Source organism: Carettochelys insculpta, chromosome 33 (genome assembly GCF_033958435.1).
Source record: "Carettochelys insculpta isolate YL-2023 chromosome 33, ASM3395843v1, whole genome shotgun sequence".
Classification (NCBI taxonomy): domain Eukaryota; kingdom Metazoa; phylum Chordata; order Testudines; family Carettochelyidae; genus Carettochelys; species Carettochelys insculpta.
Genome location: NC_134169.1, coordinates 1382517 through 1451398, shown reverse-complemented (window position 1 = coordinate 1451398; position 68882 = coordinate 1382517). Strand labels below are relative to the sequence as shown.

General features: G+C 52.8%; 1 protein-coding gene and 12 non-coding genes across 13 annotated transcripts; 9 read left to right on the top strand and 4 right to left on the bottom strand.

Moving 5' to 3' along the window:
- The first annotated feature begins 4313 nt into the window (after positions 1–4313).
- LOC142005146 (C-signal-like) lies at positions 4314–10101 on the top strand. The gene is made up of 6 exons (XM_074982834.1): positions 4314–4460; positions 5305–5356; positions 6058–6245; positions 7908–8066; positions 9014–9133; positions 9988–10101. The coding sequence occupies exons 1-6, from the start codon at positions 4314–4316 to the stop codon at positions 10099–10101; spliced, it is 780 nt and encodes a 259-aa protein (XP_074838935.1).
- Positions 10102–13825: 3724 nt separating this feature from the next.
- Positions 13826–13897, top strand: TRNAP-CGG (transfer RNA proline (anticodon CGG)). The gene has a single exon. It is a non-coding gene; the product is annotated as a tRNA-Pro (tRNA).
- A 2898-nt stretch (positions 13898–16795) lies between these two features.
- Positions 16796–16896, top strand: TRNAL-UAA (transfer RNA leucine (anticodon UAA)). Its single transcript is given in 2 exon segments — positions 16796–16833; positions 16851–16896. It is a non-coding gene; the product is annotated as a tRNA-Leu (tRNA).
- A 1569-nt stretch (positions 16897–18465) lies between these two features.
- TRNAC-GCA (transfer RNA cysteine (anticodon GCA)) lies at positions 18466–18537 on the bottom strand. The gene has a single exon. It is a non-coding gene; the product is annotated as a tRNA-Cys (tRNA).
- A 5516-nt stretch (positions 18538–24053) lies between these two features.
- On the top strand, positions 24054–24135 carry TRNAL-UAG (transfer RNA leucine (anticodon UAG)). The gene has a single exon. It is a non-coding gene; the product is annotated as a tRNA-Leu (tRNA).
- Positions 24136–30960: 6825 nt separating this feature from the next.
- TRNAR-UCU (transfer RNA arginine (anticodon UCU)) lies at positions 30961–31033 on the top strand. The gene has a single exon. It is a non-coding gene; the product is annotated as a tRNA-Arg (tRNA).
- A 3634-nt stretch (positions 31034–34667) lies between these two features.
- On the top strand, positions 34668–34741 carry TRNAT-UGU (transfer RNA threonine (anticodon UGU)). The gene has a single exon. It is a non-coding gene; the product is annotated as a tRNA-Thr (tRNA).
- Positions 34742–38701: 3960 nt separating this feature from the next.
- TRNAK-CUU (transfer RNA lysine (anticodon CUU)) lies at positions 38702–38774 on the bottom strand. Its single transcript has one exon. It is a non-coding gene; the product is annotated as a tRNA-Lys (tRNA).
- A 10586-nt stretch (positions 38775–49360) lies between these two features.
- TRNAI-AAU (transfer RNA isoleucine (anticodon AAU)) lies at positions 49361–49434 on the top strand. Its single transcript has one exon. It is a non-coding gene; the product is annotated as a tRNA-Ile (tRNA).
- Positions 49435–54635: 5201 nt separating this feature from the next.
- On the top strand, positions 54636–54709 carry TRNAI-AAU (transfer RNA isoleucine (anticodon AAU)). The gene has a single exon. It is a non-coding gene; the product is annotated as a tRNA-Ile (tRNA).
- Positions 54710–61064: 6355 nt separating this feature from the next.
- Positions 61065–61137, bottom strand: TRNAF-GAA (transfer RNA phenylalanine (anticodon GAA)). Its single transcript has one exon. It is a non-coding gene; the product is annotated as a tRNA-Phe (tRNA).
- Positions 61138–63122: 1985 nt separating this feature from the next.
- Positions 63123–63196, bottom strand: TRNAI-UAU (transfer RNA isoleucine (anticodon UAU)). Its single transcript has one exon. It is a non-coding gene; the product is annotated as a tRNA-Ile (tRNA).
- A 4051-nt stretch (positions 63197–67247) lies between these two features.
- Positions 67248–67329, top strand: TRNAL-UAG (transfer RNA leucine (anticodon UAG)). Its single transcript has one exon. It is a non-coding gene; the product is annotated as a tRNA-Leu (tRNA).
- Positions 67330–68882: the final 1553 nt, after the last annotated feature.

Here is a 68882-nt window from a genome sequence, read left to right as displayed (position 1 = left end):
AGAGGGACATCTGGTGTGAGAAGCAGCCAGCAGGTGTGAGTGGCAGGTGGGCAGCTGGCAGGGGATGCGGAACGCCGGTCCAGCACAAAGGTTGCATTACCTCCAGTTCAGAGAGGGAATGCAGCAAGGGCCATGTCTACACTAGCCTGTTCCTTTCGGAAGGGGCATGGTAATGAGTGAGGTCGGAAGATGATAATGAGGTGCTGCCATCAACATGCAGTGCCTCATAAGCATAATGGAGCACAAGGCGATTGAAAAGTGCCACTTTTGAATCTTGTACCATTTGTTTGGGGGGGCGGGGCCTGTCGAAAGAACCACCTATTCTTCAAATATCCCTTCTTCCTGTTTAGTTTTATGAAGGGGCGAGTGTAGACAAGTCGAAAGTGATGTGACAGGGAGTGCACGGACTGGGAAGACTTGGAAGTGGGGCATTTGAAGTGGATAGGGAGAAAGTTTGGGTGTGTGGATTGGCTCTTTCCAGTATAGGACGGCTGAGCCTGAGAGGCAAAGGGCACTGCTCCATCTGCTTGAGCTGGGATACTTACTTGAGGCTTGGTTGTGAACTCTGGGTGTGGTATTTTCCCAAGCTTATGCCATATGACTTTTCTGCCTCTTTCATTAAAAGCTCATTTTCTACACTCAGACTCTGTGCTTGTGAGTGGGGAAGCATTGCCCCTGCGAGGCACCCAGGGCTGTGCAAATTTCCCAGGCTTCTGGGTGGGGGCTTCAGCCAGTTCTAAATGAAATGGATGAAAAGGGACCCCTCGATGTTGAAACAGACCCTGGTTGCTGCCGACTCATTCTGACAAAAGGCTTACATTACACAGCTGTAGACCCTCTTATCAGACTGAGCTCCTTCATGAGTCCCTCAGTAAATCAAAGGGGTGACTATCCTCCAGTCTCTTTCATAGAGTACTAGAAGTGGAAGGGACCTCACGAGGTCAACAAGCCCAGTTCCCTGCACGTTTCCTTGCACAGAGTCCCCAAATGTCAATCAAAACTCCAGTAGCTGAGATTTATTCCCCACAAAAAGATCAGTTGCATGTGTTTCGAGGTGATATTGGTGCAGGAGTCCAGAACTGTTACAAGAGAAAGAAAAGAGAAATTCCGGTCTAATTCCTAAAAGTGCTCATGCTGAGCCAGATTGGAAGGTTTCCCTTCCTCATAACTTCTAGCAGTTTGTGCTTCCTGGGATGCTTTTCTGATTAGGCCACGTCAAAGGCTTCTTTGTCTTTCCAATATTGTTGCTGCCTTCATTGTAGGTACAGGAGGAGAGGAGAAATGATCATGACAATGTCCCTTTCTTTACACGCTCCTCTGGGTGCCAGAAAGATCCTCGGTGTGTCTCAGAGCCAAGCAGCTCATGGTGTTCAGCCCATTGAGCAGCTGCCTTTCATGGCCATTGTGAACCTGTCACCTACATGTCCCTTCCTAGTGAATGACCAGGGATGGTAACTTAACATCTAGCTGGGTGTGGGTCACTCCTTTGTTGCTACTGCAGAGTTAGTCTCAGGGCGTTTCTCAGATTCTGAACAAAGAAAGAACAAACACAAGGAAAGAGCAAATGTTTTGTCTTCCAAGGTAAGAAACGTACGTTTTTGAGAGAGAAATTTATCCCTTATTGCTTCTACCTACCTGAGTGGCCTAATGGATAAGGCGTGGGCCTCTGAAGCCAAGGATTCTGGGTGCAAATTCTAGCTGGGCTAAAGCCCTTTTTCCTGACTGTCAATCTTAAGATAAATGAAAATGTGGGCTTTTAAAATGAGACAGGGTCACTTCAGCAATTGTGCATCACTGGTGCTCTTGAAGTGCCTGAGGTTGGCTTCATGTGAATGAATTGCTGCATATTCATATCACTGCCTCATTTGTATCTGTCATGGGGTTCAGGCTTCCCCAAGCTCTGCATCCCATCTGCAGGCAGGAGTGACTCTTACTCAGCAGGAGAACAGCAGGTTTATTAGCTGACAGGACACAGCATCTTACAGAAGAGTCAGTACAGCAGGCAGAGGCAGCCAGTCCAATCCATGCTGGTGAGAGGAGGCCCTGAGGGCCCCCAGAGCTGGGGCCTTGCCCCCTCCTTTGTCTCTCTCCCTCCCAGCCCAGACGAACTGCTTCCCACCTCCCAGTTTCAATTTAAGCTCCTTGGGCTCGACCTCCCCCTTTGTCTGCAGTACAAAGGTGTTACCTGGTTGCCAACTTACCCCCAGCAGGAGCCCCACACCCTCTGTGAGACATTCACATAAACACACACACATACCCCCCACATCACAGCATCTTCTGAAGTGGCACACTCCCATAGCCCCTACAAAAGAGAGGCTAAAGTGGCCCCACATCCTGCCTGTATAAGACAGAAGCTGGGCTGTGGAGAAGGAGAAAGGGGTTGCTTGAGAAGAAGCAGATCCTGAAAATAGGCCACTGTGGGAAAGGAAGAGACTCAAAGCTGTGGGTACCCAAAAGGCTCCTGTTACCACCTGCCTTCAGCCTGAGGAGACGGATGGAGTGAGCTCTCTCCTGCTGGCAGCACAAGCACTCTCCTGTTCCTGCCCTGGGCTTTGCCGTTCCTCTGCATGCAAGTGACAGACACGCTCTTTTGAGTCATTGATCTTCATACCCGTGCAGGACAAACCCGGCTTCCCCGGCTCCTATTCTTCCCCATGTCCAGAGTGCTTTTACAAATGGAGTTTAATTAAACTTTCTCTCTTTGGAACAAAAAAAGCAGTAAAGTAGCACTTTAAAGACTAACAAAATAATTTATTAGGTGAGCTTTCGTGGGACAGACCCACTTCTTCAGACCAGAGCCATAGCAGAACACACTTAATATTTAAGGCACAGAGAACCAAAAATAGTCATCAAGGTTGACAAATCAGAAAAAAATCATTATCAATGTAGGCAAATCAGAGAGAAGGGGGCGGAACGCGGGGGGGGGAGTCAAGAATTAGATGAAGCCAAGTATGCAAAAGAGCCCCTACAGTATCTCAGAAAATTTGCATCCTGAGTGAAACCACATGTTAATGTGTCGAATTTGAATATGAAAGAGTTCATCACTCACATGGAAATTCTTTCCCAGAACAACCATTCCCATTGCCTGCAGCACCAGTGCTCCACAGAGCAGCCTGGGAATGACTGGCTGAGAATCAGCACACGGGATCATTTCCAGGGCAGAAGGCAATATGCCGCCTCTGTGATAGACCCAACCTGGAAAGCAGCGTATGGAAACTGGAAACACAGAAATGATCCAGGCGCACGGACAGTACAGACAGAATGCCTGTCCACACTGGAGCTGGGGACAGGAGCTGGCTGGCTTATGTCGGTGCACAGCAGCAGCCTGGAGCTCTTTGCTGCCTTTTGACTCTGTGCAGACGAGAAAGGACAACTTGTTTCCAGCCTCAGCGGAGGGTGGGGAGAAAAGAAGAGCTCTGCAAAGACAAGGGCCAAGTCATCCCTCCCACCCACCCCATATGCTGTGGCTGGAAGCAGCTCCTGTCCCTTTCCTCCCACACACATTACAAAAATTGCTGCTGGGCACATTCTGATGGGAACCCTGACAAAAATCTGGGCTGGGCGTGTGACCCTGCAGGCTGCGTTCTGCTGGAATCCAACTGAACTTGCTCAAACTTGAGGAATTTTACAGGTGTCCCATATTCAGCAAACGGAAACATGGTCACTCTCGGGAAAGTGCTGCCTTGGATTGTGGAAGAGACTCCTTGAGAAGAACCCGACCTTGTCTCTTGCAACAGTGTAAGATCTTCTCCAGCTCTAGCGGGGCTGGGTACAGGCACCTGACCCATTGTCATTGCCTCTACAAATACACGTCTACATCCTTAGCCGTGCACAGCCTTGCCCTCCGCTTTGGAGCCAAAATCAACAAGCCACAGAACTCTACTGCAAAATCCTGGCCTCCATCTACATAATCTTACAGTCCTTCACCCAGTCCCACTTTCTCCCTCTTCTGCGTACAGCACCTCTGAGAGCTGTGGAAAATGGATCTTCATTGCAGTGACTCCTCGGTCACAGCACGGTCACCGCAGTGGTGTTGCCCTTCTGCACAGGAAGGCAGCCAGAAGTTGATTGGCCCTGCACCAAAACATGAGTAAGTAGCAAACCAAACCAAACCGACCAACCCGCTCACCTGAGAGGAGGAGTAACAAATAGACAAATAAGGTCTGGCGTATTGGAGCACTTTCTGTTTTGTCACCTGATAGCAGCAGAGTTATTTCCCTGGATGTATCATTCCATAACCCCAGCTGTGAGCAGGCAGGGAACTCAGGGCTCTGACTAGTGCAGCTCTCACTGAGTAGAGGCAGGGAGGTGCCATGGCTGGTTTAAATCTCCGCAGTGTTCTGGTGACAGGGGCCAATCAAGGAATCGGCCTGGAACTGATCAAGCAGCTTCTGGGGAACTCCAACCCACCAGAGTGGGTCTTTGCCACCTGCCAGGACCCAGCAGGGGAGCAAATGCAGGTGAGAACGGGGCAAGGGGGGTGGAGTTAGCAGTAGCTGGAGGGGGAAGCAGAAGCTGCGCAAGGGGCTTCCAGTGTTGCAGCACTTGGGGCTGAGACCCACACACTGGAGCAGGCAATGACTGCAGACCCTTCTCCAGCTCGAAGGTGCACAGTTGCACCCCAAACCCTCTACACCTGGCAGCTCAGGTCCCAGAGCAGTGAGGATGTGGCAGCATTTGGTGAGCCTGGGGCACCGACCCAGGGGCTGTGGATCGTCTTGCCCAGCATAGGTGAATAATGACTATAGCACAGCAATACCCAGTCCCACCAGCCTCCAGTGAGCCTAATTCATGAGTCTGACACCTCCCTTGTCTGCCACTACCTCAGGTCCTCTGTCTTCTCAGCTCTGCTCCCACACCCAGCCTGGAGAACTGCAGATTCTGAGTAACTTCTGGGTCATGGCACCAGCTCCTTCCACAGCTGACAAAATCCCCACTCACAACCAACTCCTGAGAACTTGAGACACTGCCAGATCCCAGCGGCTGGGGGGAACCCCCCTTACCTCCCCTGGGGGAACTGACCTCCAAAAGCCTCCTCCCAGTCCCCATGAATGATGGGGAAGTGATTTGTGTCCCAGACTCCATCACACTGAGTTAGACAATGGCACTGGAAATGCTCAGGGGCAATTAGAAGCCTCCTACTGGTACAGAAACCAGGGCAGGTTGTTGTACAAGGAGGCTTGGTGGAGAAAAGCAGTTAAGACATTGACTTGGTTCCCAGGGTCAGTGGGGATCTGGATCCTGCCCAGCATGGCCCTGGGCATGGGCCCAATGTCAATAACCATTTACTTCATTCTTTTTCAGGAATTGCGGAAGCTGGAGGCCAAACATCCGAACCTGGTGATCATTGCGCTGGGTGGGTGCCCGGCCCCAGGCCCAGAGCTGAGGTTCCATCTCCCTGCAGCATGTTCTTCCTGTTCCTATCCCCCTCTGCATCCCCCCTCCCAGGTTCACCCAGTCCCAGTGAGGAGAACAGGACCAGAGTCAATAATCGCTGAGAGCTCATTGATACCTTCACCAGCCCCAGAGGAGGCAGGTGTGAGTGGAAATTCTGGCAGGGTTGGTTGGCTCTGGAGAGGCTGGAAAGCCCCAGGACCACCATGTGGCAGGTTCCTCCTGTGAGAGTCACACATGGGCAGCTCTGTCTGGCATTCCCACCTCTGGGATGGAGCCCTGCACGTCCAGCTGGGGACTTCTCTCACCTACAATGCATCACAAGCAATTCTAAATCATCCACTTCCTTTGTCTAAGTGAGATCAACTCCGCGCGTATGAACTAATCACCGACTCCAGCACATTTCCATTTTCTGGGCTACTCAGATTGTCCAAGGAACTGATCATAATTGTCTCTCTGAACTAGCTTTTCCTCTTGTTGCTCCAGCACAGCTCCCCATGCCTGGACCCAGCAGCAGTCCCCAACCCCCACCTCCTTTCCCCAACCCCTCTCCCACCTCTGAGCCCAATGGAAGAAGCCCTCTGGCCCAGGGGGCTGTGCTCTGGTGGGGGTGACATCGGAGAGGAGGAATCATGCTCTTGACCCCCTGCTCTGTCGCTGTAGATGTCACAGAACCAGCCAGCATCAAGGCGGCGGCAGCCAGAGTTGAGACACACCTGAAAGGCTCGGGGCTCAATCTGCTGATAAACAACGCTGGGATAGTGAAGTTGAACACACTGGAGTCAGAGACACCAGAGGACATGGCCCTGGTGTACGCGACCAATGTGACGGGGCCCTTGCTGGTGAGCCAGGTAAGGGCCCTGACAGAGAGCACGTGGCCAGATGCACCAGGGTTTGACAGTGCTTGGGCCAGGAGTCCTCCCTTCCCTGGGTTTGGGTCACTGGGTCAATATGGGGCCTTGGCTGGGAACACAAAGGCTGCAAGTGTATTGAGGGACTTGAACCTCTCAGAAATGAAACCTCACCCCAGATCCCTGCATGGCCCTGGCTCTGCACACACACTGCTTCAATCCCTCACTTTTCACACCCAGAGCATCAGTGCAAGGACAGCATCATTCATGAAGCCCCAGTTCCCTTACTTGAGAGACCTCTGTCTCCCCAGTCCCACCACTATGTGTGGCCTTAAGAGGACTCTCTCCCCATCCCCTCAGATGTGGCCCAGCCGGCAGAGGGGCATCTGTCTGCTCCGGGGCTGAGGGTGACTGCAGCACGGAGCTGCGAGATGGTCTCTGGCTGGCCGGGCTGGGGCTCATGGACGTAGGTCCACAGCCAGGAACTACGGCCCTTCGAACTGTGAGGACAGAAACGTGTCCTTTCTCCTTGACAAATAGTCCCCAGTGGGATAAGCAGCAGGAAGGGGCTATCAGGGCTGGTTCCCTCTTTTACCAAAGGCACCGAGTGCTTGTGAGCATCTCTGTAAAGCCCCTGGACACCCTGGGCAGCCCATGAGGCTCACAAATGGGCACCTGGGTCTGAGTGGCGGCAGGAACTGGCACAAACTCGACAGCCCAAAAAATGAGCTTCCCCGTGTGTTCACTACACACCCATCTCTGCTGGTGCTCAGCAGACTGATGGCCCCAAGTGGGCTCACTCCAGGTGCCATACGAGCTGCAAGTGGCAGCGCACAAGGGGCTGGGGGGGGCAGGACAGGCTCGGAGGGCTCCACGCTGGGTGGGTCTGTCACTGGCCTGTGTACAGAGACCGAGTGTGGAACAGGCCGGGGAGTCAGGGCTTGTGTGGCCAGAGGCCGGGGGGTTCAGGCACCTGCTGCGGAGCCGGCACAGACCAGTTAGCTTCACGCCAAGGGCAGCTGGTGGGGAGATGCCTCAGAGCAGAGGAAAGAGATTCTTCCAACCCCGGCAGGGCTGTGGGGAGGCTCTGTGCCCTCCCTGGTCCTCATCCTTCCCCTCCTCTCCCCACACACCCTGGCTCCTGGCCAAGCCACAAGCTGTAGCCTGGCTGGGCAACTCAAACCATTGACCTGCCCAGGGTAGGCAGGTGGGGGAGCAACATCCAGCCTGAGTCCCTGATCCCGGGGCCTCCTGCTCAGGATATAGGGGGGGTTCCCAGAGATGTCCACATGACTCTTCCCCTGCCCTGGCTCTGGCTTGCAGCCTTGCCCAGCAAAGACTCACAGCTGAGGAGCTGCAGCTGGGCCATGCTCAGAGCCATGTGGGCAGCTGTGGGGAGCCGCAGACCCCCCATCTATCTGCCCTGGATGGGGACTCTGAAGGCGGGAACATGAGTTGGGTCATTCTGGGCTCCTACCTGGGCATGAGCAGGGTCCACAGCTCCCCACACCTGCCTGTGTGGGGCTCCTACTTCTGGCCTGGCCGGGGGCTGGGTTTCAGGGGAAAGAGCAGAGACCCACCGCATTCTAGTGGCTTGTCTCACGAGCACGAGGCTGGTTCCTTTTCTGACCTCACGGCTGCTCTGCTCTCCCCACTGCCCAGGCCTTCCTGCCCTTGCTGAAGCAGGCTGCCCAGGGAAGCCCCCAGACAGGACTGAGCTGCAGCAAGGCGGCCATCGTCAACATGTCCAGCGAGGCTGGCTCCATCCGGAATCTCTACCTCTGGCATCTGGGACAAGTCATCTCCTATCGCTGCAGCAAGGTACAGGGCACACCCAGCAGGGCCGGACTGCTGCCTGGGTCTGCTACTTGCACAAACCCCTGTCAGTCGGTGTCTTCCCCTTGTTCCCCATCCTACTGCCACCACTCCAGCCTCCAGCGCTGTGCTGGGCAGGGCTGGCAGATTTTTGTCTGCCTGCAATTCACTTGGGCTTCAGATCAGAGTTCCCATCCGGTGAGGAACTTTCTGTTGTGCCTGTATCCCGCTGGAGAAATCCTCACACTCTGAGGGGCCAGGGCAGCTCAGCCCCCGTCCAGCCAGTCTTAGCTCAGGGAAGGTCACTGCGGAGCTATGAATTCTATCCCCCCTGGGGTGGACATACCCCATTTTGAGACCATCCCCAGTTCAACTCAAGGGGGTCAGATCCTTGCTGCGTCTGGCTCAAATGTCGGGTACCCCAAAGGAGCATCGATGTCACATTTCCACTTTCCTCTAACTGCCCAGATCCTGCATAACAGAGAGCGGCCTCAGCACAGCTCTCATGTGTGCTCACCTGTCACGGCTCACTGCAGGCCTGTCAGCATCAGTGGCTCATCAGAGTGCAGCCACACCTGCATCTCGGTGGCTTGCTGTCCTCATTGAGCCCATCAGAGACTGCAGCTCCCACGAGTGTTTTCTTCTCACTAGTGTTTCTGACAGGCTGAGTACTTGGGCAGCCATCCTGGAAAAACTCACATGCCACCCAGGTGATCAGCAGAGCGCACGCAGCCGGCAGCGTGTGTTTTCATTGGTGGGTGCCATCCACACATGCTTCAGTGCACATAAAGTTTATTCTGCACATAGAAGGACAAAAACAAAAGGAGCTCTGCTCTCACACCTTTGTCTCTCTGTCTCTCCCATCCCTCCCTTCGGGAGGGTGGGTCGTTTCCTACAAGGCTCATTCCCTCCCACACACTCTGCTGTCTCTGCTCATGGTGTCTCACCTGCAGGCTGCTCTGAACATGCTCACCAAGTGCCAGGCCTTGGGGTATGGTGGAGACGGGATCCTGAGTGTCGCTGTCCATCCTGGCTGGGTGCAGACAGACATGGGGAATTCTGACTCCATCCAGGTAGGTGCCTCGCTCGGAGAGGACAGTGATTGCCAAGTGTTAGGAGCAGATGTTTATTGTAGGGGTAATGGCTGTGCTGGAACCCATCCTGCCCTCCGCCTCTGCCCTGCGTGGAGGGATCGTGTCCCACTCAGAGGCCCTCAGGGATTCCATGCTGTGCTCTGGGCTTCCAACCTCCTGCTGCCGCTTGCTTGGTTCCTCAAGCTGCTGGCATCCCCGAGTGAAGGTGAGCAGAGCTGCTGCTCCTGCTGCTCTGGGGTTTTTATGGGCACCAGCTCACAGGTACTTGCATGCAGTCATGTCTGTGCTCTCCACCCAGTATCTTCATTTACCCCCAAAGCCCAAAGCCCATCCTGGACTCTGGACAACTTCAACTTACCACTCTCTAGCCAAGAGCTGAAACCCACTCCAGCTCCCCAGCCCAGATCGGGGACCCCCATCCTCACACCCACCCCCCAGTCCTGAGCACCTTCCACATCTTCTGGTAGCCCAAATCACTAATTTCCAGCATTTCCCTAAAGCCCAAACTCCCAGGCAGAGCCCTCACACTCCTGCATCCCAACCCTCTGTCCCAGCCCAGAGCCCCTCCCCCACTCACACCCCTTGGCCCCATTCCCACAGCATGAATTGTGTTACATGCACCAGGGTGAAGGTCATGCATCACAACACAGCTGTGTTTTGCACACCCCCTGCCTTTGGACACACAAGAAAATTCATGCCACTCAGGGGAGGGACAGTTCAAGGGAACTCCAACTGGGCCAAGGGCTCAACTTGGTCCTGTCTCTGGGCCCCTGGGGTCCTGGGATGCTCCCAAAGTCAGCTCCCTCACCTCACTCTGCTTCCCCCACCCACAGGCCCCAGTGACGGTGGAGGCGAGTGTCAGAGGGATGCTGCACATGCTCTCCACGCTCTGCGAGAAGGACAATGGAGGCTTTGTGAACTGGGAAGGGAAAGTTCTTCCTTGGTGAGATGCTCCCAGCCCTGCGCCAAGAGCCCTGGGCCAGGCTTTTCCAGTGACCGTGCTGTCAGCTGTGCCTCTGGCCTCAATAAACCCACTGAGCTAACGCAGGGGCCCTGACTGAGCCTGGCCTGGTCTCTCCTGTCCTGGAAGCCACCAGCTGCACCTGGGTGGAGATGCCATGTGATGACTGGTTCCTCCCTCCACAGCCAAAGCCCAGAGCTGGTCTGTGAGGCAGGAGCTTTGGGTGTCCAGCTGGGAGAGAGTGGCTGAGAGTGAGGAAAACACCCAGGACCTCACTGCTGCAGGGAAGAGGCCCAGGGAGAGCTCACAGGCAATGACACCCCTTCTCCCACACTTGTGCAGTATATTGAATTAGCCACCCTGAGTTATCTTGGCCAATGCTACCTAACCTGGGCCAAGAAGCCCCTGCCCCCGAGGCAGCCCAGGGGGCACTGGGAGGGGGAGGCCAGGAGCCTCTGGATACACTGGGTGTCTCTCTTCATCAGTCTGTCATACAGGAGGATTGTCTGGGCACAGCTGAGAAAGCCAAACCAGGGCAAAATGCTAACACAGTGTGTCCCGGTGTGGGCCAGGGTGTGCCCCAACTGGGGTGGAGCAGGCCACAAGACCTCCCCAACTCTCAGCCCTGCCTTGTTCTGGGCAGGCAGCAGTCCCCATAGGGCCCAGTCCTCCTTATCTGGGCTGCAGGTGGGCAGAATATGGGCCCTGGCCCTGAGGCAGGATTGGCCACATCCCACTTAGGCAGTCAAGATGTAAGCCCCAGCCCTAGGTCAGGGCAGGGTCACAGTTGATTAGTCAGGCTCAACCCCTTCAGCAGGGCAGGGCACACACAGTCTGTGTAGCAGCCCTGGATCTGGGGCAGGGCTGGGCCACCTTTAATCAGGCTCAGCACCTTGTTAGCAGCTTGTGAGCAGCCACGGCTAACCTGCCTTTGCTTTGAAGTAGCCCAGGCACTTTGAAGTACCGGCGGGTTACTCACTGTGACAGACAAGCTGGCACTTCCAAGTTTGTAGCTTCAAAGTTGCGCGGGGGGGTGCGGGGAGGAGAGAGAATTAGCTTAATGAAGTGCTGCATTTGCATTACAGCACTTCATTAGTAATCTCCCAACACCCTATTTCCCATGCTCCCTTCCAAGATGGGAGCCAGTGCAGACACAGCCTGAGATACCCGGGCAGGTTACTGAACGAATTTAGAAATAGTGGATGGCTTTTTTTGAGGTCTTTAAACCTCATTCTACTAGGAATAGTGCCTATTCCAAAAGAGAGAATGGGGCTGTATGGACAGGTAACTGGGGCTCTTTCAAAGAATAGTTTATTCCGAAATAATGCTGCTGTATCGCCATAGCGCCAGTGTGCTTCAAGGGCTCTAATCTGAACTAGGCTGTCTTGTGTGGGGACGTGCTGTTTTCCAATAGGTTTTGTTTATTCTGGGCCTTCCTTGGTGCGTGAAGGCGTTATTATCAAATGGCTTATTTGGGAGGAATAATTCTGAAATAAGCTGTTCTGAAATAACTCTGTAGTGCAGACAAACCTGGAAAACCTCTGCCCTGGGGAATAACAGCGGTGGTGAACTGGCAATGTGTAAAGACAAATTCCTGATTACAACCAGTCACAGTGTGGGATTATTTTGGGTGTGTGGACACTACAGAGTTTATATATATATATATATATATATATATATATATATATATATATATATATATACGTATGAGGATACACATGTCACGGAAGTGTAAGGGACCTCAGGAGGTCATTAAATCCAGTCCTCTGCCCTCCTGGCAGGACCTAACACCTTCCCTGACAGGCATTATTTTTTTTTATCTCTATATAGGGCTTGTCTACACTACCTCTCCCTCCCTACTTGGAAGGGAGCATGTTACGTAGGGTGTAGGGAGATTGTTAATGAAGTGCTGTGCTGCACAGGCAGCGCTTCGTTAAGCTAATTCCCCCCCACCAGCAACTCTTTAGTGTCGGCTGGTGTGTAGCTGGGGCTCACCTGCCCGTACTTTGCACTGCCTGGGGTACCCCAAAGTCCCCTGAGTCCTCAAAGTTTGGAGGAGTTTAACACTTTGGAGTTGCCGGGGGCGGGGGAGAATTAGCTGAATGAGGTGCTGCGTATGCAGCACAGCACTTCATTGATGACGTCCTCACGCCCTGCTCACCAGCCTCCCTTTGAAGGAGGGCAGGGTTGTAGACAGACCCATTTGCCCCAGACTCCTAAATGGCTCCCCTCAAGGGCTGAGCTCACCCCCCTGGGTTGAACAGGCCAATGCTCAAAGCACTGAGCTCGCCGGCCTGCAGAGCAGGACCTTGGAAATGAGCAACAGGCAGCTGCAGGGCCCCTGGCCACTGAATGAGATTTCCTCCCCTCCCCCACCAGCCTGGCCTCCCCTTTCAGACTCTCTCACCCATCCCCCACTGCTCTGAGCCCAGCTGGGGGTTCCCGCAGCCCCGGCTGCCCCTTGCCAGCTGTCCTGGGCCCTGCAGTGTGTCCCTCAGATCCTGTCTCTCCCACCCCTCCCCAGTGCTCTGATCCCCTTGTCCCCTCAGACCCTGCCGACCCCCCCCACTGCCCTTTTCCCCTCCTCCCTCAGCCACAAGCCCTGGTCGGGTTCCCCCTCACACCTGCCACCCGTCCCCCCTGGCACCCGGCCTCCCCCTCCCTCTGCACTGTTTGTCACCCACTGAGGTCTTGGGCCCTGCCACAGGCTGTGTCAGAACAGAGACAGCCCGTGGGTGCAGCCCCTGCCTGGGGGGATCCTGCGTCTCTGTCTTCACGTGCCGCTGCTTCCAGAAGTGGCGTAATAATGAGCTGTCCAGGAGATGCGAATGGGGCATGGATGGAAATGTTCTGTACCTCATTAGCACATGGGCGCATGATTGGGAGCCCAGAAGAAGCTCTTCCAAACTCCAAAACACACGTTCAGACGCGCGGCCCACGGGGATCTTACAGAAGGAAACGCTCCCTCCAGAAGCCCCTGCTGTATTTGATCATCTCTCCCACGAGCTTATCATTTCCAGGGCTTTTGTTTTTCTTTAGTCGTCTCACTGCTCTTTCTGCTTCCTCCTTTTAAACACCAGATGAAGCTCAGCTCTGTGCACACACCTGACTCCCTGCCAGCCCCAACTCCTGGGCCTGCCCAGCTTTGATGGAGTTTGGATCTTGTAATGCATGGGAGCAAGCTGAGCTTGTTCTGGGTGGAGTCACATGGACCAGGCAGGTAAAGAGTGGTGAAGGACTGAGCCCAGCCGCACCAGCCCCCTGAGCTGGTGAATCTCACTCTAACCAGGAGGGAGTGTGGGGAAGTCCTGGGCAAGGTGAAGCCAGGTGCAGCTGGTGTGTGGGGCTGTTTGGTTTTAATTTTGTCTAAAATTGTGAGAAGTGACGTTCGCTTTTTGTCAGAAGCCGGATTTGTTTTGCAAGGCCAAGTGTTGCTCAGGGAGCAAGAAGTCTTGAGTTGAACTCCCTGATGCTCCCCCCCAAAGAGTGTGTTTGTTGCTGTCCCTGACCTTGCGTTGCCTATATTTTTCTTACACACAGTGTGGTTTGTGATCTGTCCTGAGTGTGTAGTTGGTTTCTTGCTCCAAAGCTGTGAGGAGAGCTTGGAAATGACCTTGGAAAGGTGAAGTTAAGTGTAGGATTTATCAGAGCACTTGGGGTTTATTGAAACCTGATTCTGTGGAAAGCCCAGTGCTTAATTTTTCAAGCAGGGCTTGTTGGTCTAGGGGTATGATTCTCCCTTCGGGTGGGAGAGGTCCTGGGTTCAACTCCCAGACAAGCCCTTGTTCTATTGTTGTGTAATAGCTGATCCAGACAGTTTCAGGGTTCTTTTCCTCTGTTCATTTGCTCAGTGTAATGCAACAGCCACTTGTTTCTGGATGGCTCAGCTCGAGCATCAGCTCTGTCAAGAGATGTTCCTGCCAGTGACTACACCCCTCCTGTTCACTGTGGCAGCCCCTCTGGGTGGTAGAAACTGCCACTGTCTGGCTTCTGACTCCCCTTTTGTCTGGATGAGACCCCTCGGGGTCTTCTCCCCAGGATGGGCTGGAAGGACTGTCTCTGGCTGCTGTACTGTCGCTTCTGTGAGAAGCTGGGCATCTGTTGCCTAATAAACCTCCTGTTGTACCTGCTGAGTGAGTGTCACTCCTGCCAGTGGACGGGGTGCAGTGCAGGGGGACCCCTGAACCCCATCACACGCTCTCATGAAGTGTATTGAATCAGCCACCCCGAGCTATCCCGGCCAATGCAACCTAACCTGGGCTGAGAATCCCCTGCCCCCAGGGCAGCCCACAGGGCACGAGGATGGGGAGGCCAGGAGCCTCTGGATACACTGGGTCTCTCTCTTCATGAGTCTGTCATACAGGAGGATTCTCTGGGCACAGCTGAGAGAGCCAAAGCAGGGCAAATTGCTTAAAACTGATTGCAGAGGTGTGGGCCAGGGGTGTGCCCCATCTGGGGTGGAGCAGGCCTGCCTGGTTCTGGGCAGGCAGCTGTCTCCAAAGGGCCCAGTCCTCCTTAACGGGGCTGCAGGTGGGCAGAATATGGACCCTGGCCCTGGGACAGGATTGGCCACATCCCACATAGGCAGTCAAGGTGTAAGGGCAGGGCCACAGTTCATTAGTCAGGCTCAACCCCTACATCAGGGGAGGGCACACACAGTCTGTGTAGCAGCCCTGGCTCTGGGGCAGGGCTGGGCCATCTTTAATCAGGCTCAGCACCTTGTTAGCAGCTTGTGTGCAGCCACGGCTAAGCTGCCATTGCTTTGAAGTAGCCCAGGCACTTTGAAGTACCGGCAGGTTAGCCACTGCGAGAGACAAGCTGGCACTTCCAAGTTTGCAGCTTAAAAGTTGTCCGTGGGGCTGGGGGGAGAGAATTATCTTAATGAAGTGCTGCATATGCATCACAGCGCTTCGTTAGTAATCTCCCAACACCCTATTTCCCATGCTCCCTTCCAAGATGGGAGCCAGTGCAGACACAGCCTGAGACAGCCGGGCAGGTTACTGAACTAATTTAGAAATAGTGGATGGCTTTTTTTGAGGTCTTTAAACCTCATTCTACGAGAAATAGTGCCTATTCCAAGAGAGAGAATAGGGGCTGTATGGACAGGTAAGTGGGGCTCTTTCAAAGAATAGTTTATTCCAAAATAATGCTGCTGTATCGCCATAGCGCCAGTGTGCTTCAAGGGCTCTAATCTGAACTAGGCTGTCTTGTGTGTGGACTTGTTGTTTTCCAATAGGTTTTGTTTATGCCGGGGCTTCCTTGGCGTGTGAAGGGGTTCTTATCAAATGGCTTATTTGGGAGGAATAATTCTGAAATAAGCTATTCTGAAATAACTCTGTAGTGCAGGCAAAGCTGGAAAACCTCTGCCCTGGGGAATAACAGCGGTGGTGAACTGGCAATGTGTAAAGACAAATTCCTGATTACAACCAGTCACAGTGTGGGATTATTTAGGGTGTGTCGAAACTACAGAGTTTATATATATATATATATAAATATATATGGATGAGGATACACGTGTGCCCTGGTATGGTCTGTATGGCTGTCTGCAGTCCAGGCATGGGCATGGTCCTCCCCTCCTCTTGCCTGACTCTCAGCTGCTCCATGGCTTTTAAGTCTCTCCTTGGAGCTGTGAGCACCAGCTGCTCCCTGCACCAGGTGCCTAGAGGAGGGAAGGCGACTGGGCTCCAGCCTGGGGACCTTCCTTCCTCCCACTTTCCCTGACTTTGGATTCTGGCCCTGCTCCTCCTTCCCTTTAGTGCCATGGGGGGCAAGGGGCAAAGGAACCCCCCACCCTCACCCCCCTTTTGGACATAAATTCATGTTTTGCTTTATTTGTAAGGAAGTTTGGTAAAAAGTTAAACCTCTTAATCTGTTTAATTATTTTTGTTTTTATTACTAATAACTCCTTTCATATGAATTATTACAACCCCCCCTTCTCTTAGAGACCTAATACTGTAATGTGAATAATTTAGTGTTTGAGGTATTTGGAAGCAAAAAACAAAATGCATTTGTCATCGGGGTGGTTGGCTGGTGGCCCAGGAAAAGGTTTGTGTTGAGCGGGCTGGGCCAGGAGTCAGAAAGTTCAACTTTCACTGAGTCAGCAAGTTTCAGGGCTCTGAAGAGACAAAGAGGCCATGTCGACATGAGCCCAAAACTTTGAAATAGCCATGCAAATAGCCATTTCAAAGTTTACTAAGGAGTGCTGAAATACATATTCAGCGCCTCATTAGAATGCCAACAGCTGCGACACTTCAAAATTGACACGGCTCCCCGCCATGGGGCTCGTCCAAATGGGGCTCCTTTTCAAAAGGACCCCGGTCAGTTCAATATCCCCTTATTCTCATCTGCTGTTTGGAATCAGGGGATTTCGAAGTAGCCGGGGTCCTCTTGAAAAGAAGCCCTGTCTGGATGAGCCGTGTGGCGGTGAGCTGTGCCAATTTCGAAGTTCCACGGCTGCCAGCATTCTAATGAGGTGCTGAATACATATTTCATGACTTCATTGGGGAACTTCGAAATGGCCATTTGCATAGACATTTCAAAGTTTTGGGCAAGTGTAGACACAGCCAGACAGGGGAGGTGACCAGCCCCTGGGTGGGTGCTGTGGAACAGCCAGCACCAGACAGTCACCAGGTTCAAAGAGAAACTTGTATGTGAATCACAGGGCTTTCTCTTCTGTCTTTGTCAGGATGGTCGAGTGGTCTAAGGCGCCAGACTTAAGATGATATCTTTTCAGTAATCTGGTCTCTGTAGAGAGACGTGGGTTCAAATCCCACTCCTGACACATACTCTCTCTTTAGCCTTGTTTTGGCTGAGGGGTTCAGCAACAGTGGAGGTAGGTGAGTCAACGTTGTGCCCTTGGAGCCAGCGAAGCTAAAAGCATCTTGGGGGGCCTTGGCAGGAGAGTTTCTTGCAGAACCAGAGACTTTGTTATCCCCCTCTTGATTCAGAACTGGTGAGGCCACAGCTGAGGCTCACCTACACTAGCCACCTGCTGGAAAAGGGGCATGGAAATGAGTCAGATCTGTGAATTGCAATGAGGTGCTGTATTGCACACGCAGCACTCAGGCTCACCAACCTCTGGTTCCAGGCCAGCCTATACACCTACGCACCCCATGCCTGGCCCTGCTGGGTTCCAGCTCCTCTGCTGGGCAGACTCCAAGCACAACCTAACGGTGTAAAGGTGGGGTGGGATGGTTTAATTATCCCCCATAGAGCCCAGCCTGTCCCCTGTGTCAGCCCCACAGTACCACACTCACCCCAGCTGAGCAGGGACTCAAACACACCTGGGGGATATGGTGCTTCAACCAGGCACAGGCAAAAGGGCGGTTGTGACTCAGCTGGAGACAGGGACATGGCCAGTTGCTTGTAAGGGAAGGGTCTGTCCCCACAGCTGACTCAGGGGCTGTGGTCTCTCCCAGCTGCTGGGCTGGGCTGGGCTGTGCAGAGCTGGGGAAGGGGCAGATCATTGCCCTGAGAGAGTGAATGAGTGAATGTCACACTCCCCACTCTGCCTCTGACAGCAACAGGTCAGCCTGCAGCACCAGCCACAGGTCCTCCTGTATCTCCAACCAGACAGGACATTTCTGGGGCCCCAATGCATTACAGAAACGTTGGTGAACCAGCCCAAGCAGAGACCCAGCTGCAGGGGAACCAATTCAGCAGGCAGGAGGGAGAAGCCCTCACACAGGGGCAGCTGGGGAGAAAGAAGCCCAGCCCTGACAGAGATGTATCACAAACCACACACAGGTCCCCCTGAGAGCTGAGCTCAGAGTCCTGAGTGCCAATCATTGCACCATGGAACCTGCAGTTTAAGCCCTTTCTGAGCACCTCTGACTCTTGGCAGGCTGCTCCCCTGCACTCCTTGCCCCCCTCCTGCTCTTTCACCTCTCAGGACACTGCTTCCCGCTCCACTTCCCCTGCTCTCCTCGTCAGACGTCCATCTCCGCCCCTCTCGCTGCAACTCCAGAGTGAGGAGGCAGCTTCATTTTTCTCTGAAAGTGACCAGCCTGGAGAGAACTGGTGGAGAAGGAGAGACTGGAAAGGCTGGTGGTGATTGTAGAGGAGGATGTGGGTGGGGGAGGACTCAACAGCCCTGGCTGTGAATTCACAGAGTAATCAACATCCTCTCTACATGCACTTAAAGCTTCACAGATACACAGGCCTGAATGCCTTGCGTTTCATTGACCTCTTTATAGGTATGAGGCCCAACATTGCTCATGTCACTATCTACTGCCAGGTTTATGTGTGTTAGCAGCAGCAATTGTTGAGGCTTCAGCTCTGTTTAAAGAATTCCCATAGAAAGGGAAACCAGAGTGTGTTGGAAACAGGGAGGTCAGTAACCATCTTTCAAAGGGAGTGCTTGGATTTGAACCAAGGGCCTCTTGATCTGCAGTCAAATGCTCTACCACTGAGCTACACCCCCTTAACCAGCCCTTTGCAGTCATTGATCTTGAGTCTCCTTCAGATCAAACGCTGTTTTCCCAGCTCCTTTCCCTCCCTGAACCCAGAGTGGTTTCACAAACGCACAGACAGGGTTTGATAAAACTTTATTTCTCCCTGTGCATGTTACAGCTTGTCCCCCGCTGACCTGGCTTCTCCCACTCAGAGTTACAGCCCCTCAGTGGGGCAGATTACCGGCATACGTGGGACAGTTCTCTCCCAGCCACTTGGAGCAACATCAGTGGTTACAAAGAACGAGGAAAAAACCTACTGCAGGACACCCACCAATCAATCAGATATAGTTGGGTTTGCGGTCAGTGTCAGTAACTTCTCTACCTGGCACAGGTGGTGACCCAGCAGCCTGGTTCCCTGAGGTGCTGGACAGCAGAGCTTTTGCAGTGCTAACACGTCAGCCCTCGTGACAATATGAGCGCACTGTTTTCAGTAAGAAGGTGCTGGGATGCATTGAACATGCCCGTACCAGTGACATTTAATCCATGTAGAGTTTGGGGTTCAACACTTTCACAGTGTCACACACCTTTTAAACTGCTCTGGCAGCACAATTTCCAACAATCCCTTTCCCAGTCATATAGTCAGAGGCACGTTGCTGCTAGGAAAGCTGGAGCGCCCTCTGCATAATAACAAACCTCTCACCATTTTCCAGTGATAGAGAGCCTGGCTCAGTGGTGGAACACTTGACTGCAGATGAAGCTCTCCCAGGTGCCCCTGTTTGGATGGTTTTCTTCATGGAAATCCATTGTCACCTCTGGCTCCAGTATGTTTTGGGGTTGCACTGGATGCTTGACATGGATTTAAACACTTCACACTTTCCTCTACAAACGTACGAAAACCGAGCAAACCCATCCCTCAGCTGCCTCAGTTCCCAGCCTCTGAGGCTCAGGTTTCTGTTCCCATCCGTCACACAAAGGTGCAGTACGATGCACATGTGCAAGGCTCTGCTTGCCATGGGCTGCACTGGGCAGGAGAACCGGACCCACAGCCAGGGAGCTCAGGAGTGTGACACAGAAATGCCCTGGGTGCAGGCTGACACACCTAGGCCGTGTCACACTCAACCAGCAGCAGCAGGGACTGAACCAGGCCCAGGAACAAGCCTGTGGCTCTGAGCAGTAAATAGTCACCAGGCAGGGGGCAGAGCTGGGCACAGGGCCAGGCACAGCCCTCCCACAGAGGGAGCTGCAGAAAGGACCAATGCAGCAGAGAAAAGCACCCAAAGAGACATAACTGCCGAGTCTCACACATTGGCTCAGAGCTACCGAAGCAAGACACGAGTGAGCCAGGCTCATGCCAGTCCCACAGCCATGGGTCAGCAATTCACCCTGAGACTGAAGGGGAGAGAGGTCCCGGGAGTGACTCCTTCCCCCAAAAGGCTCATTTGTGAGTTTACCTCTGGGGACCCAGAGGGAACAGACCCCTTGGGGCACAGCCCATGCAGAGCACAGTTTAGTAAGCATGAAAGAAAGCACAAAAATCTACCCCACGAGCCCCAGTTTGAACTCTTATTGCCGGAGACAACGACATCTCCACTGCGGCTGCTCTCAGAAAATGGAGCATCCACCAAAATGCTCGCAAGTGGCAGACTTGTGCGGTTGACACAACCAGCCCTGTTGCATGTATCTCACCTGCCCGAGTAGCTCAGCAAATCTGTGTGACCAGGCAGGTGACAGGCACAGAAACACAGAGGATGCCAAGAACAGTAACAGCAGGTTACAGCCAGTCACCAGCACCCCTGAACAGAGGCATTTGGAATTCTTATGGTGATGCCAACAGTGACACCCAGCAACCGCCCACCCTCCAGGCTGACCCCTGCACAGCCCCCTGGGCATCGTAGAGCCTATTTGTCCATTGCAGCCAGGACAACAAGCAAAGGTGAGCTAAAAGGTACTGCAGGACTTGAACCCCTCATTGGAGCATTAGGAGACTCCCAATAACCAGTTCATCTCACCAGCCTCGGTGGAAAGGAGCCATGGGCAGCTGCAGAGAGTTTGTGGTCTCTGGAATGAGCTGTGCGGGTCAGGACATTTGCTTATTCTGAGGGTCATGCGCTCCAGGGGTAGAACATTTACTAGTGCTAGTGGGTGAGTGCCCAGGGCTGGGGCTGGGAAGTGGCCATGTCAGTGTCTCACTCAGGTCAACGCTGGAAGGGAGTTTAGCCGGTGAAAACAGCCCGGGGCAGGGAAGTGTTTCCCTGGACTCTCCGGCATTTCAGTGGGTCTGGCTGCTTTGGGGCCGGGACACTGAGCTCTCCTGCTGCAGTCGTTACCCCAAAGGGGCTTGGGGTTTCCAGTCTCAGACACAGCACACAAAGCCGCCCTCAGCAGCACTGCAAGAGCCACCCCACAGTGTGGCAGCCGCCATGTGCAGTTTGACCTGAAAGCCCAGAGCTGCTCCTTTCCCAGAAGGACAGGAGTGTCCAGGGGGCCTGAAGCACTGGCCTGTCACCAGCATGTGAACCTTCAGAACATCCATTGTGGGTCAGAACAAAGGTCCCTCCAGCCCCATGTCCTGTCAGGGCCAACAACAGGTGCTGCAGAAGGTCGCAGCCTGGCACCCCTGGGAGCTGAACCCAGCAGCTCCTGTGTGCTCCATTCAGCTGTGGAGCAGGAGATATGTCCCAAAGAGGCTTTTCCCCAGCTGCTGAGAAGCACAGAAGAACTCAGGACTTGCCCAGGGTGGCACAGTGGAATGGAGACCTGCCCCAGGCCCTGTGGCTGGCTCTATTTCTGTCACGGGCAGAGAAACATTCCTTCCCCCTGGGCAAGTATCTGCTCTTTTCCCAGATGTGCACTGCCCAGCCAAGGAGCTGGCAGAGACCAGAGCACTGCATCAAGCCTTGGGGAACCAGCCCTTCACTCAGAGGTAGCTGCACCTGTGCCTGACTGCAGCTGAGCCAGGGCTGCCACTTCCTTGCAAGGGAAATACACCCCTGGCTGTGTTTGGGGCCCTGCTTAGCCCCAGGCAGCAGCACTACAGGGGGCAGAGGTGAGTGGAGCTGACAGTGGAGTCAGTCTTCACACTTTGAGGGCAAACGAAATCATTCTACCCCCACCTCTGGCAGCCAGAGCTCAGCTCAGACTCACAGAGGTGTCCTGTGCTTGGAGTCTGCCCAACACAGGAGCTGGGAGGCAGCAAACTCAGGTGTGCTGGAAGTTGCAAACAATGGGGCTGGAAATCAACAAAGAAAGATGCAATGAGGATGGGATTTGAACCCCTGCAGGCAGAGCACAATGGATTAGCAGTCAATTACTTTCACCACCTCATCTTCATGTGCTGCAAGTTTTTCATCCTTCGCAAAGTCAATCCTGCCAGGAACCTTTCTGCACCTCGCTGGTTGGCCAGGGAAACAGGATGGGCAGATTTGGCCCAACAGTTCTACTCTCACTCCTGTCCCCTGCAGTGCGGCTTCCTGGGGTGAGCATGGCCCCAAAAACAGCTGGGGTGCAGCGCCCCGGCCAGACATGGGGACGAGGTGGGGGAAGCCCTGGTTCAGCTGCAGCCACTGACATGGGCAGCTGCCTGTGAGAGAAGGGCCTGTCCCCAAGGCTGGCTCAGGGGCTCTGGTCTCTCCCAGCAGCTGGGATGAGCTGGGCTGTGCACAGCTGGGAAAGGGGCAGACACTTGCTTCTGGGGTTGAATGTCAAACTCCCCTCTCTCTGACACTGAGAGCAATAGATCAGCCTGCAGCACCAGCCACAGGGCCTCAGGCAGGTGTCCGTGTGACTGTCCCGCCCGGGAGCCCCTGGGGTCCTGTAACCAGACACAATCCCCCTGCTCTACTCCATCTTGCCCCTTTTCGGTGCCTCTGAGCACACAGCACAAAGGAACAGCACAGTCTTAGAGCGTTTGAAAGCACAGACGCGCCTATCTCAAGCCCAGCGTTTAGATGCTTCAGAACACAGATGTGCAGTGTCAGCGTGACCCTGGACTGAAGCGTACAGACAAGGGGGCTAACAGGCTAGATGTTGACCACAGGGCCTCAAATTGCCCTCGGCTGCTACCGATAATTGAGACGCCCACACTTCATGCAAAGCCGAGCTGCTGAGCCTTCAGCTGTACCCCTCGCTTTCCCAATGAGCCAACAAGACAGCAGGTGCTACAGGATGGGCCATGAAGCAGGCGAGGCAGCGTATTGCCCAATCGTCTGTGAGTGTGACCCAGAAACCTGCCACACGCTCTGTAGCACAGACAGACAGACAGACAGACACATCCTGCACCCAGCTACAAAGGCTGTTCACACACAGAAAAGAGGTTCTGATATTTGACAGCTAAACCATTTCCCTCAAATGTCACATTAAGCACATCTGCCCATCACAGAGGCAGGTGGAGGGTTTGTGGTCCCAGTTGCTCACAACCGGACAGATCCAAAGCCATGAACCACCAGCCTGGCTCAGTCACAAAGGGACAGTGGTCCCTGCTGCCCCAAGGCTGACAGAGAGTCCCTCAAGACCACCACTGCCCAGTCCACCCAGGACCTGCTCCTTACTCACTCAGACAGAGCTTTGCTTGTTTTCCTTCCACCCAGAATCCCACTTCTCTTCCTGGGGTACCAGGGGCCACTCCTGGAGCACCATTGGACAGGCACAGGATTCTGCCTCCCTGCAGCCAGCCTCACCTGCACAGGCTTTGGCAGGAGAAAGAGTGGTGCTCCATTAACTGCACTGAGGTGCTAAGCTGCTCTCCTGCCTGCCTCAGCTTTACTTCCTTCTTCTGCCCCGTTCCAGCCTCACTTCTTCCTTTAGCAAGTCACGCAAAGGAGGCCAGCAGGAGAGCCGGCCTCAGTAGGTCAATCCTCAAGGGCAGAGGAGGCCAAGACACAAGCCTCCTGAAAAAGACCGGCTGAACTTGTGTAACTTCCCCAGTCTGAGAGCGACGTATAAGCTCTGCTGATACCTCTACCCTTTTTCACACAGCAGTTGGGTTTACTCCGGAGACAGAATGAGACCAGCTCTTCTCAGCCCCAAAGGGGAGCAAAGCAACCAAAGCGCTGGTGTTTTCATGGGGCTTTAAACAAGTACATTGCACGCGTAAAGCAAATGTAACAACCACAAAGCTACAGAAGTTCTATCTGGGTTGGATTCCCCCCCCATCACGTCCATCCACAAGTCACTGCTTACCCTGGCCCATGTGGGGAGCCCTTCAAAGGCTCAGCTGCCAGAGCAGAGGATGGCAGCTGCACTCAGGAACTGTGACTCCAGCTTTAAGAGTATCATGACCAATAATCCCTATCACCTTCCTCTGTGTGTCAGTGTGATCTGGGATAAAAAGCAGCCGAGAGAGACGGCAGCGGAAGGTTAGGATGTGCTAAAAGCCATCTTTTTGGAATACTGTGTCACAGCCCCCTTTTATTGAAAACATGCTGACATTTTCACTAGGTATGACATATGAGGCTTTTTAAAACTTCCTATGTACTCTTGGTGTAAACTGTTCTGAAACTCAGGAAATGTCAAGAGAGGTTGATGCTCGCGGGAGCTGCCTTTTCTAGGTAGTGTGGCCGAGTGGTCTAAGGCGCTGGATTTAGGTTCCAGTCTCATTGGAGGCGTGGGTTCAAATCCCACCACTGCCATCTCTTTATGAACTGCAAGATGGATAGAAAGCTGCATTGATGGCCAGACCCCAACAGTTGGAACTGACATCTCTGTTTGGAGATGGGTTTCAAATATGATGTCCTCATGATCAATTCTCTGTCTTGCAAGGTTAAACATCTTTATTGAAAAGCTGGATGAGGGGGAATACTACACCCTTAGCAAATTTGCAGATGACCCTAAACGAGGGGAAGAGGTTGATCTGCTGGAGGGTAGGCATAAGGTCCTGAGTGACTTGGATAAATTGCACGGTGGGGTCAAAAGAAATGTGATGAGGATCAATAAGGACAAATGGGCTTTGGCCACATTTGGCCAAAACCTCAGAATAGTCATGCTAATGGCCAGCTACTCTGCTGATAGGAATAGGGGGATTTCAAAGTCTGCGGGGTCCTTTGGAAACCTGCCTGTGCACCAAAAGGAGATGATGCCAACACCCAACCCCATTGGATGACTTCACCGTAGTTGCCAACACAACAAGATATTGCATCAGGAACTGGATTTGAGAGAAGGTCTGCCAGATCCAAACGACCACCTGGCTAGACTAGAGACCATGTTATGTCGTATTTCTAGTGTTTTCGATGTCGTATTTCTGCCAACAGTATAGTGGCTTATTCCATATTTGTTGCTGTAGTTAGAATCAGTTTTATTTTAAAATGAAGAGGCTTCTCAAGAGGGGAGGGAATGTGGTGCTTTAGGTGTAAGACTGCTTGTAATTTCTAGAACTGTGAATCCAGGCTGCTGGCAGTCTGGAAACACAGGAAACATGAAGAAGAAGTTAGAAGATTAGCAGGGGCCTTACAGAGAGCTACAAAATAGTGTAGCAGCTTTGTCAAGAGGTCTTACTTTTGGAAATAAAGTGTGTGGAAGTTTGTTCGTGCCTTGCTTGTACGGTACCACAGGCTGGTGGGAGCAGGTCCCTCACAATCCTGGGTGTCCCTGAGGAGCGTCACACTCAGCTTAGAAGATTGAAAAGCTGAGTTCCCTTGTCCCTGCTCTGCCCTCTTTGTGTGCAAAAGGACACTTGCCTCCTCTGGCTGGCTCCACAACAGCTCCAGTAGCTCCACACCACAGCAGTGGTTCACAATCTGTGACCTGTTTGCAGCTCAGTCAGCACCCACTTGTGACATCCTCACAAACACACAGGTAGTATTGGACACAGCCCACATTACACACTGTGGTTTCATATGCAGCCTACAGTAGTGAACAAGTTGAGAACCATTGTGCTAGAGATGCTCAGAAGAGCCAAGTTTGGGTTAAAATTCCCCTCTGGCTGGTTCACCACCCATTCAGCCCAGCCCAGACTCTGGGAATGGGGAAGAAAGTAACTTCTGGAGGACATGAAATACCCTCAACAAGTTCAGCAGCTCCAGATCAACCAAGAGATTATCAGAGTGAGAATCGGGTGCCAGATAGAGGGGACTGTAACTGTACCTGCTGAGCCGCAGGGGAGGGAAACCATCATTCATTGCTTCTGTGAACTCCAGCACAGACAGAGAACTGCTGCCTGGTTCTTCTTTCCCCTGCAAGTTGTGTAGGGACAGAGGTCATCAATGGCCTTGGTAAGAAGCTGTAACATTTGTAAGTTCTCCCTGGTTGTTTACACAGCTTTTTATTCCTGTGCTGGCTAAAGTAGGGCCAGACAGCCAGTCAGCTGCTCTGGGACTGTCAATAGGGCTGCAGGGAGCTGTCTCATCAGAGACCGAGGCTTCATTACTTGCTTGCCAGAGGGTGGTCTGGAGGGCTGTTACTCCTTTAAAGCCTGACACTCTGACTTTGGGATTTCTGAGTGCCCCAGAACACACCTTACTGTCTCCTCTTCACTAGTGTAGCAGAAGAATGATCCTATACTTGGCCGACCTGTAGAAGTAGTGGTCCTGAGCCCAGTCTTATGGACCACTGCTGCTAGCTGTTCACCACTCTCTGGTGAGCGGGCTGGACCTACAGCGCCCCTCAGTTCGTCCACCTGCACCATCAGGTCTTGCACCTTCTGGGCGAGCTCCTCGCCACTGTTCACCATCAATGTTATGGAGGGTTGCGAGAGGGCTGTACTGCCATGTTTGGACGGTTAAGGGCCCCAACACTCACTAGTAGCCTGCCTTTCTTCCTCTTCTCGGATCTCTCTAATCAATCGCCAATAGCTGGGTGGGGCCACCAGTCGTTCCCTTAACCGAAGGTAGAATAGGATTGGGTGCTGGCATTGCGCTCCCCTCACAATTTGGGACACTTGAGTTCGATCCATTTGCTCCGCTGTGACGGCTCCATGCAAAACAACTCTCTGCAGTAGTTTCTCCAGCCTCTGAACATAGGTTGACAACTTTTTGCCCCTCTGTTGTCTGGTACTCAGGAACTTGCAATAAACTTCCTCCGAATCTTCAATCCTCCCAAAAGCATGACTGAGAGCTTCTAAGCAGTCATTTGCACTAGCCTCCAGATTACCCAGCTTCACCGTGCGAATGACATGCAGCGCGGGACCCCGGAGACTCTCTATCAGTCGCCTTCTCTTCTTGGCTTCAGGTACTGCCCACTCTTGGAGCATTTCAGTGGTATGTTCTAACCAGGGTTCAAACGCTTCTTCCCCTGGTATTGGGACCGCACCACCAGAAAATAAGCGTAACTTACAGTATGAACTAGACTCATGATGAGGTCGCAGGACCTTCTCCAATGCTTGTCCCAAAGCTTTGGCCCATACATCCATAGAAGGGCCAGGGGCCAATGGTTCAGCACCCAGTAGACTCGACATGTCTGCCATAGTCTTTCCTTCCTGTGCCAAGAAGGCTGTCATCTTCTCCTCAAATACTGCGTGTGAGGCAGGGCCTGTTGCAAAGGCCTTGGCGATCACAACTTTCAAGGTGCCAGTGGGAATCTTTATCTCACTTGGGATCTGTAAAGAGTCCACAGCTACTGGCAATTCACATAGCACCGCAAATGCTTTGTCGTCTCCTTGAGGTCTACGCCCCCGTATGCGACACCTCATTAGAGAATCAATGGCTTTTGTTAGAAGGGCCTCAATGGGGCCATCTTCCATATCCTCAGGTATCCCTAAAACTAATAGACAATTTCTAGGATCAATACTCAACTCCTCACACCAGTCTTCTAGCATACGGCCAGCCATGGTATCAACCCTAACTTAGCCTGCAACAACAGAACTGCTTCTTACAATGTTACATATATATGGGTGCTTGCGAGGGGTACCACCCAGCAAAAGAGATACCGGACGAGCCCCCACTTATGTAACCCTTCTATTAATGCCAGATGCCTGCCAGAAGGGCCGGGTTCAACTCTTGTGGGGTTTTTCTGTCAAGGATACAACCAACCTGCTCGAGCCCCCACCCAGTGGCCTGGGACAATTGTGCTGGGTGCCTGTAAGGCGGTTCTCTCCCCCGCTCGCAAGCACAGAGTCTGAGATAGAAATGGCTCGTTTAATGACCATTACCTACCCCAAGGTTACAGCGACAGATGCAGTATATCTAAGCAAAGAAGAGACAAACCCCCTTCACCCAGATACCACCCCCATATGCGGTAGAACCCAGTCTCTTGCTGGGGCTCTTGGCCCTTTACCCCACACACAGTTACAGGGTGTACCTTCTGCGGTGCAGTCCCAAACCCAAAGCCCGCATATACATCACCAGGGCAGTACGAGCTGTCCACTTGTCTGCAGCCTCCCCTTTCTGCCACCAGCTGTCGTCTGCCACTGCTCCTACCGGCCGCCCACCAGTCACCATCATCCATTCCTCCTACTGGCCACCCGCCGGTCGCCATCATCTGCCGCTGCTCCTACCGGCTTCCCGCCATCGTCATTCCCAACCCAACTGCTTTGGATCACTCCAAGACAGAACCCTGTGATTTCTGCTCTGTCATTTTAGCTCCTGGTATGGCTCATTTAGGGTTTCACAAACACCCCAGTATCCAGCTCTACCTTTCAACAGGTGGGGAGGGTTAGACAAGCCAGGCTAAGAGCTATATGGCCAAGGCACAGGCAGGGCCATGGCACTCAGCAAGCTGGTTCAACCAGTGCCCCTCCCCTTCTTTCTCACAACACTTTAAACCAGGGAGCCCTGTGTAATCAATGTCTTACACAGCTAAGGCGACTGCCCTGTCCCCCACAGCAACCCAGAGCATTGGTGAGATCTCACAACTCCCGCATTAAGTGTCAGCTTAAATTGTGATTTTACAACTACATGTTTACAATAGACCAAATCTCATGGCTGACTTGCTACCCATTAGGCTTTGCCTGAAAGGTATCACACATGCACACCTTTGCATTCTCATGCAAATGATCACTGGGAGACACATTCCTCCCAGCCTCAGTATCACACCTGCCGCCCTTCGCATTCTGATGCAGATGACCTCTGGGAGACACATTCCTCCCAGCCTTCAGCAGCGCTGCGTTCTCCTTCTGCCCCATTCCCTGCACTAGCAAGTAGCCCCTTTTTGCTTTTTTGTCACACGGCTGTCAGTGCAAAGGGACACAGCCAGGTGAATTGCATGTATGGTCCCCCGACCTGCTCATGAACTCTCTGCAGGGAGACACCAGCTAATCTCCTGCTTCTCAGAGATTTTCTTCTTACTGTAAAGAATGTGCCAACAGGAGCTTCATAGTGCTGAAGGATTTGGGGAATGTGTTCTTCAGAGATCATTGGCATGAAAATGTAAAGGTGGGCCCATGTAATGCCTTGAAAACAAAGCCTGATGGGAGCAAGTGAAGCAAAGCGTTTTCATCTCTTGTAAATAGCTTGTTGTTGGAAAGTCACATTTTATGACTTTACCCAATGTAAGAATTGTGGAATCTCATCAGTGCTTGAAGTTGTTGTGGGCTACAGGGCACTCATGACTGCTGTGTCAGATATGGATTACAGAGGGATCCCTTCATGGAAACATTATGAAGTGAAAAAGGGTTGGAATAGTGGTTGATTCAGCTTGCTGGAAGCCTTTGGGCTATACAGCGGTAAAACTGGTTTGACTCTTTCTTCCCCCTGCTGTTAGAAGGTGGACCTAAAAATGGGTCAATAACTATTCTGCTAGAATTCATCCTGGTGAATACCGAGATGCTGCACCTCGATGCAGAGCTGAATACCACTGTGAACTGAAATCCCCTATGAGCTGGTAGCTGAAGCCCTGGAGTGCTTCAAACACAGGGTTCTGTCTATTGCAAAACCCACAAGACAGGAGAGGGACATCTGGTGTGAGAAGCAGCCAGCAGGTGTGAGCGGCGGGTGGGCAGCTGGCAGGGGAAGCGGAACGCCGGTCCAGCACAAAGGTTGCGTTACCTCCAGTTCAGAGAGGGAATGCAGCAAGGGCCATGTCTACACTAGCCTGTTCCTTTCGGAAAGGGCATGGTAATGAGTGAGGTCGGAAGATGATAATGAGGTGCTGCCATCAACGTGCAGTGCCTCATAAGCATAATGGAGCACAAGGCGATTGAAAAGTGCCACTTTCGAATCTTGTACCATCTGTGGGGGGAGGGGGGCGCTGTCGAAAGAACCGCCTATTATTCAAATGTCCCTTCTTACTGTTTCGTTTTATGAAGGGGCGAGTGTAGACAAGTTGAAAGTGATGTGTCAGGGAGTGCAGGGACTGGGAAGACTTGCAAGTGGGGCATTTGAAGTGGGTAGGGAGAAAGTTTGGGTGTGTGGATTGGCTCTTTCCAGTATAGGACGGCTGAGCCTGAGAGGCAAAGGGCACTGCTCCATCTGCTTGAGCTGGGATACTTACTTGAGGCTTGGTTGTGAACTCTGGGTGTGGTATTTTCCCAAGCTTATGCCATATGACTTTTCTGCCTCTTTCATTAAAAGCTCATTTTCTACACTCAGACTCTGTGCTTGTGAGTGGGGAAGCATTGCCCCTGCGAGGCACCCAGGGCTGTGCAAATTTCCCAGGCTTCTGGGTGGGGACTCCAGCTGGTTCTATGTGAGATGGATGAAAAGGGACCCCTCATTGTTGAAACAGACCCTGGTTGCTCCCGACTCATTCTGACAAAAGACTTACATTACACAGCTGTAGACCCTCTTATCAGACTGAGCTCCTTCATGAGTCCCTCAGTAAATCAAAGGGGTGACTATCCTCCAGTCTCTTTCATAGAGTACTAGAAGTGGAAGGGATCTCACGAGGTGAAAAAGCCCAGTTCCCTGCATGTTTCCTCACACGGGCTCCCCAAATGTCAATCAAAACTCCAGTAGCTGAGATTTATTCCCCACAAAAATATCAGTTGCGTTTGTTTCGAGGTGATATTGGTTCAGGAGTCCAGAACTGTGACAAGAGAAAGAAAAGAGAAATTCCAGTCTAATTCCTAAAAGTGCTCACGCTGAGCCAGATTGGAAGGTTTCCCTTCCGCATAACTTCCAGCAGTTTGTGCTTCCTGGGATGCTTTTCCAATTAGGCCACGTCAAAGGGTTCTTTGTCTTTCCAACATTGTTGCTGCCTTCAGTGTAGGTACAGGAAGAGAGGAGAAATGATCCTGTCAATGTCCCTTACTTTACACGCTCCTCTGGGTGCCAGGAAGATCCTCAGTGTGTCTCAGAGCCAGGCACCTCAGGGCGTCCAGCCCATTGAGCAGCTGCCTTTCATGGCAATTGTGAACCTGTCTCCTACATGTCCCTTCCTGGTGAATGGCCAGGGATGGTAACTTAACATCTAGCTGGGTGTGGGTCACTCCTTTGTTGCTACTGCAGAGTTAGTCCCTGGACGTTTCTCAGATTCACAGCAAAGAAAGAACTAACACAAAGAAAGAGCAAATTTTTTGTCTTCCAAGGTAAGAAAGGTACATTTTTGAGAGAATTTTATCCCTCATTACTTCTCCTTACTTGTGTACTCCAGTGGCCTAATGGATAAGGCATTGGCCTTCTAAACCAAGGATTGTGGGTTCAAATCCCACCTGGGGTGAAGCCCTCTTTCTGTCCTGTCAGTCTCAAGGTAAAGAGTAATGTGAGCTTTCAAAACCAGACAGGGTGGCTTGAGCAGTTCTGTGCCAGGGGTGCTCCCTGAAGGGCAGGAGGTTCCATTTATGCAAATGAGTTGTTGCATGTTCATATCATGACCTCATTCAAATCTGTGATGGGGTTTAGGCTTCCTGAAGCTCTGCAGGCAGGAGTGACTCTTACTCAGCAGGAGAAGAGCACATTTATTAGCTGACAGGACACAGCGTCTTACAGAAGAGTCAGTACAGCAGGCAGAGACAGCCAGTCCAATCCATACTAGGGAAGGGAGGCCCTGAGGGCCCCCAGAGCTGGGCCCTTGCTCCCTCCTTTGTCTCTCTCCCTTCCAGCCCAGACTTAACTGCTTCCCAACTCCCAGTTTCAATTTAAAATCCTTGGGCTGCACCTCCCCCTTTGTCTGCAGTTCAAAGGTGTTACCTGGTCACCAGGTTACCCTCAACAGGAGCCCCACACCCTCTGTGAGCCACTCACACACACACACATACCCCTCCACACCACAGCATCTTCTGAAGTGGCACACTCCCATAGCCCCTGCAAAAGAGAGGCTCGTGTGGCCACATCCTGTGGGTATCAGACAGAAGTTGGGCTGTGGAGAAGGAGAAAGGGGTTGCTTGAGAAGAGGCAGATCATGAAAATAGGCCACTCTGGGAAAGGAAGAGACTCAAAGCTGTGGGTACCCAAGAGACTCTTGTTACCACCTGCCTTCAGCCTGAGGAGACGGATGGAGTGAGCTCTCTTCCGCTGGCAGCACAAGCACTCTCCTCTTCCTGCCCTGGGCTTTGCCGTTCCTCTGTATGCAAGTGACAGACACTCTCATTTGAGTCATTGATCTTCAGGCCCCTGCAGGACAAACCCGGCTTCCCCAGCTCCTTTTCCTCCCCATGTCCAGAGTGGTTTTACAAATGGAGTTTAATTAAACTTTCTCTCTCTTGAACAAAAAAGCAGTAAAGTAGCACTTTAAAGACGAACAAAATAATTTATTAGGTGAGCTTTTGTGGGACAGACCCACTTCTTCAGACCAGAGCCATAGCAGAACACACTTGATATTTAAGGCACGAAGAACCAAAAATAGACATCAAGGTTGACAAATCAGAAAAAAATTATTATCTAGGTCAGCAAATCAGAGAGTAATGGGGGCGTGTGAGTCAAGAGTTACATGAAGCCAAAGATACAAAAGAGCCCCTATAGTATCTCAGAAAATTTGCATCCCAGTTCAAACCACATGTTAATGTGTCGAATTTGAATACGAAAGAGAGTTCAGCAGTCTCGTTTTCCAAAGCAAACTGAAAATTTTTCTTCAAGATGCAAACTCTTAAGTCATTAACAGAATGGCCCACTCCATTAAAATGTACACTAACTGGTTTGTGAATCAGGAATGGTTTGATGTCTGTTTTGTGCCCCTTAACTCTTTGTCTGAGAGAGTTTGAAGTTGTCAACTTTAACTGCTGTTTTTGGTTCCCTATACCTGAAATATTGAGTCTGTTCCAGTCTGGCTGTGGTCTCAAGAAGTGGGTCTGTCCCATGAAAGCTCACCTGATAAATTATTTTGTTAATCTTTAAAGTTCTACTTCACTGCTTTTTTGTTGGGATAGTATACAGACTAGCACGGCTTTCTCTCTGTTACTTTCTCTCTCCAGGTGCACCCTACAGCTGCCTCCCACAGACCTGGCTTCTCCCACCCACAGAGCTACCGCTGCTAAGGGAGGCAGATGATTTGTGCATGAAGGGCAGCTTTCTCCCATCTGCCTGGAGCCTCAGCAGTGATTACAAAGAAGAAGGGGAGAACCTAGTGACGTATACCATGTCATCCAACAGGTATTGCTGGGTTTGCGTTCAGTGTCAGTAACTCCTCTCTGGGTGCTTCCATACAAGCCCCCTCCTTCCAATGGGGCGTGCTAAGCAGGCATGTCAGAGGAGGCTAATGAGGTGCTGTGATGCATATGTAGCACTTCATAATCGTAATGGCCACCTTGGGAACTTCAAAGCTGCTGACTTTGAAGCACTGACAGGCAGCGTAGCAGCAGTCAGAAGCCCGGGGGTGAGGGCCAGGCACACCCCGCACACCCCTCACCAGTGCTCTCTCATGTCCTTCCCCTGCAGGTCGTCCATGCAATCAATGCCTTGCTCCTCCAGAGGCTTGTGCGGCTTGGGAACCCAGATGCTGCCATCGTGGGTTTTGCCAGCCTGGCCTCCCAAATTGTTTTGGGGCTCCCAGGCAGAGGAGTTCGCTCAAGTGGCAGAGTGCTCGAACCCTTGTCCTTGTGTAAGTGAATAGCTCAAATTCAGATCTCCTCCTTTCCTGGCTATGTGAAGATCATATATAGGTCCAGGTCACAAATGGAGCTGATGTGGAAAGACAAAACACGACAGAGTGCTGAGGAGGACAGTGAGCTGGCGAAGGGTTGTTTTCTGCCCTCTCGGGGCATGTGGGGATCGAACTGAAGAGAAGAAAATCCTCTTCTGCTCTCTGAGGGTGACAGAGATCCCAATTTTTCCCCTCTAGAACTGAGGACAAGAAGAGACTTTTCCTGCCTAAGGCCAGGAGCTCAAAGGAGACAGAGCAAGAGAGAGAGAGAGAGCAGAGTCTTGGCTGGGCATCTCCTGGGATAATGATTGGAGCTAGTTCAAATAGCTATTTTGAAACAGGAGCTTCAAAACTGGCTCCATTTTTTGTAGATGCTGAATGTCAAAATAGCAGAGCAGTATTTCAAACTCCACGTTGTGTGCAGCTGCGCTACATCGGAATCAACAACTCTGGAATACCTCTTCTGGAACCGCTTATTCAGGAACAACACTGCTGTGCAAACACAGCCTTTGCGACCCTTAGCCGCAGTCATGGGCGGCCACAGGGATGTTTTGGCCTCTGGAATAAGATCGGTGAGTCAGAAATTATGCTCAGACACGGGAATTTGCTGAATTGGTAGAGCGCTCACTAAGCATGCGAGAGGCTTTGGGATAAATGCCCACATTCTCCAACAGAAGTGGGGTCTTTTTTCCTTCTTTTCCAAGGCAGTGTCAAGCCAGGAGCGAAGCTTCTCCAGTGTCCCCTTCCATTTCCTACATTTGCCCCTGCAAAGAAACAGCCCATTTGGGTTCGAAAGCTGCTGGACCCCGGCCTCCTTGGCCTTAAACATTTCTGTTTAAAACAAAGATTAACCTGGGTCATGGGCTATGATTACCTAGTCTTTCAGATGTCGCCAGTTCCCCATTTCTAGGGAGCTTCCAGCGCTGACCACAGTCTCCCCAGTACAGCAGTCACAGGACACCTGTCCTCTGGGTCTTCACTGGCCAAGGACCTTCCCCAACCAATGTGGACCATGAAGGCCCTGTGGTTGCCATGGCAGTCTGAGCACAGGAGTAGGTCTGTTTTCTTCCGGAGGTGGGGGACAGTTTCTTATACCCCTGAGTGACACCACCTAATTCTTGAGCACAGACCTGTGCAAAGAGTCACCCCCCCCTTGTGAGTTAAACTTCCCCAGCTCCTCTGCCTGACAGGATTGAAACTCCAGCAGAGCGAAGCAGGTCCAGGTGGGGCTGGTGGGAGTCAGGTGCAGGCAGACAGGAGAGCTTGCCTAGATGCAGGCACCATGGCTTAGCTGGTTAAAGCACCTGCCTTGTAAGCAGAGGATCCTGGGTTCAACTCCCAGTGGTGCCTTCATGGGGTCCCCTGTTTGTGGACAGGATGTGGCACTGGGCAAGTTAGCTATGACCTGGCAAAATACACATTGATGATCCCCTTTATGTGGGGAGGGCTGCTAAAAGCTCAGTGCTCCTGGCTCCTCTGTGTGGAATGGCAGAGCCTCATCAGCATTTCCCTTTCAAAAGTGAAGCCATGGTTCTTAGGGGAGCCTTTTGATAGACATTTCAGTGTGCTGAGAATTACTTTTTTTGAAGCAAGTGTGAAGAGAGAGAAGAAAACTGGAGTTTAAACATTTGTATGTTCTGTAGTTGTTAAAAGAATTCTCGTGTTCTGTTTTGCACACACACATTTCTTTGTTATCAGCTGTTGCAAATGTTTTGGCTGGAGCCTGGCTCTGCTTTTCTACTTTTTTCCCCACAGCTATGTCTGCACCAGAGAGCTCTTTTTTCAAAAAAGCCGCAGCTCTTTCAAAAAGTCCTGTTGAGCATCTACAAAGGAAGGCTGTGGCTCCACTGCCCAGCCCTTTTGGAAGTGGCATGGAAATGTGGCCAATGAGAAATACAAATGAGGTGCAGACTTAAATATTGCATGTCTCATTTGCATAACCACTTGGGACCTCAATTCTGGAAGAGCTGATATTGAAAGTCCCAGTTGTGAGTGCAGCTGCTTCCCTCTCCTCTAGCAGCTGAGCCGGTAAAGGACTCCCCTCAATTTCCATAAGGTCCCCCATCCGCATGTGGCAGGGCAAGCCGTGGCTTCAGGATGCAATTTACCAGAGGGCAAGGTAGCACCCAAAACCCAGTACATCTTCTGTAGTGTAGTGGTTATCACATTTACCTCACCCGCAAAAGGTCCCTGTTTCAAAACCAGGCAGGAGCCTGCATTCCTCTGCTTCTCTTGCTTTCTCTTTTGCCCCTGAGGGCTCATCTGTTTCTCCTGTAGCCTCTCTCTCTAATAAGCCCAACACCCATGTGACAGAAGAAGTTAAACCAGACCCTGTTGTCCAGTAGGGGAGCCCAGCAGATGCATTGCTGCTGTTGCACAGAAGCTCTCTCCTGGCATGTACTTGAAGGGTTTTCCCTCACTGATTTCACTGGCTGGGAACCACAGAGCTATCTTTGCCCCTCCTCCAACCGAAGCTGTGCCAGGCAAGTGCCCCTGCCCTATCCCACGTGTTCCCTCCCAGCCACAGCCTGCTCCTGAACCTGCCTCCCATCAGCTCCCTACCTCACAGACAGGCCTGGCAGAGAAGGGGCCAATCCAGCTGGAGCTGCTGTGCTAACAGAGCAGCTGGAAAGCAGCAGAGCATGTCAGGAGGAGACACAAAGGCTGCAGACCCTGCCCATGGCCCTGGTCTGTACCCACCCAGCAGGGACACATGCACAGAGCTGGGGCAGGGCCCAGCCCCAGAGTAGAGAATGGTCATGGCCGGGCTGTGCTGCTCCCAGGCCAGGGCACCACAGGGCCCTGCTCGCCCCAGGAAGCAGCACTGCAGGGGACAGGAGTGAGCGTAGCCCTGTTGGGCCAAACCTGCCCATCCTGTGTCCCCGGCCAGACTTCCTGGCAGGGCTGAAGTTGGGACATATGGAAAAGTTCCAGGCACGTTGGGTGAGGTGGCCGAGTGGTGAAGGGGATGGATGGCTAATCCATTGTGCTCTGCAGGGCTTGAATCCCATCCTCGCTGAGCCTTTATAGGCACCATCCTGCTGAGCTTTGTTGAGTTCCAGTCCTCTTGTGTGATGCTACTTCTAGCACGGCTGAGCCTGCTGCCTCCCAGCGCCTGTGCTGGGCAGACTCCAAGCACAGGCCAACTCTGTGAGGCCGACCTGAGCTCTGGCTGCCACATGTGTGGGGGGTGGGGGTGGGATGATTTAATTTGCCTGACAGGACCCAGCCCACCTCCAGTGTCAGACCAACAGTGCTACACTCACCTCAGTACCCTGTCGCCAGGGTGCAGGGGTTCAGTGCCCTAGCCAGACAGCGTGGCAAGGTGGGGGCACCCCTGGCTGAGCTGCACCCAGTGACATGGGCAGCTGTCTCGAAGGAAAGTCCTGTTCCCAAGGCTGAATCAGGGGCTCTGGTCCCTCCCAGCTCCTGGGCTGGGCAGTGCACAGCTGGGAAAAGAGCAGATACTTGCCAGAGGGGAATGAATGTTTCTCTGCCCCGACTGCAATAGATTCTTCCACAGCACCAGCTAGAGGCCCTGAGGCAGGTCTCCATTCGACTGTGCCACCCTGGACAAGACTTGAGTTCTTCTGTGCTTCTCAGCAGCTGGGGAATGCGTCTTTGGGCCACAGCTCCTGTCCCACAGCTAAAAGGAGCCCCACAGTTAAGAGGCCCCACTTGGGGATTGTCCAATTTTGTACCACCGTGTGATGCTGGCCTCAGCATGCCTGCTGCTTTGGGGGTGGGTTTGGTGAAGGGGAGAAGCCAGGCCGGGGGAGGCTCTTTATGGGAGCCATCTGGCCACATGTAGTCATTGTCCTCCCTTGTTCTTAGGCTGTGCTGAGGTGCTCTGTGGCATTAGAGCCATTCCATGGATGTGTCAGTACCAGCAGCTGCACCTCCGGGTGCCCAAAGGAGGACAGGTGAGCTGGGCTGCTGCCCGTAGCCTTCACGCCCCCAAAGAATGGGTCCATGTCTGGGAGGCCCTATGGGAGTACTTTGATTGGGGGATCAAGTGAGCACCATCCAGGCCTCCCCTGCACACTCCCACCACCACCAGCATACCACCCCCACCACCACTCACTCACTGCCCCCAACACCCACACATTACCCCCACCACCCGCTCACTGCCCCCCACACATAGCACATGCGGGGGTTGTGAAAAATGAAAATGATTCCTCATTAAACATCCTAAATTCTCGCCTCTGAGCATGGAACATAACAAACACCATCAGAACTAACTATGTACAATGGGGGGATAACTATATACACTAACTATTTACATGCGGGGAGACAGGGGGCACATGGGACTTTCCGAGGGTGAGGGTGCTGGTGGCCGTAGCCTTATCCATGGGCTGCGGTGTGCTTGGGCCCTAGCATGCTAGGGTCATGCCCTGGGAGTGTGTGCCCTGTGGGGTACGTGCCTGACAGTCCATCGCCATGGTCTGGGATTGACCATTGGGCAGATGTCCGGCTGGAGCTGTGGGATGGGACGTCCAGCAAAAGCTCAACCTCCTTGCTGGGTCACTTGGGTGCTGGGCTGGATGGTCCTTGCTCTGGCCCTGGGGGTTTGGAGCTGGGCTCTGGTCCTGACTCAGGCTTCACGTCCTGCTGGGGCTCCTCGGCCATGGTGTCAAGGAAGACCAGGAGAGAGTAGGTGTCCCTGGGGCCTAGGATGGCTTTGAGCTCCCGGTAATAAGGGCAAGTGTTGGGGACAACCCCCAGACCAGATGGCCGAGTCCTGCACCCGGGCATAACCCTGCTGCAACTCCTTGACCTTACTCCTGATATGGTGAGGTGGGCGGGAAAGGTTGACCCCAGGTGGTCAGGCCCTTGGCCAGCTGGGTGAACACTTCTGCATTCCATTGTTTGCTTCCCATTACGTGGAGCACGTCCTCCTCACTCCAGAGGTCACAGAGCTCAGAGTCAGTGCAGGAAGGGCCCCACTTCCTGTTCCAATGGCTGGAGGCCTGAGAGCCATGGGATGGCCTGGTGGGGGAGCCCTGGGGGCACTCAGGGGGCTGGCTGACATCTGGTCTCTGGAGGAGCACCTTATGGTATGGCTGCTGCCTGCATGGTCTCAGCTTCCTGATTGAGGGTTTCCAGGTCCTTGCAGCTTTAAAAGCTGATTCCTGCCATGGCAGACCCCACTACTTCCAAGTAGAGGGCTGCAGAATGTCTACACAACTCCTCCTTGTAGTGTGTTTGTTTGTACTAGAGCCAAGGAGAAGAACACACATTTCCTGACACAGGCCGGGACAACAGTGAAAACTGTTTGTTAGGCTGAGAACATTAGTGCAAGAAAGGAAGCACCCAGCATGGGGCTTGAACCCATGACCCTGAGATTAAGAGTCTCATGCTCTGCCAACTGAGCTAGCCAGGCAACATCTAAAACACTTCATACAGCCTATCACAGAGTAGAAAGAGTCAAATGTGCCTGTCAGCTGGGCAAAAGTCAAACGTGTGTGGCAAAGTGCTCACAAGGGCCGGACTCCAGTCTTTGTTATCTGGGCTGCAGGAGGTGAGATGCAAAGAAAACAGACTGTTGGAGTGAATCTTGGCCAAGCCTCTCACTGGTGCTGCTACATCTCCCGAACACCTCACACACCTACGGCAATTTCTGCCCAACAAATGAATGCTGACACCATTGATCTCAGCGCAGAGCCGGTGCAGTCAGTAGAACACGTTTCCTTTTCATACAGACTGAACACACATTTGAAGAGAGTTTTCTGTGGGAAATTGCCTGTTAGTGACTCTCCAGAGAAAGGGGAGTTAGTGGCTCACAGACTGTTGTGCTTCACAACAATGGGCGATGGGACGAGAAAGGAGGACCCTGATTCATTCACTCTTCAGTTCCACTGGGGAGGGCAGCACCTTAACCGAGTGTTTTCCTTGACTTCAATTTGCCCAGCATCAGCTGGGTCAGGCTCTGAACTGCCCCAGGTGAACGTCCGTCGTCCAGCGCAGTTAGTCAAGAGGGAAGGAGAACGGGACAAAGAGGCTCCTTCTCATGCTCATTTTCCTCACCCTGGTTCCTCTCCAGCCTCATGGGCAGAGCGGAGGAAGGAGACTCCCTGTGGGGAAGCCCCGGGGGTGTCTGAGATGGCCCCAGCCCTGCAGCCTGTCCCACATGGCTGGTGTCAGGGACTCTCTGTGAGGTCATCACCTTCAAACTTCTTTTAACCAATCGGCTGAGGTGCTGTAAAAGGCCCTTGTGATGTCACTCCCACACCTGCCCCTGGCCAGCAGGGCTCATGTCCTGCCCCTGGCAGCCCCTTTGCATGGCTGAGCTGCCACCCCTGTGTCACCCCCACTCTCTCAGGGACATTCTGGGGCTCTAGCCGGCTGCACAGGGGAACACCAGAGGCTGCTCTGTGCCACAGGCTCTTTGCACAGATCATCTCATCTGACGCCCCTGCAGATCACAGGGCTCCTGTATGGTGCAGTCGGGAGTGTGGCACCAAAGCGCACACCAGACAGGCACTTAGTCTGCACTGGAAGGCGCCCAGGGTAGAGAAAGCCCCACTCCCCTGGGGTGTTTGGAGGACATTAATGCAGTGACTGGAAGGGAAAGGACCCAAAGTTCACACTTGTGGGTCTGTATCATAATTCACATGCAGAACATCTCTGTGCTCAGGTCTGCACATTTCACAATTTTATTTCTCTCTCAAGCTTAAATTTAATTCTTTGAGCAGTGAGTTCTCCAATCCCTAATCTGGGCAGAGTAATGACCAATAAATAGACAGTTAGATAGATTCCAAACATCAATCAATCAATCTATCGAATTGAGAATACAGCTACAAATCATAAAATCCTCCCCTTTAATTTTACTTAAATTGAATTCCCCTTTAATTGCAGCAAAGGAGGTTGGACATTAGGAAATATTTCCTGTCAGGGCAGTTCTGGCATCTCCAGGGCCTCTCTGCTCCCTGGCAGCATGGCCCACACAGCACAGAAGGAACACAGGGCTGAGGCTGGGGTCTCAGGTGCCCATCTGCCATTGCAATGAATGGAATGAAATGGGAAATGCTGAGGTGCCCTATGCAGCTGTGCAGTCAGCATTTTGGTAAGGATGGCCCTGCCACCGTCTATTTTGCTGGCAGGGAGCAATCTAGAGCCCTGATGGGAGGAGATTCCAGCATGCACAAGTGGTGAGGCTGGCCAGCCTGTTGGGAAGGGGCTTTGGCCATCTCCATCCCTCCTCTCGCTTGGCTACTTACTACATCTGACTGAGAAGAACTTGGGCCCTGGACACAGCCTGGCCAGCCTTTCCCCATCCCAGGAGATGGGGAACATTCGGGGTTTGCCCTGGATGTCTGAAATGGACTTCAACTCTTAAAATTTTCCTCTGCAAATGTGCCAGCACTGAGGAAATCTGTCCCTCAGTTGAGATCAGTTCCCATCCTGCAAGGCTCAGGTTTCTGTTCCCGTCAATCACACAAATGGTAGCTGAAGAAAGGACCAACACAGCAGAGAAAAGTCCCTGACAGATCCCAGCTGCAGAGCACCATGCATTGGCCCAGAGCCTCCAAAGCAAGACATGAACGAGCCAGGTTAACCCCAGACCCACAGCCAGGGTCAGGAACTTGCCTTGAGAATGAAAGAATGAGCAGTCCATGGAGTGACTCCTGCCCCAAAAGACTCATTTATGAGTAAACCCTGGGGCTCCCAGAGAGGCCAGAGTGTAGAGGAAGAGGGGTTTCTTACCTGGAACAGCTGCCTGGCATGTCCCCTGCTGCTCAGATAGACCACAAAGAAGAACCTAGATCAAGAACAAGCGCAGAGAGCAAAAAACCACATGAAGAGACCACGATAACTTTCAGTGCTCAGAATGCACCGAGCCAATCCTCCCAACACAGGCTTGCAAGGATTAAGGTGGTCAGCAAGGCTGAATCACTGCCCAGGCTGCACCTGCAGGAAGAGGCTGGGAGCAGAGATTGTCAGTAGGAGCAGATGGGGTTATAAATCAGGGATGGAAGCTGGTAAGACAGAGGCTGCAGGTAAAGGGCAGCCCCTTGCAGGGCTGAGAGTTCATAGCCAGCACAGCCAAATGAAGGGGAGTTGTAGGAAGCAGTCCAGGGAAGGAGAAGGGAAAGCTGAGAAGGGAAAGCCGAGAAGTGCTGGATGTGGAGTCCATGCTGAGCAACAACCAGAAGGAGGGATTCCTCCAACAGCCACTGAGGGTGTGGCATAGATGTGGCTTGTGGCAGGGAACAAGAGGGCTGCCTGGGTCACTGTGGGAGTGACAGTGAATTAAAGGACTGTAGCCTAGAAAGGGGGAAATGCCAAGTTATTCAGAAAAAGGTAGAGCCAGAAGCTGGACATTTGTTGCTTCCGCCAGCAAGAGGTGCTGCCCCAGTGACCTGGAGGGACACAAATGTTGGGAGGACCAAATCTTGACAGAGCAATGCCTGAGCTGAGCCATCCAGTAGCAAAAGGCTGCTTCATCGTACTGAGCAAATGAACAGAGGGAAAACATGCAAAGAGACATCAGTCCCCCCAGGAAATACACTGACTATGTGAGATTGCATTGAAGGGAGGAAATTCCACGAAGGAATGGACAACAACTGCACTTCTGACAATACACAAGAAAGGAAGTGCACAGAAGGATTGCCCTAACAAGTCATCTAGGCAATTTACTGCTGATGATACTGATGGAGAGATTGAGATAAAAATAAAAGAACATCGAACAGGCAAGCAAGTGGGATTTGGGAAAGATAAAAGAACCATACAGCATATACAGGCACTAAGATTAATCGCACAGAAAGCTCGCTGAAAGAACAAGGAGATCTGCAACTGCTTCATTGATTGGGAAGGTGGCTCTTGAAGAGTTCCATCAGGATTTCAACAGTTTCCACCCCACCATCAACCTTAGTCTGGACCAGTCCACAAAAGAGATCCACTTCCTGCACACTATCTGCTGTGCAGATAAGGGATGGTCACTTAAATACCACCCTACATTGAAAACCCACAGACCTCTTTGCTTATCTACACAACTCCAGATTCCATCCAGAGGAGACTACATGATCCATTGTAGACAGCCAGGCACGAAGGTACAACCGTATTTGCTCTGCTCCATCAAAGACAAACATCTACAAGACCTTTACTAAGCTTTCCTCTGACGATGTGCCGACCTACTCCAGGTCCCGTGGGTGTGCGTGGGGTGTGATACAGCGGGGGGAGTCAGGTGGCCCGGGACCGACCACCCCACCCTGATAGCAGCCTTATGTAGTGTAGCAGCAATATGTGATTCAGCGTATCTACTTTAAAACCTAGGTTTCCACAGTATTATGAGTACCAGGAACAATAACACTCCGATTGTGAACACCACAATGCCCTGTGGCTGTTCTAAGTCCCAATAATTCTCTATACAGCCCCAGCTAGACCAGCTAGTGGTATTTACTGATAGTGATTGATTCATTTATTCGTAACTACAATTACTTAACACTTGTTATATATCTATATATAGTTATTTATTTGGCATAGGTTAAACACGAGGTTACATATAGCTGTATATAATTACATGTGACTTACCAATAACATACAATGCTCCCACATCTCACCAACAACTACGTTACAGTGGCCCTTCAAGTCAGAGATACGGCTTGGTTGGGAACTTTTGTGGTGGTGACGTCTGGGTGATCAGGCCGGGGTCTACTGTCTGGACTGGAAGTTGCTAGCCTCCGTCTTGTGTCCAGGAGACCACACCCTTATTCCTGCTAAATCACCTTTTATACTGTTTCTTACTTGGGGGTTCGATACCTGGCCAATTAAAGCGTTTCTGACCTAATTTGGGCTTTCTATCCTCCCGGCCTCTCAGAACACGTTACAAGATTTCCTCTATCCTTGGTCTTTTTCTGAACCTCCCCTGGGACCCTCTGATGTTGTACAACCAAGATGTTCTCTTTGGGGACTCTCCAACTACTTGTCAACTTTCTGATTTCTTTCTCCTGGCCTGACTTCAGACCTTCCCGCTGTTGTATGATAGCGTTCCATGATGGAGTGTATGGTCATTCTGCCTTGCGAGTGAGGCCCGGCCACCAGGTGCTTATGCTCCCACATCCTCAAACTACAATACACACCGAAGGAACTGAGGAAACAGATTGACAGAGCCAGATGGATACCCAGAAGCCACCTGCTACAAGACAGGTCTCACAAGGAAAACAAGAGAACACCACTGGCCATCACAAACAGCCACTACCTAAGACCTCTCCAACACATCATCAGTGATCTGCAAACCATCCTGGACAATGATCCTTCACTCTCACAGCCCTTGAGAGGCAGGCCTGTCCTCGCCGACAGACAGCCTGCCAACCTGAAACAAATCCTCACCACCAACTAAAGATCACAACACAGTAACTCTAAGCCTGGAACCAAGCCCTGCAACAAACCTTGCTGCCACTTCTCCTCACATATCTACACCATGAATATCCTCACAGGACCTAACAGCAACCAGACCAACAGGGGCTCCTTTACCTGCACCTCTCCTAATATAATACATGCCATCGTGCACCAGCAATACCACACTGCAATTTACATTGGCCAAACTGGACAGTTTCTATGTAAAAAACTAAATGGACATAAACCAGACATCAGAAAGGGTAATGGAAACAAACCTGTGGGAGAGCACTTCAATCTCCCTGGACACTCAGGAACAGATTTAAAAGTTGCAGTCCTACAACAAAGACATTTTAAAAATCAAATGGAGAGAGAAATCTCTGAGCTGCAATCTATTTGCAAATTTAACTCCATCAACCAAGGATCAAACAGAGACTGGGAGTTGCTGGTTCCTTCCAAAAGCAGCTTCTTTGCCCTGGGTGTGAACAGCTCCACATTAGACTCTGACAATGGGCCACATCCCCCTGTGTGATCTGACTTGGTTTTAACTCTTTGGATACAAACTACTGATCATGGGCCATTTCCACCTGGACAGAATAGACCTTGTCAGCTCTGGCCCTCCCTTTTACCAGGACCCCACTCTTGGTGTAAGGAGGATCATACTCAGACCAATTGAGCAAGCGCAGCCTGCACAGTGACAGCTCACAAGGGCCCTTTCAGAAAGGAGCAAGAGGCAGCTGCAGGGTCCCTGGGGCCTCTGGAATTAGCTCACAACCCCTCCCCCCACAGCTCAGAATCCCCACAGCAGGTGGGAAAGAAGATAGTCAAAGGGCCCTTTTGTGCCCTTGCACACAGCTGAGCACAGACACCTCCAAAGGGCCCCTCTCCATGGAGAGCTTCCTGGGGAGCAGCCAAGGAGAAGGAAGCAAGGAGGGGTCTCCCATTGCCTTGGAAGAAAAGTCAGCAATGGAGAATGTGGGTATTGACCCCACTGCCTCTTGCAGGCTAAGCAAGCGCTCTGCCACTTGAGCTAATTCCCCTCCAGACAAGGAAATGCTCTGCCCCAGCCACCTCATTGTTGAGTCCATATGTCCCTGCGGCTCCCCTGACTCCTTTCCTAAGATGACACTTGTAAAACCAGTTCCTGTCAGCTGGCTGGCTGAGCGGTTTCGACAGTGCTGCTGATAATGTCACAGTGACGGTTTCAAGCTCCAGGTGAGCCTTTGGGGCATCTTGACTAAGTGGCCTGGCTGCTGTGGATGGGGAGGTTCCATCATGTACAGGGAGTTGTGCAGGTCCAGCCTTGTGGGAGGGCTCTGTGGGAATCCCTGCCTGCATCACAATGCCACTGCCTGGGGGTGCTGGTGGTGCTTTCTAACAGCTCTGGCTAGAAAACACAACCAGATGGGGCACTCCGAAAACAGCTCTAGAAATAAATCACACACATGGCCAGTAATTAAAAGCATTAAAAATATGCTCCAGAGCCCTAATTTGAACCCCTCTTCCCACAGTCACTGACTGTCCTTGATCTTCTCTGCAGCTGCTCTCAGAAATGAAGCATCTGCCAAAGCACCACGTTACAGACCTCTGCAGTTCACAGGGCCCCCCCTGTTGCATGTATATCACCTGCCCATGTAGATCAGTGAAACTCTGAGACCAGGGAGGTGACACAGCCAGTTGAACCTGTTCAGAGAACACCAGGTATTGCAAAGCCAGGCTGCCAGGCACCAGCACCCCCAGGCAGTGGCATTGTGATGCAGGCAGGGATTCCCACAGAGCCCTCCCACAAGGCTGGACCTGCACAGCTCCCTGTGCGTGATGGAACCTCCCCATCCACAGCAGCCAGGCCACTTCGTCAAGATGCCCCAAGGGCTCACCTAGAGCTTGAAATCATCTCCTTGGCATTATTAGCAACTGTGTCAAAAGAGCTCAGCCAGCCAGCTGGTAGGAACTGGGCTGGAACTGGAACATATGGACTCAGCAATGAGGTGGCTGAGGCAAAACCTTTCCTTTTCCAGAGGGGAATTAGCTCAAATGGTAGAGCGCTTGCTTAGTATGTAAGAGATGTTGGGATTAATACCCACATTCTCTAATCAACCTGATATTCTTGAAACTTCCTGCCCAAGGAATCAAGATGAGCTCCTCAGGGCTGCTTTTGCCCCCCCAGGAAGCTCACGATGTCCATGGGGGTTTGAGGCTGTCCGTGCTGAGCTGTGTGCAATGGCACAAGAGAGCACTATCAACATCTTGTCTCCCACCTGGTGGGAAGAGGAAGTGCTCTCACCTGGAGGCTGGATTTGAAAGAGGAAGTCAGGAGCATGGGCTGCCTCAGGTGAGAGAAAGTGGTGATGCACAGGTGAGCCATGTACTGATGAGGGAGATACCCCTGGAGACGGTAGGAACAAGTTGCAGGGGGGTCATTTTGGAGGGCAGGTTTAGCGCTGCGTACGCAGATGTTCTGGAGTTGGGGTGACAGCTGTGGGCTCTGTTTCTGTGGTAGGAGAGCAGCCAGGGCAGCTGCTGCTCCAAGGCCATGTGCTGTGGGTGAGCTGGGAGCAGCTGAGCTCAGGAGCAGGCAGCAAACTGGGGTCCCTCCATCGGAAGCACATTGCAGCAGTGGGTGGTGATGGTGTTACCCTCTCTCAAGGAACATGGGCCATGTTAAGGTCGTGCTCAGGGGAAGAGAGGGAGGGGACAGGCAGGGTGCGAGGGGACACCTGGCAGGGCCTAGGACAGCGGGTGAGGGGCGGCAGGGTCTGAGGGAATTCCTAGCCAGGGCTCAGGGCAGTGGGGAATGGGAGACGCAGTCTGAGGGGGGGATTCCAGGTTGGGATTCAGGGTGGTGGGGGAGGGGCTGAGGGGATGCCTGGGTGGGATGCTGAGCAGTGGGGGAGGGACAACAATCTCACTCCAGGAACCACACTGTACCTACAGCTGCCTGTTGCTCCTTTCTGAAAGAGCCCTTGTGAGCTGTTTCTCTGTAGCTTGGATAGTTTAGGTGGGTGGCGCATGGTTCTCATAAAACCAAGGGGTCTAACCCTTGCTAGCCAGTAGACAAGTGCAGGGTGTTGCTCTGTTACGCTTTGCTGGACTGCTATAGGCAGCAATGTCCAAAGACATGAAGGAAGTTGAGTGACTTCTGCAGACCAGACCAGAGTCTTGCTCAGGAGGCTTCACTCTGCTTTGCTGGGAGGAGCCCTGCCCTTTATTCCCTTCACTCCATTACGCTTCCTAATGCCCCTTCACTGGGGTGCTGATGAGTGACAACCTGACCTGCAGGGCTTGTTATCTTCTGAGCAGCTGCTGCTGTGCCTGTCACAGCCCTGGATTTATAAGGGGCTTCTGCACAACAAAGTTATTTCAAAATAACTATCCCAGCCTATCCACAAGGCAACCGCTGCTTTGAAATAATTCAGAAATAAATAAATAGGGGACGGCTTATTTTGAAATGAGTAAACCTCCTTTTACAAGCACAAGTCCAAGTAACAGTAGCTATTTGGAATCGGGCTGCTAAGACAGGGGCTTGAGCCTAATTTGAAATAGGCCATAGCGTGTCCATTGGATGCATCTGAAATTAGCTTCCTGTGTGTAGATGTGGTATTAGGAAATCTTGGTCTTGCCACTCACTGGTGCTGCAGCTCTCCCAAACGCTTCATGCACCCACAGTAATATTGGCACAACACATTAAGGCCGACACAAATTAGCACTGACGAGGGCAGAACCTTAATCTGGTGTTTTCCCTGTCTCTGTTTTGCCCCCACCAGCTGGATCAGACTCTGACCTTCCCCACACAGACGCTGCCGTCCAGCGCAGTTAGTCGTGGGAAAGGAGAATGGGCCAAAGAGGATCCTCCTTGCGCTCACGTTCCTCACCATGAATTCTCTCTCCAGCCTCCAGGGCAGAGCTCTCAAGAAGGAAACTCCCTGAGGCAAAGCCCTGGGGGGTCTCTGAGATGGCCCCGGCCCTGCAGCCTGTCCCACCTGGCCATTGTGCTGGACTGTCTGTGAGGTCACCACCTCCCCACCTCCTTTAACCAATCATCTGAGGTTCTTCCAAAGGCCCTTGTGATGTCACAGACACACCCACCAGTGCCCTGCAGGGCTCATGTCCCGCCCCTGGCAGCCCCCTCTGCAAACGCACCCCAAGGGTCTGCAACAAAAAAGGCACATAAAAAACACGAAAACCCGAACTCCTCCCATCCTCAGTGTCCTGTGGGATCCTGGCACTGGGGCAGGTGGGGAGAGAGGAGGGGAGACTGGTGGATTCTGACCTGTCCACTGCAGAGGGCACAATAAGTGAAAGGAGCATTTTAACTCCTCCCGTCCTCAATGTCCGCTGGCAGCAACTCCAGCTTCCCTCCGGCACAATGTCTGTGCTGGGGAATGGGAAGGTGTTGTTGTGGGCAGTCCAGCTGTGTGGGTTGGCCCCACGAAAACACATTTCTTTAAAGTGCTACAGGGCTGGTTTTTGGTTTAAGATACAGACTAACACAGTCACCTCCCTATCAGCAAGCAGTGACATAATAAGGTGGCTTAGCTGGCTAACATACCTGACTAATAAACAGGAGATCATGGATTCAGCTCCCAGTGCTGCCCTCTTGTATGTCTTTCTGAATGTTTCCCTACGTCTGGCTGGGGAGCAGAGAAGACCTCCCTTGGCAATGTCTCTCCCTGCTGGGGAAGGTAAAGGCGGATGGAAAAGGAGTGTTGGAAAGAATCTAGTCACAGCCTGGAGCTCAGGAAAAGGCAGTTGTGATGGGTGTGGGGAAGGTGCTGCTGTGGCTGCCAGAAGAGAGTCTGTGCCTCACAGCTTTGTGGTTCTGGGGCTGCCTGTGCCAGCCAGCTCCTCCAGCACGTTTGTAACACAGACACAATTCCCTGTTGGCAGGAGCTACGTTCTGCCCTGTCTGCGGGAGCAGCTCCTGCCCCAGCCCTGCCTCTGCAGAGACACCCCCAGCCCTGTCCCTGCACACCATGTGCACACACTAGTGAGTGACAGGGGACGTCTCACTCCCAGGCACACCCAGCTCTGCCCCCACCCCAGTGGTAATTCACCTCTCACCCCAGCTGTCCCCAGTGCTGAGCAGACACACCTGAGATCCCTCTTGTAGCTTCCTTTTGCTTCCTCACCAACATTTCCTAACCTTGCTGGGAAGCAAAACCCCTGCAGTGGACATGAATTGTGCAGGTGGGAGACGTTCTGACACAGCTTCTGGGTAGGGCCCAAGGTTTCAGCAGGTGACTGTGCAGTGCAGAGGGAGGAGGAGTTCGGCTGCCAGGGGGGAGAGGTGGCAGGTGTGAAGGGGAACCCGGGCAGGGCTTGTGGCTGAGGGAGGAGGGGAAAAGGGCAGTGGGGGGGTCGGCAGGGTCTGAGAGGACAAGGGGATCAGGGCACTGGGGAGGGGTGGGAGAGACAGGATCTGAGGGACCCACTGCAGGGCCCAGGACAGCTGGCAAGTGGCAGCCGGGGCTGGGGGAACTCCAAGCTGGGCTCCGAGCAGTGGGGGATGGGTGAGAGAGTCTGAAAGGGGAGGCCAGGCTGGTGGGGGAGGGGAGGAAATCTCAGTTCAGTGGCCCTGCAGCTGCCTGTTGCTCATTTCCAAAAAGGCCCCTTGTGATACATTTAGCAACTGGCCGGCTAGCTCAGTTGGTCAGAGCGTGGTGCTAATAACGCCAAGGTCGTGGGTTCAAGCCCCATGCTGGCCATGGGCAGGTCTTTTCTGTTTTCCTTCTTGTGGCTGCTCTGGGAAGGAGGCTAAAAGAGGTGAAGGAAGGAGGCTGGCCAGGGAACAAGTCAGAGTCACCACCCCAGGCTAAGGGAGGGGCTGCAGAGTGGGCCTGTGTGAGGTGAGGATCCGCAACTCTGCAACACACACCTCCCACAGGAAGGAGCAGCAGGAGCCCTCTGCCAAGGGCACCAGCCCCCTACAGCAGCTCCATTGGCTTTCTCTGCTCCCCATCTCCCCAGCGGCCTTCTGGCCTCACAGGCTCCCTCCCTGGACACCTGTTCCTGCAACACCACAGGCCCAGATAACTCTCCAGTCTCAAGTCCCTGCCTGCCTTGTTGCTCTTCCCACATGAGTTCTGCTTCTTCAGTCACATCCCCCAGCCGCTGCTCTGGTGGGTAGAGGGCTGGGGAAGGCACAGGAAGGGCCCTTGGGGGTGGGGTGCAGAAGCACAAGCAGCAGGCCCTGGAGGAAGTCCATGATGAGCAGCTTTGGCCATGGGAGCTCAGGTGAGGGGCAGAGAGGTAGAGGTGACAGGGTGGGTGGGTGGCTCTCTGCAGAGGTGGGGTTGGCTGGCAGCCCTTGGGGAACGGGGAGAGGCCTGTGGGGAGGGGAGGAGAGAGCAGCAGGCAGCTGGCAGCAGAGCTCAGGGGAAGAGGCAGAGCTGGGATAGGAAGAGGTGAAATGGGAGCAGGAGCACAGGTAGCCTCAGAGGGAGCAGGCCAAGCAAACCAGATCCCCTCCCACTCCTCAGGAGCTTCCAGCACTGGCACCAGCCTCCCCAGTGCAGCTGTCACAGGCCACAGTGGACATTCTGGTGCTTTACATGATGCTGACAGGCAGTGAGCAGAGAGGTGCAGAGTTATTTCAGAATAGTTTATTCCAGAATTATTCCTCCAAAATAATCTAGTTCACAATAACGCCTTCACGCCACAAGGCAGCCCCAGAATAAAGAAAACATATTTCAAAATGGCACCTCCATGCACAGCAGAGCCTGTCTGTGAATAGAGACCCTGGAGGCCATGCTGGTGCTGTCACTGCACAGCAGCGTTGTTTTGGAATACGCTATTCTTGAATAACTTATTTTTAATAGCCCCAATTACCTGCCTGTACAGCCCAATTCCAAAATCTCTGTTTTGGAATTGGCACTGTTGGAGGAGAATGAGGTTTACTGCCTTGCAAAAAGCTGTCTGTTATTTCTACATTATTTCAGTGACCTGCCCGGCTCTATCAGGGTTAGGACCTTATTTGGAGGTTTCAGGGTTTGAGTCCCAGGCTGGGAAAGGTGCATTCACCTTGCCTTGTGCATCAGGAACCCAAGAACCCTGCCCATGCCTGGGGCCACGTGCTGGGTCCCAGACTGTCAGGTGAAACCTGAGAAAGTTAAAGAAAGCACCATCCTGGCCTTCTGCAGCCTGCTGTGATCGAACAGGGGTTCGTACTCTGCATTGTGGCTGCAGCAACCTGGTTTCAAATGCAGGTCACAGCAGTAACAGTCCAGTATTTGAGTCGTGCTGCTTTTATTTCACCAGGAGGATGGTGAAATACTGCAATGCTTTACCTAGACAGGTGTTGCAATCTTCATCCCTAGAGGTTTTCCAGTCCTGGCTTGAACAGACCCTGGCTGGGATGATTTAGTTGGGGCTCTGTGCTGCTTCCCTCTCTCATCCAATGCGAGAGAGAAAGTGAGGTGACTCATGATGCCTGCTGGATCTCGGTCTTTGGCTGAGCTGGCTGGAGGGGTTGGGGCAATTGGTTGGTGCTGAACAACTAGGCGGTGTGCCCAGAGATCCCTAGAGGGCTCATGCTGGTGTGATCTGGTGAGACTGCCCATGTAGCTCAGCAAAACTCTGGGTCCAGGGAGGTGACCCAGCCAGCAGCAGCTGTTCAGAGGACACCAGGCACTGCAAAGCCAGGCTGCCAGACCCCAGCAGCACCAGACAGTGGCATTGTGATGCAGGCAGTGATGCCCATAGAGCCCTCCCACAAGGCTGGGCTGCCTCTGGTGAGAGAACGTGGTGATGCACATGTGACCCATGCACCTGACAGGGAGACACCCCTGGAGGGGACGGGGGGGAGTTGTGTCTGCATCACTTTCGGTGGGCAGGTTTAGCAGGCAGAAGGTTCTGGAGTTGGGGTGACTCCTGTGGGCTCTGTGTCTGTGGGTAGGAGAGCAGCCAGGGCAGCTGCTGATCCAAGGCCATGTGCTCTGGGTGAGCTGGGAGCAGCTGAGCTCAGGAGCAGGCAGCAGACTGGGGTCCCTCCGTCAGAAGCAAGTTGCAGAATGTGGAGATGGTGTTACCCTCTGCCAGGGAACATGGGCCGTGTGCCCTGCTCTCAGCTGAAGAGGGAGGGGATAGGCAGGGTCTGAGGTGAAACCTAGCAGGAGGCTTCACTGTGCTTTGCTGGGAGGGTCTCTGCCCTTTATTCCCTTCACTCCATTCCCATTCCTAATACCCCTTCACTGCGGTGCTGATGAGTGACCGCCTGACCTGCAGTGCTGGGTGTCTTCTGAGCAGCTGCTGCTGTGCCTGTCTTGTTTTGAACTACATATTCAGCACCTAATTAGCATGCGGGCTTCTGTGGCACTTCGACAATGATGCGGCTCGCGGCTGCGCGACTCATCCAGACAGGGATCCTTTTCCAAAGGACCCCGGCTACTTCGAAGTCCCCTTATTCCTGTCTGCTCATATGCTCAAGTTTTATGAAGGGGTGAGTGTAGACAAGTCTGAAGTGATGTGTCAGGGCCTGCACAGACTGGGAAGACTTGTAAGAAGGGGCATTTGAAGGGGTTAGGGAGAACGTTTGGGTGTGTGGATTGGCTCTTTCTAGTATAGGACGGCTAAGCCTGAGAGGCAAAGGGCACTGCTCCATCTGCTTGAGCGAGGACACTTACTTGAGGCTTGGTTGTGAACTCTGGGTGTGGTATTTTCCCAAGCTTATGCCATATGACTTTTCTGCCTCTTTCATGAAAAGCTCATTTTCTCCACTCAGACTCTGTGCTTGTGAGTGGGGAAGCATTGCCCCTGCGAGGCACCCAGGGCTGTGCAAATTTCCCAGGCTCCTGGGTGGGGGCTTGAGCCAGTTCTATGTGAGATAAATGAAAAAGGGACCCCTAGATTTTGAAACAGGCCCTGGTTGCTGCTGTTTCATTCAGATGAAAGGCTTACACTACACAGCTGTAGACCCTCTTGTCAGACTGAGCTCCTTCATGAGTTCCTCAGTAAATCAAAGGGGTGACTATCCTCCAGTCTCTTTCATAGAGTACTGGAAGTGGAAGGGACCTCACGAGGTCAACAGGCCCAGTTTCCTGCACGTTTCCTTTCATAGACTCCCCAAACGTCAATCAAAACTGCAGCAGCTTCGATGAAACATTAAAAAGCATTTATTCCCCACAAAAAGATCAGTTGCATGTGTTTCCAGGTGGTATTGGTGCAGGAGTCCAGAACTGTGACAAGAGAAAGAAAAGAGAAATTCCAGTCTAATTCCTAAATGTGCTCATGCTGAGCCAGATTGGAAGGTTTCCCTTCCCCAAAACTTCTAGCAGTTTGTGCTTCCTGGGATGCTTTTCCAGTTAGGCCACATCAAAAGTTTCTTTGTCTTTCCAACATTGTTGCTGCCTTCAGTGTAGGTACAGGAGGAAAGGAGAAATGATCCTGTCAATGTCCCTTTCTTTACACGCTCATCTGGGTGCCAGAAAGATCCTCGGTGTGTGTCAGAGCCAAGCAGCTCATGGTGTCAAGCCCATTGAGCAGCTGCCTTTCATGGCCATTGTGAACCTGTTGCCTACATGTCCCTTCCTGGTGAATGGCCAGGGATGGTAACTGAACATCTAGCTGGGTGCGGGTCACTGCTTTGTTGCTACTGCAGAGTTAGTGCATGGGCATTTCTCAGATTCACAACAAAGAAAGAACAAAGACAAAGAAAGAGCAAATTTTTTGTCTTCCAAGGTGAGAAATGTACTTTTTTGAGAGAGAATTTGATCCCTCATTGCTTCCCTTTGCTTGTGTACCCCAATGGCCTAATGGATAAGGCATTGGCTTTCTAAGCCAAGGATTGCGGGTTCAAATCCCACCTGGGGTGAAGTATCTGTAGTAAGTGCGGGCCTGGCCTTAGTCCTGAACCAACGTAATGGTCAAAAGTTTGCTAACAGAAAGCAAAGTGCATCTGTAAGCAAAAGGAATGCAGTGCTCTCAGAAGTGGGCAAGAAGAGGGTTGATGTTGCAGAAACCTGTCTACTTGGTGTGTTCAAACAGGAACATGGTACTAGAACACCTGACCCTGGAGCCTTCCATAGATCAGAAAGAACAGGCTGACCCATCCCAATGACAGGGGCAACAGGGTAATATGATGGACAGAGTTTTGTTCAAACCACCATCTACAAGGTGAGAGGCGGCACCTGGCTATGTAGAAGGGCTGTACCTCAATATGTCAGGAGTGATGAGTAAGCTGTTTGTACCTGTGTATAAGAATGTAATCATGGGATGTGGTTTGGGTCTGGCTGAGGGGGCAGTGGAAAGTCCTGCCACTGACGGAGCCGAGTCAATTGACCGTGGGTGCATATTTGTAGTATGCCCTGACTTAGACTAAGAAATCTACAGGGAACTACTACTGTATCCAATACGGCAATAAACCTGGCCAATGTGCCTCTTGTAGCTTCCTTTTGCTTCCTCCCCAACATTTCCTAACCTTGCTGGGAAGCAAACCCCCTGCAGTGGACATGAATTGTGCAGGTGGGAGACGTTCTGACACAGCCCCTGGGCAGGGCCCAAGGTTTCAGCTGGTGACTGTGCAGTGCAGAGGGAGGAGGAGTTTGGCTTCCAGGGGGGAGAGGTGGCAGGTGTGAAGGGGAACCCGGGCAGGGCTTGTGGCTGAGGGAGAGGAGGGGAAAAGGGCAGTTGGGGGGTCGGCAGGGTCTGAGAGGACAAGGGGATCAGGGCAGTGGGGAGGGGTGGGAGAGACAGGATCTGAGGGACCCACTGCAGGGCCCAGGACAGCTGGCAAGGGGCAGCCGGGGCTGGGGGAACTCCAAGCTGGGCTCAGAGCAGTGGGGGATGGGTGAGGGAGTCTGAAAGGGGAGGCCAGGCTGGTGGGGGAGGGGAGAAAATCCCTGTTCAGTGGCCCTGCAGCTGCCTGTTGCTCATTTCCAAAAAGGCCCCTTGTGAGAGACTTTTTGCATCTGGCCGGCTATCTCAGTTGGTCAGAGCGTGGTGCTAATAACGCCAAAGTCGTGGGTTCAAGCCCCATGCTGGCCGTGGGAAGGTCTTTTCTGCTTTCCTTCTTGCGGCTGCTCTGGGCAGGAGGCCCAAAGAGCTGAAGGAACCAGGCTGAGAGGCTGGCAGGGAGCAAGTGGGAGTCACCACCCCAGGCAGAGGGAAGGGCTGCAGAGTGGGCCTGTGTGAGGTGAGGATCCCCAGATTCCCAACTCTGCAACACACACCTCCCACAGGAAGGGGCAGCAGGAGCCCTCTGCCAAGGGCACCAGCCCCTGACAGCAGCTCCATTGGGTTTCTCTGCTCCCCATCTCCCCCTGCCCAAGGCCTTCTGGCCTCACAGGCTCCCTCCCTGGACTCCTGCTACTGCAGCACCACAGGCCCAGGTAACTCACCAGTGGTGCCAGTCCCTGCCTGCCCTGCTCCTCTTCCTGCATGAGTTCTGCTTCTTCACTCAGGTCCCCCAGCTGCTGCTCTGGTGGGCAGAGGGCTGGGGAAGGCACAGGAAGGGCCCTGGGGGGTGGGGTGCAGAAGCACAAGGAGCAGGCCCTGGAGGAAGTCCATGATGAGCAGCTTTGGCCATGGGAGCTCAGGAGAGGGGCAGAGAGGTAGAGGTGACAGGGTGGGTCTCTGCAGAGGTGGGGTTGGCTGACAGTCCTGGGGGAACGCACCCTCCCCGGATGCTGTTTCCCTGCTGCCTCCATGTCTGGGCAGCCCCTGATGCTGTCCCATCTATGTGGTGCTGAGTGCCGCGCATCATCCCCCTGAGAGCCCGGGGAACAGAGCTGTCCAGGGTCCACATGCACCTGGACTGGTGGCCCTGTGGGATGCCTGTGGCCACCCCGGGTGGGACCTGACACCCCCTTCCTGATCACTAGGGAGGCTGGTGTGCATGGCACCTACTTAGGGCTCCCTCCAGGAAGGCAAGCGAGGCACAGTCGGACAGGCCCCAGCTGGATGGCCTGGATGGGAGATCAATGACAAGAGCCCCTTCGCTTGAGCCCTTGTCATCGCTGGTGGGGTCGAGTGGCTGTGCTGTCCGTGGTCGCCTGGTGCTGGCGAACGACCCCGGGTGCTCCTCGCCCTCGGTCGCTGTCTCTGGCTCAGTGTCCCTGACGGATGTGTTGAGGAAGATGGTGGGAGGTCCAGCCTACTTCAGCCCCAGGAGGCAGTGGAGCTCTTTGTATAAGGGGCAGCTTGTGGGGGCTGCCCCCGACCGCCTGGCTGCGTCCCAGGCCCTGCAATACCCCTGCCGCGGTTCTTTTACATTTGACCGGACCTGGTCCAGTGTGCAGGTGGGGTGGCCATGGCCAAGCAGCCCCTTTGCCAGCCGCTGGAAGGTGACCGCATTGCGGCAAAGGACCCCCCTTTGTTAGAGGACCTCCTCATCCTTCCAGAGGGAGAGGAGGTCCAGGATCTTGGCTTCTGTCCAGGAAGGGGCTCGATGCTTCAGGGCCTGGGCCGCCTCCTGGGACAACTCCCTGCTGTCTTTGGAGGGCCCCTGGGGTGGGCGGGGATCTGGGTGGCTGGCCATAGGTCTGGGTGGTGTGGGGGACTGGCTGTCGGTCATGGTGGCTGGTGAGCTGGAGAGCAGTGTGGCCTCACTGCTAACTCCACGCTCTCAGCTTCCTGCCTGAGGGTTTCTGGGAGCCTGTGTCCTCTTAAGCGTGGTCGGACACTAGAACCATAGAGCTCCGTCTGTGCTGTGAGCGGTGCTGCCGCCTGCCGGCTGATTGCCGCCGTGGAGGACCCTCCCTTTTGAATGAGCGGGCCGCGGAGCGTCTACACTTGATCTCTGTCGAAGGAGGGCGCTCTTCCCATCCTGGGAACGGAGGTTCAACTTCAAAAGAACACGGGAGTTCTTTCAAATTTACTTTCGAAAGGGCGCAGGGTGCGTGTGGAAGCTCAGCGGGTTCTTTCGAAAGAGCTCGGTCTTCCAGTTCTAATTTCGAATGTACTTGCTAGTGTAGACGCGACCTTAGGGGCAGCGTGGAGCTAGAGCAGGCAGGGAGCCTGTTTTATGCCCGTAGTGCTGCTGAGTGGGAACTGTCTGGAGAAATTAGAGAAGGTCCAGAGAAGAGCAACTAGAATGATGAAAGGTCTGGAGAACATGTCTTTTGAAGAAAGTCTGAAAGAATTGGGCTTGTTTAGCTTGGACAAAAGAAGATTGAGGGGGGACATGATAGCGGTTTTCAGATATCTTAAAGGGTGTCATAAGGAGGAGGGAGAAAACTTGTTCTTCTTGGCCTCTGAGGAGAGAACAAGAGGCAATGGACGTAAACTGCAGCAAGGGAAGTTTAGGTTGGACATTAGGAAAAAGTTCCTAACTGTCAGGGTGGTCAAGTACTGGAATAAGTTGCCAAGGGAGGTTGTGGAATCTCCCTCGCTGGAGATATTTAAGAACAGATTATATAGATGTCTATCAGGGATGGTGTAGATAGTGGTCGGTCCTGCCGTTGGGGCAGGGGACTGGACTCGATGGCCTCTCGAGGCCCCTTCCGGTCCTAGTGTTCTATGATTCTATGATTCTATGAAAAGCTCTGCAAAGACATAGGCCAAGTCATCCCTCCAACCCACCCCATATGCTGTGGCCTGAAGCAGCTCCCGTCCTTTCCTCCCACACAAATTACAAAAATTGCTTCTGGGCACATTCTGATGGGAACCCTGACAGATATCTGGGGTGGGCGTGTGACCCTGCTGCCTGTGGTCTGCTGGATTGCTCGTGAGCTTGCTCAGACCTGAGTAATTTTACCATGTGTCCTGCATGCAGCAAATGGAAATAAGGTCATGCAAGGGAAAGTGCTGCTTTGCATTGTGTAAGAGACCCCTTGTGGAGAACTTGACCTTGCGTCTTCTAACAGTGTAGGAACCTCTCCAGCTGCAGCACGGCTGGGTACAGGCACCTGACTGATTCTCACTACCTCGACAATCGCACATCTACATCCTTAGCTGTGCAGAGTTTTGCTCTCCGCTTTGGTGCCAAAATTAACAAGCCATAGAACTCTACAGGAAAATCCTGACCTCCTGATCTCTGAGTGTGTTTTGTGGCTCTGAGTGTTCAGCTCTTGATCTAGGATCTTTTTCGTGGCCAGTCTGAGCAGCCGGGGACATGTCAGGCCTCAGTTCCAGGTAAGAAACCCCTCATCCTCCAGACTCTGGCCTCTGTGGGAGCTCCACGGTTAACTCGTAAATGAGCCTTTTGGGGCAGAAGTCACTCCAGGGACCTCTCATCCTTTCATTCTCAAGGCAAGTTGTTATGATCATGAGGGTTTGCTAGCAGCCTGGGAGTGAAAGGGTTAACCTCCTGAGCCAGGTGGGGTTGGCCAAGAGGAATGGAGGTAAGAATTAAATTTTGGCTCCTCCCTCTCTGTTCTCTGTCTTTTTCCTTCTTCTTCTTTCCAGCCATGAGGGAGAGAGACACAGAATGTCGCCCTCCAAGAACAGGCCCTCCAATCTTCTGTGAGTCGGGTAAAGTTTACATAGATCCATTGGGCTTTATTGCTTTCTGGTTTGGGAAGTGGGGTCTGATGTCTGTGCGCTTTTTAGAAATGTTCTTTTCCTCTCCTTGTAACTAAGTTCTAGGCCCATGGTGGAGACTCCCCATGTGTTTTACTTTGTGACTCTTCCATCTCGTCATGAGGTTTGCAACACAAATATTGTTGTAATAACAAAAGTTCTTCCTTTTTCTTTTTATTAACCTGGTTTTGGTTAATGTTTTTTGTGTCCTGGTTCTCACTTTTGGGGCTGAGATTTCCCACGTCGTCTCTCCCCAGTTTCCTTATTATTACTTGGCTGGTGGCAGTGAATTTTATCCCCAAAGTCTAAGGTTTTTGGATTTTTGAAGGGAAGTTTATACCAAAACCTGGTAGATAAGGTCTTGGAGGTACTTTTGCTGGGCCCCACTTCTGCATTTCTCTTGCTAGAGTGGGGAAGGAGCCATGACAGAAGTTTCTAACCCCTGGCTGTGGGGTTGGTGTTAGCGTGGCTCACTCATGTCTCACTTTGGGGGCTTTGGGCCAAGGCCTGGGGCTCTGCAGCTGGGAACTGTCAGTGACTTTTCTGAGATGTTTTGGCCCTTTCTGCAGCCCCCACTGTGGGAGGGCTTTGCCTGGTCCTGGGCTGGGTTCTTTTCTGGGGCTTCCAGCAGCTCTGCCCCTGCCATTTGAATGTTTCTTGGTCAAAGACACAGGCTTCTTCCTGTGCCTGGGGTGGGCCCTGACACTGCTGGACGAGTGTGATGAAGCCAAAGTGCTGTGAGCTCAGTCTGAACCAAGTGGCCTTTGTGTGTTAGATTCCTGAGCCCCCTGGCTTTGGGCCTGGTTCTCCTGCCCAGCACAGGCCACTGTGAGCAGGGCCCTGCATATCTGTGATGTACAGTACCCTTGTGTGTTCAATGGATCAGAACCCTGAGCTTTGCAGGCTGGGAACTGATCTCAGCTGAAGGATAGGTTTGCTCAGTGCTGGTACATTGGCAGAGGAAAATGATAAGTGTTTAAATCTATTTCAAACATCCAGGGAAAACCCCAAATGGACTGGAGATGAAGATCTATTTCCCTTAAGACAACCATCTGTGAAGGAGCACCTGGGACTTTTTCAGCTGCAGTCAAATGCTCCACCACGAAGCTGTACTCTATACCAGTGGAAAATGGTGAAAGTTTGGTTATGCTGTAGAGGCAAGTGTGATGGAGTGGGAGGAGTGCATGTGTGAGACTCAGGCTGGATGTGTGTGAGAGAAGCAGAGCACCTCCCAGCAGCTAAGGATGACCCTGGGGCTATAACCTAGGCTGGCAGGTAACACCTCTGCCCTGAACAAAGAGGAGGGAGGAGCTGATCTGGCTTTGAATCGGAGGGGGCAGTTAGAAGCTGGAGGGGAGAGGGAGCTTGAAGCCAGCCAGCCGGGCAAGGGGGAAGCTACACCTCAGAGAGGAACCCCTCAGGCTTCTTTCCCTAGGATGAGATGGAATGACTTTCTCTGATTGCTGCACTGACTCTTCTGTGAGAAACTGGACCTCTGTCACCTAATAAACTTCCTACTCTACCTGCTGAGTGAGAGTCACTCCTGCCTACGGCCAGGGTGCAGTGCATGGGGACCCCTGAACCCCACCACAGCAACTCTACCTTTCTCAGGAGGAATGCATGTATGCCAGTATCAATAGCCAAGGTAAGCAGGGTGCCAACCTCCAAAGAATCACAGGTGCCCAGAAATTGTTTATCTGCAGGTCCCATGGCGTAATGGCAGTGTTCAGAGCTCTGCATTCTGCAATCTGATTTCAAATCTGTGGGTTTTGCTCTAAATCTCTGTCTCTCCAGGGCCTTTCTTCTCCACAGGTACACCTGAGTTGGGGCTTTTTCCTCCTAGTGGATGAGTGAGGCCCTCTGGAGCTCCATCAACAGTATTTTAACTTTAGGGGAACCTCACAGAAAATGGCCTACGTTCCCTACTGCTTCAAAGCCCTCCCTGTGGACAAAGCACAAATCTCGTGCTGCATTTTGTTGGCTGGAAAAATATGCAAGGGGTTGTGGACTTTGTTGTCACTCCACCATTTCCTGTTTGTCAGATCTCTTTCCCTTTTTCAGCCACCCACTTGCCTGGCCACTCTTTCCTCATCCAGCAGCTTAAAGCTGGAAACTAAGAAAAGCGAGTCCTTAAAGGCTTCTCGGCCCACCACCTCAAAGGGTGTCTCAAGTGGGGAGAGGCAATCTCACATCTCAGGGAAGATGGGCGAGCTCAGCACCTTCTGAGTTGGCTGCTTCTTATTGCTTCAAAGAGAAGAAATCAACAGCATACAGGCACCTAAGTGCAGCAAAGGGAAAAAATACTGTTGGTGGATGGTTTTTGTTTCACTAATTACAAAAGTGTTCCCATGTCTCATTGAAAGGTACCGCAGGCTGTCTGATTGCTGGCACTCACAGGGGCAGGGAATGCCAGGCTGCAGGCCAGCCATAGAAGCAGGAACACATGCCAGGACACAAATGACATACTGTGTTTTTTGCTGATTTCAGCTTGGAGAGTTCTGTGATTACCAGTGCACCACAGAATCTCGGCTGCGTTCCTCTGACCCTCCCCTGCAATGCCATCCACCAGTGTGGCATTTGCTGTGACACCTGGATGGCCCAACCTGGAGAAAGTGGTGGTGAGAGGGCCTCAGAGCTGCCTTTCAATCGCTCGGCGGGTTGAGCAGTGGACTTTTGGGAACACTCAGCAAGATCTGTGAAGTTGGCTGGATCATACTGGGCACAGTGGGGTCTTTTTTCCTCCCCTTGCTGCGGAAGAGCAAGAGCACGCTAGCGCCTTGGTGTCCCAGAAGGGCTGACAACATCCTTTCCAGGAGCATTTGCCAGCAGTAAGGCACCAAGCAGTCACTAATTGCTCTCTGGCCAAAGTTCAGAAAAGCTCTGCTGACGCTTGGGATTGAACCAAGGACCTTTAAATCTTCAGTCTAACGCTCTCCCAACTGAGCTACTTCAGCAGCTGTTTTTGAGGCTTTCAGGTCATCACCTCAATATTGGAGGTGTTTTTCTCAGCTATTGCTGTGATAGCAAGTGTCCTTGGGAGGCAGGAGGAACGTTGGCAGCTTCCTGAGTCAGAAGATTCTGCAGGTGTTTGTCTCTGTCGGAGGGGTTGGAGCAAATGCGGTTATATCTTAATGCTGGGCTGTAGACAATGGATCGTGTGGTGCGTCTGGGGTGGAAGCTGGAGGTATGAAGGTAGGCGTATTGGAGATGTTTTTCTCCAATCACAAGGCCTTTTACAGAAGATACTTTACCTACAGCCTGAGTCTCACACATGCACCCACACGCCCCCCCCCACTCTATCACAATCTGTTTCATTTTTTCACCCCCCATGTGTTACCTGTGGGGGCAGTGAGTGGGTGGGGGGGGGCAATGTGTGTGTGTGATGGGATTCAAGGTCAGGAGCATGGACTTGAAGGCTTTTCCCTCACTGATGTCGCTGGCTGGGAATCACAGAGCTATCTTTGCCCCTCAGCCAAAAGAAGCTGTGCCAGGCAAGTGCCCCTGCCCTATCCCACATGTTCAGTCCCAGCCAGACCCAGCCAAAGCCTGCTCCTGAACCTGCCTCCCATCGGCCCCTCACAGACTGACCTGGCACAGAAGGGGCCAATCCAGCTGGAGCTGCTGTGCTAACAGAGCAGCTGGAAAGGAGCAGAGCGTGACAGGAGGAGACACAAAGGCTGCAGACCCTGCCCATGGCCCTGCTCTGGACCCACCCAGCAGGGACACATGGGCTGAGCTGTGCTGCTCCCAGGGCAGGGCACTACAGTCCCCTGCTCACCCCAGGAAGCAGCTCTGCAGGGGACATGAGTGATCATAGCTCTGTTGGGCCAAACCTGCCCTTCCCGTGTCCCCGGCCAGCCAGTGAGTGGCAGAAAGGTTCCTGGCAGGGTTGAAGTTGGGACATTTGAAAAAGTTCCAGGCACGTTGGGTGAGGTGCCGAGTGGTGAAGGTGATGGACGGCTAATCCATTGTGCTCTGCAGGGCTTGAATCCCATCCTCACTGAGCCTTTATAAGCACCATCCTGCTGAGCTTTGTTGAGTTCCAGTCCTATTGTGTGATGCTACTTCTAGCACAGCTGAGCCTGCTGCCTCCCAGCGCCTGTGCTGGGCAGACTCCAAGCACAGGCCAACGCTGTCGCTCACTAGTGTGGGGTGTCTCTGCAGAGGCAGGTCTGGGGCAGGAGAGGGCCAGGAGGCAATACACACTGTGAATGGGATTCCCCAGTGCTCAGTGGCCCAGGCCTTAATGCTGAGCCCCTGGCTCCTTAGACCTGTTGGTGAATAACAAGAATCAAGGGCATCACCTCCCTGCCTTAGTAACAGACAAAGGGCTTTGGGGTTCCTCCCATGCTGCCCACGCCCACTCTGCAGCCACCTCAGCTGTCCACCTGTCAGTGTCTGTTACTTCTTCCTGCAGAAGGACGGCAGCCGCCTCCTGCAGCTCTCTGAACTCTCCAGCACAGCCCAGAGGTGCTGCAAAGCAGGTGAGAGGCAGCCAGAAAGATTTGTCCAGTCACCACTGGGTGCTGCTTTCCAAATCTCCCCTTACCTGGGAGGTCCATGGCCAGGGGAGCCACAGAGCCTCTGGGACTTTTCTCCTAACTCGTTTGGGTTTTGTCACTGACAAACAAAGGGATGTGAGAGGAGAGTAACTCTCCCTCTCCTGCCCAGCTGAGATTGCGCTGTCAGCAGCTGTGCACAGGCAGTGCCAGAGAGCCACAGGGCTGGGAGGATCAGTCTCTGTTCTTGTAGCCAGAGGAGCCACCTTCCCAACGCCAGTTTCAGCTGCGTTTGCCTGAGCTCTTGTCTGTGACTGGATTCTTCCCAATGCTCCTCTCCCATCAGCCTTTGCCTCCCCCAGCCATGACTGGGATTGCCAAGGGAGGGGTTTTTGGTTCCCCAGACACCTGTAGGAAAATGTTGCTCATGATGGACAACAAGGCACCACTGGGAGTTGAACCAAGGATCTCCTGTGTATAAAACAGGCACTTTTACCAGTTAAGCCATGATGCCCCACTTGCTTGTGTTGTGCGTCCTGACAGGGAGGTATCTGCGTTCATCTATGTCTTCAGCCAAAAAGCCGTCCTGCAGCACTTTAAAGCCGTCCTGCAGCACTTTAACGACAACCAAACGAATTTATCAAGTGATGAGCTTTTGTGGGGGCCGACCCACTCTGGTGGATGCCCACAACAACCCCTTCCCATTGCCCAGCACAGACATTGTGCCCGACGGAAGCTGGAGTTGTCGCCGAGAGGACATTGCGGATGAGAGGAACGAAAAACCCCCTTTCACTTCCTGTCCCCTCTGCCGTGTGCAGATCAGACTCCACCAATCTACCCTCCTCCCACTCCACCTGCCCCAGTGCCAGGATCCCACCAGCAGAGCCTGGAGTCCTGCCCCCCTTTGCTCCCTCAGCCTGACTTTCACTCTGTGCTCCCCACACCCTCCTTTCTCCCTCTTCACACCCCAGGGGTGGGGCGAGGAGGGCCCAGCTGTGGGGCAGAGTTATCGCCTGTCTCTCACGGAGTGGGGGATGGGCTGTGCTGCCCCGGCTGGAGCTTTTCAGGGTGAGCATTTGCTGCGGTGTAACGAGAAGAACATTTTGCCTTTCTGTCTCCTTCTGCCCTTCAGTCCCACTTGTGACCCTCCACACAACCCCTTTGGTTTATTACCAGCCCAGTGCAAATCACTGTGCCCTGGGGGTGGGGCTGACTTCCCAGCTTTCCCTGTGTGCAACCTTTGAGCAGGGCCTGGGGCTGTTACTGTGCAATTGCAGGTCGGGGTCCGCTGGGGGTGTGGGGCTCCCAGTCATGTCTGGTGCCCCCGCCCCGTGTCACAGAGGTGTGTGCTGTGTGGGGTACATACCTGACCGTCCACTGCCGCAGGTGGGGGTACCCTTGCGTGGACAAATCCTCCTTGCTGAACAGCTGCAGGTGGGCCATGGCAAGACCCAAGTGGGCATCAGTGGGGAGCCACAGACCCCCCCAATCTGCCCTGGATGAAGACTGTGAATGCAGGGACATGAGTTGGGGATCATTGTTGGCCTCTACAGGGTATGAGTAGGATCCATGGCTCCGCACACCTTCCTGGGTGAGGCTCCTGCTTCTGGGCTGGCTGGGGGCTGGGCATCAGTGGGAAGAGCAGAGACCCACCCTCCATTCTGGTGCCCGGCCTCACGAGCAGAACTCTGGTTCCTTTTCTGACCCCACGGCTGCTCTGCTCTCCCCTCTGCCCAGGCCTTCCTACCCTTGCTGAAGCAGGCTGCCCAGGGAAGCCCCCAGAGAGGGCTGAGCTGCAGCAAGGTGGCCATCGTCAACATGTCCAGCTTGGCTGGCTCCATCCAGAATGTCTGTGGCTGGGACATGGTCCAAATCATCTCCTATCACTGCAGCAAGGTACAGGGCACACCCAGCAGGGCCTGACTGCTGCCTGGGTTTGCTACTTGCACAAATCCCTGTCACTCGCTGTGTTCCCCTTGTTCCCCATCCTGCTGTCATCATTCCAGCCTCCAGCACTGTGTTGGGCAGGGCCGTCAGATTTTGTCTGCCTGCAATTCACTTGGGCTTTAGATCAGACTTCCCATCAGTCAGGCTTGGCACTTTCACGGCAAATGAAATCATCCCACCCCCCACCTCTGGCAGCCAGAGCTCAGCTCAGCCTCACAGAGGTGTCCTGTGCTTGGAGTCTGCCCAACACAGGAGCTGGGAGGCAGCAAACTCAGGTGTGCTGGAAGTTGCAAACAATGGGGCTGGAAATCAACAAAGAAAGATGCAATGAGGATGGGATTTGAACCCATGCAGGCAGAGCACAATGGATTAGCAGTCAATTACCTTCACTACCTCATCTTCATGTGCTGCAAGTTTTTCATCCTTCCCAAAGTCAACCCTGCCAAGAACCTTTCTGCACCTCGCTGGTTGGCCAGGGAAACAGGATGGGCAGATTTGGCCCAACAGTTCTACTCTCACTCCTGTCCCCTGCAGTGCGGCTTCCTGGGGTGAGCAGGGCCCCAAAAACAGCTGGGGTGCAGTGCCCCGGCCAGACATGGGGATTTGGTTTGGGAAGCCCTGGTTCAGCTGCAGCCACTGACATGGGCAGCTGCCTGTGAGAGAAGGGCCTGTCCCCAAGGCTGGCTCAGGGGCTCTGGTCTCTCCCAGCAGCTGGGATGAGCTGGGCTGTGCACAGCTGGGAAAGGGGCAGACACTTGCTTCTGGGGTTGAATGTCAAACTCCCCTCTCTCTGACACTGAGAGCAATAGATCAGCCTGCAGCAGCAGCCACAGGGTCTGAGGCAGGTGTCCGTGTGACTGTCCCGCCCTGGAGCCCCTGGGGTCCTGTAACCAGACACAATCCCCCTGCTCTACTCCATCTTGCCCCTTTTCGGTGCCTCTGAGCACACAGCACAAAGGAACAGCACAGTCTTAGAGCGTTTGAAAGCACAGACGCGCCTATCTCAAGCCCAGCGTTTAGATGCTTCAGAACACAGATGTGCAGTGTCAGCATGACCCTGGACTGAAGCGTACAGACAAGGGGGCTAACAGGCTAGATGTTGACCACAGGGCCTCAAATTGCCCTCGGCTGCTACCGATAATTGAGACGCCCACACTTCATGCAAAGCCGAGCTGCTGAGCCTTCAGCTGTACCCCTCGCTTTCCCAATGAGCCAACAAGACAGCAGGGGCTACAGGATGGGCCATTAAGCAGGCTAGGCAGCGTAGTGCCCAATCGTCTGTGAGTGTGACCCAGAAACCTACCACACGCTCTGTAGCACAGACAGACAGACAGACAGACACATCCTGCACCCAGCTACAAAGGCTGTTCACACACAGAAAAGAGGTTCTGATATTTGACAGCTAAACCATTTCCCTCAAATGTCAGATTTAGCACATCTGCCCATCACACAGGCAGGTGGAGGGTTTGTGGTCCCAGTTGCTCACAACCGGACACATCCAAAGCCATGAACCACCAGCCTGGCTCAGTCACAAAGGGACAGTGGTCCCTGCTGCCCCAAGGCTGACAGAGAGTCCCTCAAGACCACCACTGCCCAATCCACCCAGGACCTGCTCCTTACTCACTCAGACAGAGCTTTGCTTGTTTTCCTTCCACCCAGAATCCCACTTCTCTTCCTGGGGTACCAGGAGCCATTCCTGGAGCACCATTGGACAGGCACAGGATTCTGCCCCCCTGCAGCCAGCCTCACCTGCACAGGCTTTGGCAGGAGAAAGAGTGGTGCTCCATTAACTGCACTGAGGTGCTAAGCTGCTCTCCTGCCTGCCTCAGCTTTACTTCCTTCTTCTGCCCCATTCCAGCCTCACTTCTTCCTTTAGCAAGTCACGCAAAGGAGGCCAGCAGGAGAGCCGGCCTCAGTAGGTCAATCCTCAAGGGCAGAGGAGGCCAAGACACAAGCCTCCTGAAAAAGACCGGCCGAACTTGTGTAGCTTCCCCAGTCTGAGAGTGACGTATATGCTCTGCTGATACCTCTACCCTTTTTCACACAGCAGTTGGGTTTAACCCGGAGACAGAATGAGACCAGCTCTTCTCAGCCCCAAAGGGGAGCAAAGCAACCAAAGCGCTGCTGTTTTCATGGGGCTTTAAACAAGTACATTGCACGTGTAAAGCAAATGTAACAGCCACAAAGCTACAGAAGTTCTATCTGGGTTGGGTTCCCCTCCCATCACGTCCATCCACAAGTCACTGCTTACCCTGGCCCACGTGGGGAGCCCTTCAAAGGCTCAGCTGCTAGAGCAGAGGATGGCAGCTGCACCCAGGAACTGTGACTCCAGCTTTAAGAGTATCATGACCAGTAATCCCTATCACCTTCCTCTGTGTGTCAGTGTGATCTGGGATAAAAAGCAGCCGAGAGAGACGGCAGGGGAAGGTTAGGATGTGCTAAAAGCCATCTTTTTGGAATACTGTGTCACAGCCCCCTTTTATTGAAAACTTGCTGACATTTTCACTTGGTATGACATAGGAGGCGTTTTAAAACTTCCTATGTCCTCTTGGTGTAAACTGTTCTGAAACTGAGGAAATGTCAAGAGAGGTTGATGCTCGTGGGAGGTGCCTTTTGTAGGTAGTGTGGCCGAGTGGTCTAAGGCACTGGATTTAGGCTCCAGTCTCATTGGAGGCGTGGGTTCAAATCCCACCACTGCCATCTTTTTATGAACTGGAAGATGGATAGAAAGCTGCATTGATGGCCACACCCCAACTGTTGGAACTGACATCTCTGTTTGGAGATGGGTTTCAAGTATAATGTCCTCATGATCAGTTCTCTGTCTTGCAAGGTTCAACATCTTTATTGAAAAGCTGGATGAGGGGCAGGACTACACCCTTAGCAAATTTGCAGATGACCATAAACTAGTGGAATAGGTAGATCTGCTGGAGGGTAGGGATAGGCTCCTGAGTGACTTGGATAAATTACAGGGTGGGGTCAAAAGAAATGTCATGAGGATCAATAAGGACAAATGGGCTGTGTCCACATTTGGCCAAAACCTCAAAATAGCCATGCTAATGGCCAGCTGCTCTGCTGATAGGAATAGGGGGATTTCAAAGTCTGCGGGGTCCTTTGGAAACCTGCCTGTGCACCAAAAGGAGATGATGCCAACACCCAACCCCATTGGATGACTTCACCGTAGTTGCCAACACAACAAGATATTGCATCAGGAACCGGATTTGAGAGAAGGTCTGCCAGATCCAAGCGACCGCCTGTCGAGACTAGAGACCATGTTATGTCGTATTTACAGTGCTTTTGATGTAGGATTTCTGCCAACAGTACAGTGGCTTATTCCATATTTGTTGCTGTAGTTAGAATCAGTTTTATTTTAAAATGAAGAGGGCTTCTCAAGAGGGGAGGGAATGTGGTGCTTTAGGTGTAAGACTGCTTGTAACTACTAGAACTGTGAATCCAGGCTGCTGGCAGTCTGGAAACACAGAAAACATGAAGAAGAAGTTAGAAGATTCGCAGGGGCCTTACAGAGAGCTACAAAATGGTGCAGCAGCTTTGTCAAGAGGTCTCACTTTTGGAAATAAAGTGTGTGGAAGTTTGTTAGCGCCTTGCTTGTACGGTACCACAGGCTGGTGGGAGCAGGTCCCTCACAATCCTGGGTGTCCCTGAGGAGCGTCACACTCAGCTTAGAAGATTGAAAAGCTGAGTTCCCTTGTTCCTGCTCTGCCCTGTTTGTGTGCAAAAGGACACTTGCCTCCTCTGTCTGCCTCCACATCAGCTCCAGTAGCTCCACACCACAGCAGTGGTTCACAATCCGTGACCTGTTTGCAGCTCATTCAGCACCCACTTGTGACATCCTCACAAACACACAGGTAGTATTGGACACAGCCCACATTATGCACTGTGGTTTCATATGCAGCCTACAGTAGTGAACAAGTTGAGAACCATTGTGCTCGAGATGCTCAGAAGAGCCAAGTTTGGGTTAAAATTCCCCTCTGGCTGGTTCACCACCCATTCAGCCCGGCCCAGACTCTGGGAATGGGAAAGAAAGTAACTTCTGGAGGACATGAAATACCCTCAAAAAGTCCAGCAGCTCCAGATCAACCAAGAGATTATCAGACTGAGAATTGGGTGCCAGATAGAGGGGACTGTAACTGTACCTGCTGAGTCCCAGGGGAGGGAAACCAGCATTCGTTGCTTCTGTGAACTCCAGCACAGACAGAGAACTGCTGCCTGGTTCTTCTTTCCCCTGCAAGTTGTGT

Bases quoted from the DNA above. Each gene is read 5' to 3' on its own strand.
- LOC142005146 (XM_074982834.1), top strand. From the start codon at position 4,314: ATGGCTGGTTTAAATCTCCGCAGTGTTCTGGTGACAGGGGCCAATCAA. The intron at 6,246-7,907 runs GTAAGGGCCCTG...CCCACTGCCCAG, and splicing joins GGCCCTTGCTGGTGAGCCAG to GCCTTCCTGCCCTTGCTGAA. The intron at 9,134-9,987 runs GTAGGTGCCTCG...CCCCACCCACAG, and splicing joins GGAATTCTGACTCCATCCAG to GCCCCAGTGACGGTGGAGGC.